The sequence below is a fragment of the Ovis canadensis genome, chromosome 15, assembly GCF_042477335.2.
Source record: "Ovis canadensis isolate MfBH-ARS-UI-01 breed Bighorn chromosome 15, ARS-UI_OviCan_v2, whole genome shotgun sequence".
NCBI classification, from domain to species: Eukaryota; Metazoa; Chordata; class Mammalia; order Artiodactyla; family Bovidae; genus Ovis; species Ovis canadensis.
Genome location: NC_091259.1, coordinates 55,187,212 through 55,259,300, shown reverse-complemented (window position 1 = coordinate 55,259,300; position 72,089 = coordinate 55,187,212). Strand labels below are relative to the sequence as shown.

At 39.6% G+C, this 72,089-nt stretch overlaps 2 protein-coding genes and 3 pseudogenes across 2 annotated transcripts; 4 read left to right on the top strand and 1 right to left on the bottom strand.

Moving 5' to 3' along the window:
* Positions 1 to 963: 963 nt before the first annotated feature.
* On the top strand, positions 964 to 1,905 carry LOC138420526 (olfactory receptor 56A4). Its single transcript, XM_069553762.1, has one exon. The coding sequence runs from the start codon at positions 964 to 966 to the stop codon at positions 1,903 to 1,905; it is 942 nt and encodes a 313-aa protein (XP_069409863.1).
* Positions 1,906 to 16,762: 14,857 nt separating this feature from the next.
* Positions 16,763 to 17,710, top strand: LOC138420521 (olfactory receptor 56A3). The gene has a single exon (XM_069553756.1). It carries the CDS (start codon positions 16,763 to 16,765, stop codon positions 17,708 to 17,710), a length of 948 nt encoding a protein of 315 aa, XP_069409857.1.
* Positions 17,711 to 25,981: 8,271 nt separating this feature from the next.
* Positions 25,982 to 28,107, bottom strand: LOC138421312 (stress-induced-phosphoprotein 1 pseudogene; annotated as a pseudogene).
* Positions 28,108 to 38,000: 9,893 nt separating this feature from the next.
* Positions 38,001 to 40,090, top strand: LOC138420150 (olfactory receptor 56A3-like; annotated as a pseudogene).
* Positions 40,091 to 61,405: 21,315 nt separating this feature from the next.
* LOC138420512 (olfactory receptor 56A3-like) lies at positions 61,406 to 62,352 on the top strand (annotated as a pseudogene).
* Positions 62,353 to 72,089: the final 9,737 nt, after the last annotated feature.

Here is a 72,089-nt window from a genome sequence, read left to right as displayed (position 1 = left end):
TAAAGGACTCAAAACTAATAAAGCACTCTTGAAATTTCACAAAGAGAAGCAATAGCAGTTAATCAGTAAAAGAATGATAAACATTACACCTTGAAGTGAAATCCTCTTTGGAGCTGGACGAAATTGTTGTCCTGGGATGGTGCAAAGGGCTGCTCCACCTCTAATCCAATATTTCCTGAATACTGAAAATAAAGAATCCTGAAGTCAGTCCCTGTCCAATTGTATGGAGCAGAGGGCTTGGCTCCTTTAGAATCAGAGGAACAGAGCTCTCTTCCTTGTAAACTCTGAGGAAAGGAAAAGCTGAGTTAAGTAATTGTGCTGAATGAGGCTAAATCTTGTACAGGGGCTGAAAGCACAGGCTCTAGAATCAGATTCCCCGGCTTTCAGTTTGGTTTTGCCACGTGTGTGTGTGTGTGTGTCTGTGTGTGTGTTAGTCACTCAGTCATGTCCGACTCTGTGACACCATGAACTGTAGCCTACAAGGCTCCTCTGTCCATGGAGTTCTCCAGGCAAGAATGCTGGAGTGGGTTGCCATTCTTTTATTCAGGGATTGACCCCAAGTCTCCTGAATTACAGGCAGATTCTTTACCATCTGAGCCACCAGGAAATGTGGCTTATGTTCTAGCTTTCCAATTTTGATCAAAGTGCTCAGCCTCCCTTTTCTTGTTCCCTTCATTATCGATGAAAATAATAATATTAGTTACTTTTTCGTGTTTTTAAAAGAGGAAGTGATATAATGCATATAAAGTATTTGGCATGATACCACATGCATGGCAAGTTTTTAGTTAAATGTCAGCAATGATTAACAATGATGATGATGACTTGAAATCATCACTGAGGCAGTTTCAGAGCTCTAGTGAAAACCCAAGTTTTACTACAATTATAACATACACTTCCCATGGTGCTACATTCTATTCTACATTTTAAGGACTCTGGATTTCCAGTGTGATCAGGATATGCTGCATGGCATCACCCAGCAACTACTCCTCTCCCCCAGTCTCCGAATTCCTCCTCATCTGCTTCCCTAACTACCAGAGCTGGCAGCACTGGCTGTCCCTGCCCCTCAGTCTCCTCTTCCTCCTGGCCATGGGGGCCAACGCCACCCTCCTGATCACCATCTGGATGGAGGCCTCTCTGCACGAGCCCATGTACTACCTGCTCAGCCTCCTCTCCCTGCTGGACGTGGTGCTCTGTCTCACCGTCATCCCCAAGGTCCTGGCCATCTTCTGGTTTGACCTCAGGTCTATTGGGTTTTTCCCCTGCTTCCTCCAGATGTTCATCATGAACAGTTTCCTGACCATGGAGTCCTGCACATTCATGGTCATGGCCTATGACCGCTATGTGGCCATCTGCCACCCTCTGCATTACCCGTCTATCATCACTAACCAATTTGTGGCCAGAGCTACCATCTTTGTAGTGGCCCGGAATGCCCTTGTGTCACTCCCAGTTCCAGTCCTTTCCGCCAGACTCAGCTACTGTGCGGAGAACACCATCAAGAACTGCATCTGCACTAACCTGTCTGTGTCCAAACTCTCCTGTGATGACATCACCTTCAATCGGCTCTACCAGTTTGTGGCAGGCTGGACCCTACTGGGCTCTGACCTCATCCTTATCATTCTCTCCTACTCTTTTATCCTGAAAGCTGTGCTAAAGATCAAAGCTGAGGGAGCTGCTGCCAAGGCCCTGAGCACCTGTGGTTCTCACTTCATCCTCATCCTCTTCTTCAGCACAGTCCTGCTGGTGCTGGTCATCACTAACCTGGCCAGGAAGAGGATTCCCCCAGATGTCCCCATCCTGCTCAACATCCTGCACCACCTCATCCCCCCAGCTCTGAACCCCATTGTTTATGGTGTGAGAACCAAGGAGATCAAGCAGGGAATCCAGAAACTGCTCAGGAGGTTATGAGGTAAAATGCGACAGGCCAAAAAATTGGGAACAGAAATTGCTAACAGGCAATAATTTCATTGGAAGGACTGATGTTGAAGCTGAAACTCCAACACTTTGGCCACATGATGCAAAGAGCTGACTCGTTTGAAAAGACCCTGATACTGGGAAAGATTGAAAGCAGGAGGAGAAAGGGATGATAGAGGATGATATGGTTGGATGACATCACTGACTCAATGGGCATGAGCTTGAGCAAGCTCCAGGAAGTGGTGACAGAAAGAGAAGCCTGGCATGCTGCAGTCCATGGGGTTGCAAAGAGTTGGATATGACTGAGTGACTGAACTGAGGTCTCGATTAAGCAGCCTTGGTTATGTTGTTAAATTTCTATCAGATCATTTTGGAATTTGAAATCTAAAAGAGTTAATCAGTTCACCAAGAAAATGAAAAAGATAAATGGAAACTTTGATGCCAGAAGACTTTTCATAAGTTATGTACTGTTTATACTAAAAAAAAAAATGCATTGAGGCAACATAAAGGGTTCTGTGCAACTTTCTAAAAGAAAATAGCTGTAAAGATAACCTCATATCCTAAGCAAGTAAAGTCTTAAATAATATTGTCTTACCTCTTGCCTCTGACTTTCCTTGAGTCCTCTCTAGTTATCTACATACCACAATAACCATAGAGGTAAATTTTGGACCCCATGAGATCCCAGTAACATCAGGTATCTCCAGCACACAAGCAGGGATCTTACATAACATAGTTTGCTTCTGGCACAGAAACTAAAATGATGGCCACCAGAATAAATCGGGATATGCCTATGATAGTGAACAGTCCCAAGCGATGATCAAAAGAACTGGAAAGATCTTGTCAAAATTCTGTCCACCACAGCCTGAAAAATGCTTCACAAGGCTTTAATCCCCCTGACACCTCACTTCAGCAGGGTCCCAACCATGAGTCTATCACACTTCCACAGCTAGAGGGCACTCCTAGGCAGAGTCCCAGGAGTTTGCAATAGAACTGCGTGGATGTTTGTTTCAGTTGGAGTGAAAATGCTTTACAATGTTGTTAGTTTCTGATGCAGAACAAACTGAATCAGCCATATGTATCCATATATTCCCTCCCTTTTAAGCCTCCATCCCAGCCCTCATCCAGCCCTTCTAGGTCATCAGAGAGCAGGGAGCTGAGCTCCCTGCACTATGCAACAGTTTCCCACAAGCTATATATCATGAGAAGAGTACCCTTGTGTGGGTGTTAAAGCGCAGGAGCAGCAGGGACAGGGCACTGAGAGCTTCCGCTACAGCCACTCCTGTACTGTCCTGTCCTGTACTGTCCTGTCCTGTACTGTCTCTGTGTTCATTCGTGCTGACCTGTCACTACTTCTTCATACAGTGGCCTCTCACAATTTTTTTAAGGATTCAAGACAGGGAGGTATATTACTGCCACTGCAGCTGGTCCCTTCATTCTTCACCTCCTCCTTTACCGTTCATTCTAGATTCTACTCACACTCAATCAGTGAGTGTGCAAAGAGCTGACTCATTTGAAAAGACCCTGATACTGGGAAAGATTGAAAACAGGAGGAGAAAGGGATGACAGAGGATGATATGGTTGGATGGCAACACTGACTTAATGGGCATGAGCTTGAGCAAGTTCCAGGAAGTGGTGACGGAAAGGGAAGCCTGGCATGCTGCAGTCCATGGGGTTGCAAAGAGTTGGATATGACTGAGTGACTGAACTGAGGTCTCGATTAAGCAGCCTTGGTTATGTTGTTAAACCTCTAGCTGCCCCATTGTTCCTCACCTCCTCTTCCCTGATACAAGCTCCTTGGTGGTCATTAATATGAACCATTAGATTTGCATGTTTTTTGCCAAATCCCATGGGAGTATTCACATGCTTCTTCCCCAAAACCTCTTTGCCTCTGATTGTCAAGTCTTGCTAATTCTCCCTGTACATCAAGTTGATGACCACATGCAAGGCTTAAAGTTCTGCCTCCATCTTTGTAGTTCACTCATGACTTAACGCTGTAATGTGACAACATTTTAGCTTGCACAACATAGTAATATTCATTACTAGGCCTGGAACCTCCTTAAGGCCATTGACGTGAAGAGAAGGAAAGACAGTCATTTAAATGAGGTAGGCAAAATAAGGTCTGGGACAACCGACTGTATAATTTATGCCCCTATGTTTGCTCTAACCAGTGGTCCCCAACTAGTTTTGTGGAAGATAATTTTTTCCACAGACTGAGGGTGAGGATGGTTTCAGGAATATTCAAGTGCATTAACTTTATTGAGCATTTTATTTCTATTATTACTACATCAACTCCACCTCATATTATCAGGTGTTAGATCCCGAAGTTCAGAGACCCCTGACCTAGGAAATTCCCAAAATACAATCCTGTTGGAATTGGCTACTGCTATGCCTACCAAGGGAACATTTCATGCAAGTTCAGTTCTGTTCAGTCACGCGGCCGTGTCCGACTCTTTGCAACCCCATGAATCGCAGCATGCCAGGCCTCCCTGTCCATCACCAACTCCCCGAGTTCACTCAGACTCACATCCATCGAGTCAGTGATGCCATCCAGCCATCTCATGCTCTGTCATCCCCTTCTCCTCCTGCCTCCAATCCACCCAGCATCAGAGTCTTTTCCAATGAGTCAACTCTTCTCATCAGGTGGCCAAAGTTTTGGAGTTTCAGCTTCAGCATCAGTCCTTCCAATGAACCCAGGACTGATCTCCTTTAGGATGGACTGGTTGGATCTCCTTGCAGTCCAAGGGACTCTCAAGAGTCTTCTCCAACACCACACTTCAAAAGCATCAATTCTTTGGCACTCAGCTTTCTTCATGGTCCAACTCTCACATCCATACATGACCACTGAAAAAACCATAGCCTTGACTAGACAGAACTTTGCTGGCAATGTAATATCTCTGCTTTTCAATATGTTATCTAGGTTGGTCTTAACTTTCCTTCCCAGGAGTAAGCATCTTTTAATTTCATAGCTGCAGTGACCATCTGCAGTGATTTTGGAGCCCAAAAAATAAAGTCTGACACTGTTTCCACTGTTTCCCCATCTACCTGCCATGAAGTGATGGGACAAGATACCATGATCTTAGTTTTCTGAATCTTGAGCTTTATGCAAAGATGGGCTCAAGAAAGGACAGAAATGATAGGGACCTAATAGAAGCAGAAACTATTAAGAAGAGGTGGCAAGAATACACAAAACTGTACAAAAAAGAGCTGAGCTTCATGACCCAGATAATCATGATGGTGTGATCACTCACCTAGAGCCAGACATCCTGGAATGTGAAGTCAGGTGGGCCTTAGGAAGTATCACTATGTATAAAGCTAGTGGAGGTGATGAAATCCCAGTTGAGCTATTTCAAATCCTAAAAGATGATGCTGTGAAAGTGCTGCACTCAATATGCCAGCAAATTTGGAAAACTCAGCAGTGGCCGCAGGACTGGAAAAGGTCAGTTTTCATTCCAATCCCAAAGAAAGGCAATGCCAAAGAATGCTCATACTACCACACAATTGCACTCATCTCACACACTGGTAAAGTAATGCTCAAAATTCTCCAAGCCAGGCTTCAGCAATAAGTGAACCGTGAACTTCCAGATGTTCAAGCTGGTTTTAGAAAAGGCAGAGGAACCAGAGATCAAATTGCCAACATCTGCTGGATCATTAAAAAAGCAATAGAGTTCCAGAAACACATCTATTTCTGCTTTACTGACTATGCCAAAGCCTTTGACTGTGTGGGTCACAATAAACTGTGGAAGATTCTGAAAGAGATGGGAATATCAGCTGGGCTGTAGGTAGCACAGGCTAGAATCAAAATTGCTGGGAGAAATATCAATAACCTCAGATATGCAGATGACACCACCCTTATGGCAGAAAGTGAAGAAGAACTAAAGAGCTTCTTGATGAAAGTGAAAGAAGAGAGTGAAAAAGTTGGCTTAAAGCTCAACATTCAGAAAACGAAGATCGTGGCATCCGGTCCAATCACTTCATGGGAAATAGAGGGGGAAACAGTGGAAACAGTGGCTGACTTTATTTTTCTGGGCTCCAAAATCACTGCAGATGGTGATCACAGCAATGAATTTAAAAGATGCTTATTCCTTGGAAGGAAAGTTATGACCAACCTAGATAACATATTGAACAGCAGAGACATTACTTTGCCAACCAAGGTCCGTCTAGTCAAGGCTATGGTTTTTCCAGTGGTCATGTATGGATGTGAGGGTTGGACTGTGAAGAAAGCTGAGCACTGAAGAATTGATGCTTTTGAACTGTGGTGTTGGAGAAGACTCTTGAGAGTCCCTTGGACTGCAAGGAGATCCAACCAGTCCATTCTAAAGGAGATCAGTTCTGGGTGTTCATTGGAAGGACTGATGCTGAAGCTGAAACTCCAATACTTTGGCCAGCTGATGCGAAGAGCTGACCCTTTTGAAAAAACCCTGATGCTGGGAAAGATTGAAAGCAGAAGTAGAAGGGGAAGACAAAGGATCAGACGTTTGGATGGCATCACCTACCTAGTGGACATGGGTTTGGGGAGACTCTGGAAGTTGGTGATGGACAGGGAGGCCTGGCGTGCTGCAATTCATGGGGTCGCAAAGAGTCAGACACAACTGAGCAAACGGAACTAGGTAAGATCCAGTTTGGATAATTCCAGGAATACAGAGTTGATTTAACATTCAAACATCAATTAAAATATTTCACTATATTAACAAACAAAAGTCCCTATAATCACCTCAGTACATACAGAAAAACATCTAACAAAATGCAACCTACCTCTTACCCCAGATCTTTAATATGCTAATGATATCAGAGAAGTTTTGAATCACAGAATACAGTATAAAACCTGTGAACATTTTGAAGTCATTTTCATCCCTAGCACTTGAAAGAGGAGAGGATCAGCCTTAGGGGAAACTAGGTGAAAGAGATAAACTTTACGGCAATCTTTACTTCGCCCATGCATTCACGTGAGATTGTGGTGCCATTTCTGAAGTTGTTGAGAGGGAAGAAAGCTGCGGAGTGTTTGTCATGGCTGTGCTATATGTAAGCACAGCAAAGGACCTCTGTAGTTTCAACTGAGGTGTGTATAGTCTTACTTAATAGTAGACCCTGAAAAGAGCAGTGCTGGGGCAGATATAATTGGTGATTAACTAAGAGGCCTGTTTGCCTCAGTTGTAGAAAACAAGAAATATTAATGCCCAGGAGGCAAGGAAGCATTTCTCTGACAATCACAAAGCTCACCTGGAGGATTCACAGCCTGGAACTTGCTCTTTTATCCCTGATTCCCTCTACCCCTAGGTGCACTTGACTAAACAAAATATTCATATCTTAAGGAAATATGAGAACAAGATTTTTAAAAATAAGAAAATAACAAGCACTATGAAATAAAGGCAATGAACTAAACAACACACATTGTAGGCATCAGAATTAATGACTAGTTAGAAAAAATAACTATTGCAGACAAGTTGGCTATATTTAGCATGAAAGTACAAAATAAGCAATTATTTGGTAAGTAAAAGCATTGATGCCCTCAGAGACTTAATGGAAGATATTGGAAATATAAATTCAGGAACAAAATAGTTGATATGAGGCAGCCAGTGGATGAGTTGAAGAGCTGAGAGCTGAATTAATGAACTGTCTGTAACCAAAAAAAAACTTCCCAGTCATAGTATATAATGGTCAGAAGATGCAGAAATAAGGAAGAGAGAATGATTAAAAGACTTTGGGCAAAGGGGCCAAAATGTAAATTTGGTCTAATAAAAAATTACATAAGGAAATACATGAATGGAAGAGAAGCACCTGAATAGAAATGAAGAATTGCTCCTATATTTTTACAATGTAAGACTGAAAGGTGTTGTAGAGAGACAAATTAGATCCTAATAAAGAAAGCTCCTACATATACTATGGTGATTGTAAGGCAAGCGTGGAGAAAAAGAGAGCAAGCCAGACATCAAGCAGAGAAAGATTTATTATAGAAAGAATGAAAGTGACTGGCTTTAGAGTAAAACTAGTGCTCTCTTTTTACAGCCAACCCTTCTTATACCTTATCAATGGGAAATTATGCCCCGGAGGGAGGGGGCCTCAGTTTATCTTTGGTCCGCAGCTGGGATCTTGTGGTCAAGTAGTTGAAGGGGTCTCATGGGTCGGGTGGTCATGTAGGCTTGAAAAACTAGCACCAGCAGGGAAAAATAGGATATCACCTTAGGGAAAAACAGGATGTGGCCACTGTGACTTCATCCCTTGTTTGTCAGGTCACCACAATAGGCCAGGTTCAACTATATGCCATGAGACCCTTGTGAACCCTAATGGTGGTATCAGAGGAAAAGAATAAACTCTTAAGGCTGCATGTGATTAGATAGATTCCTAAACAAGCTCAGGGATTCTGATATTTGTTGGCATTTGGGAGAGTTGACATTAAAGATAAAAGGACAGAGAAACATAAGTAAATCAAAGTAGCAACTTTAGTAATAAAGAAAGAAAATCACCAAGCAGAAAAATTAACATTACCTGTGAAAGTTTTATAGATGACCACAAATTGTTTTATACTTCTCCATGAAGTTGTTTACTGTCCCTCCTTGTGAATCTGGGTTGGCTTTAGTGATTCACTCATAATCAATAGAATATGGCAGAAGTGATGCTGATTAGGAAAGATGTGTAGAGAATAAAAATCTAAAAATCCCTACACCAATACTGTATACTATGCGTATATGTGAAATTTAGAAAGATGGTAACGATAACCCTGTATGCAAGACAGCAAAAGAGACACAGATGTATAGAACAGTCTTTTGGACTCTGTGGGAGAGGGAGAGGGTGGGATGATTTGGGAGAATGGCATTGAAACATGTATATTATCATATAAGAAATGAATCGCCCGTCTAGGTTCGATGCAGGATACAGGATGCTTGGGGCTGGTGCACTGGAATGACCCAGAGGGATGGTATGGGGAGGGAGGTGGGAGGGGGGTTCAGGATTGGGAACACGTGTACACCTGTGGTGGATTCATGTTGATGTATGGCAAAACCAATACAGTATTGTAAAGTAATTAGCCTCCAATTAAATAAATTTAAATTAAAAATAATAATAATAAATAAAAATCCCTAAAATTTTTTAGATAGAATTCTAATAGGAACTAATTTTGCTATATAATAGTATGACTTACAAAGCATTAGTAATAAAAATATTGTGTCACTGCTTTTAAGTAAAGTCAGGCACACCAGTGATGGAACAGAAACAGAGACCTGTATGAATTAGAACCTGGTATGTAATAAAGCTGAGGAGAAGGGGACGACAGAGGGTGAGATGGTTGGATGGCATCACAGACTCAATGGACATGGGCTGGGGTAGACTCTGGCAGTTGGTGATGGGGAGGCCTGGCATGATGCAGTTCATGGGGTGGCAGAGTCGGACACGACTGAGCAACTGAACTGAACTTAAATCAGTGGAAACAGGATCAATTGTCCCTATGTGGAGAATAATAAAGGTAGAGTCATATCTAACACTATAAACAGGAGTGGTATTCAAAAAATACTTAGTAACTAGTAAAGCACTTCCACCAACAAAACAGAAGATACTTAGGCCTTGCTCTAAAGCTAGGCACTGGTATACCCTGCTCTTCAGGCATTAACCCACTACTTGATGGATCATGGGGAGGTCTAGATACCAAAAAGGGGCCATGGTTGAGATTGGCTCACAGTAGAAAACAGTTATAAAAATAACAAACAGTATTATTTGTATTTTCACACCTCATGTGACTAGAGCAGTGCATACTAAATAATACTTCTAACTCTTGACAATATAAACCACAAGTAGATATCCATATATCAGTAAGAAACATGATACCATGTTTAAATTAAACATTAAGACAAACCAAAAAATTAAACAAAACTTTGTGATTTTGTGGAATGTTCTGGAAATACAATCCTCAAATAAAATCTATTTATAGAAAAATAGCTTGACTTGATCAAATTTAAAGATTTTCAATAAGTAATGGACAGCATGCACTAAAATTGACAGCCGTATGACAGACCAGAGAGGATATTAACAACATCTAGTCAACAGGGGCTTTAATATATAATTACACAAGAAAAAAATTTTAATATGCAAGGAAAACAGCAATTAACAGAAACAGAAGGCACAGGATGTGAATATGTAATTCATACTATAAAACTAACAAATGGATAAATATACATAAAGAAAGATCAATTATCAGAAGAAAATAAATTTAAAATAATGAGATATTTTACATCCATTGAGTTGTCCAAAAAAGTATCAAATGGTGTAAAGAATGTGAAAAATACAAAAAATGTCAGGAATTTCTTCTGGGATTTTGTAAATATTTTGGAGAGAAATTTGGTAATTCCTAATCAAATTAGCTCCTCTGTCCATGGAATTCTCCAGGCAAGAATAGTGGAGTGCATAGCCATTCCTTTCTCCAGGAGATCTTCATGACTCAGGGATCAAACCTGAGTCTCCAGCATTGCCTGAAGATTTTTTACTGTCTGACCCATCAGGAAAACCTGATATTTATATTTAAATATGTTTATATTTTTATAACTGAAAAAAATCATATATACAGTTACTGAGTCCATAAACAGAGTTGTACAATGATATTGACAGTAGAGGTAATTAATTTATGCTAACAGTTAATTATTTCTGTCCTTTATTGAGCCCATCTTTGCATGAAATGTTCGCTTGGTATCTCTAATTTTCTTGAAGAGATCTCTAGTCTTTCCCATTCTGTTCTTTTCCTCTATTTCTTTGCATTGATCACTGAAGAAGGCTTTCTTATCTCTTCTTGCTATTCTTTGGAACTCTGCATTCAGATGCTTATATCTTTCTTTTACTCCTTTGCTTTTCACTTCTCTTCTTTTCACAGCTATTTGTAAGGCCTCCCCAGACAGCCATTTTGCCTTTTTTCATTTCTTTTCCATGGGTATGGTCTTGATCCCTGTCTCCTGTACAATGTCACGAACCTCATCCATAGTTCATCAGGCATTCTATCTATCAGATCTAGTCCCTTAAATCTATTTCTCACTTCCACTGTATAATCATAAGGGATTTGATTTAGGTCATACCTGAATGGTCTAGTGCTTTTCCCTAGTTTCTTCAATTTAAGTCTGAATTTGGCAATAAGGAGTTCATAATCTGAGCCACAGTCTGCTCCCAGTCTTGCTTTTGCTGACTGCATAGAGCTTCTCCATCTTTGGCTGCAAAGAATATAATCAATCTGATTTGGGTATTTACCGTCTGGTAATGTCCATGTGTAGAGTCCTCTCTTGTGTTGTTGGAAGAGGGTGTTTGCTATGAGCAGACAGAAGCAGAAAATATTAGGAAGAGGTGGCAAGAATACACAGAGGAACTGTACAAAAAAAATCTTCACGACCAAGATAATCATGATGGTGTGATCATTCACCTAGAGCCAGACATCCTGGAATGTGAAGTCAGGTGGGCCTTCAAAAGTATCACTATGAACAAAGCTAGTGGAGGTGATGGAATTCCAGTTGAGCTATTTCAAACCCTGGAAGATGATGGCATGAAAGTGCTGCACTCAGTATGCCAGCGAATTTGGAAAACTCAGCAGTGGCCACAGGACTGGAAAAGGTCAGTTTTCATTCCAATCCCAAAGAAAGGAAATGCCAAAGAATGCTCAAACTACTGAACAATTGCACTCATCTCACACGCTAGTAAAGTAATGCTCAAAATTCTCCAAGCCAGGCTTTAGCAATATGTGAACCGTGAAATTCCAGATGTTCAAGCTGGATTTAGAAAAAGCAGAGGAACCAGAGATCAAGTTGCCAACATCTGCTGGATCATTGAAAAAGCAAGAGAGTTCCAGAAAAAAACATCTATTTCTGCTTTATTGACTATGCCAAAGCCTTTGTGTGGATCACAATAAATTGTGGAAAATTCTGAAAAAGATGGGAATACCAGACCACCTGACCTGCCTGTTGAGAAACCTGTATGCAGGTCAAGAAGAAACAGTTAGAACTGGACATGGAACAATAGACTGGTTCCAAATAGGAAAAGGAGTACGTCAAGGCTGTATGTTGTCACCCTGCTTATTTAACTTCTATGCAGAGTACATCATGAGAAATGCTGGGCTGGAAGAAGCACAAATTGGAATCAAGATTGCCGGGAGAAATATCAATAACCTCAGATATGCAGATGACACCACCCTTATGACAGAAAGTGAAGAGGAACTAAAAATCCTCTTGATGAAAGTGAAAGAGAAGAGTGAAAAAGTTGGCTTAAAGCTCAACATTCAGAAAACAAAGATCATGGCATCTGGCCCCACCATTTCATGGGAAATAGATGGGGAAACAGTGGAAACAGTGTCAGACTTTTTTATTTGGGCTCCAAAATCACTGCAGATGGTGACTGCAGCCATGAAATTAAAAGAAGCTTACTCCTTGGAGGAAAAGTTATGACCAACCTAGATAGCATATTAAAAAGCAGAGACATTACTTTGCCAACAAAGGTCCATCTAGTCAAGGCTATGGTTTTTCCTGTGGTCATGTATGGATGTGAGAGTTGGACTGTGAAGAAAGCTGAGCACCAAAGAATTGATGCTTTTGAACTGTGGTGTTGGAGAAGACTCATGAGAGTCCCTTGGACTGCAAGGAGATCCAACCAATCCATCCTAAAGGAGATCAGTCCTGGGTGTTCTTTGGAAAGAATGATGCTAAAGCTGAAACTCCAGTATTTTGGCCACCTCATGGGAAGAGTTGACTCATTGGAAAGGACTGATGCTGGGAGGGATTGGGGGCAGGAGGAGAAGGGGACGACAGAGGATGAGATGGCTGGATGGCATCACCGACTTGATGGATGTGAGTTTGAGTGAACTCCAAGAGATGGTGATGGACAGGGAGGCCTGGAGGGCTGTGATTCATGGGGTCACAAAGAGTCAGACACGACTGAGCAACTGAACTGAAATGAACTGAACTGAACAATTAATTATAGGTCACATGGGTGTTGGCCACCTATATGAAAAAGGGCAAACACACATAACAGAAACTGAACAGCGGTTTAAAATAATGAAATCACATATATGAACATATTGGAGCATGTATATATTTTTTTAATATTTAGGGTTGATGGAAAATTAAGTAGCAGCAGACTTACAACCCTATGACCTTTGTATAAATTCAACACCAAACTATCCTCCCATAAATGAGCATAGGACTAAATAAGCATACTAGTGAATAATTACAAAGACATTTCAAGTGCACTTGAGTTTTTACTTTTCCGAAAGGGAGACAACAAGGAGGAATGTTGAAGCATGCAGAAGAGAAATAAAAATAAAGCAAAGGGCCTTAGAGAAACTGAAAAAAAAACATGTCCCCATAACTTGAGATAAATGATTAATTCCTATAAAGTTATTAACAAAAATAAAAAATCAACAAATTATGTTTCCTAAAAATCAGTTGTAATCAAATCCCATTTAAGAATCTTTTAAAGCAAAAATTAATGTAGAATTTTCTTTCTGAAAAACGCATTTCATTTTCTCAATAATGTTTTGTTCAGTTTTCTGTTACACTTTTATCATTATAATGTCATGATAAATTCATGATAAGATAACATTGATCTATTCAATAGCATGATTCAGGATGTACCTATCTAACAGCAGGTGCAGATGTTCCAAGAGAACATCTGAGTGAAGTTACTGGACTTATGGAAGTACCAAGTGTGCATGTACAAATTAGTATGAACATGTAGGGATGTATGTAAGATACACAAACCCAGGAAATGAACTAATTGCCTACAGAGCACCCTGTGTATATATGACTCCATCATTAGAAGTACTTTCTTTTGAAAAGCAAAAAGATAATTTTTCTCCCATCTGCCTGGCTTTTTGCTCCAAAGGGAGCAACAATGGAGAAGTTCCCAAGGGGCAGAGTCCCTTAGGCTCCAGAGGTATAACTACCCCAGGTACTTCAGGAACTATCTAAGGCTCCAATATCCATGGAGCCAGACCCCCATCTTCAAATCTTTGGCAAGCAAGTCTGGGTGAAGGGTGCCTGAGAGGCAGCTGTACCAAGATTAACCAGAAGACAAGAAAGACCTATATCTTCATTGGTAATCTGTGTTCCTCACTATTCCTGAGTCAGTACTGCTGAAGTAGAAAACCAGGTGGTAGATGCTGCCTCCTGTCTCAGGTGAGTAAGCACAGGTGAGATCCTCTGCTCTGGGACCTCCTTCCTTCCTTTGTCCTTCTCTTCTTTGGTGGCATTTCTTGGTGGCAATAGAGATGCAGAGAAGCTGGAGTTTGCCCATAGGAGATTAATAAATAGTGGAAGAGTTGGAAAATGCATCATCTAGAGCCCGTTTGTAAAAATGGGGGTATTTACAACTATAAATATGGTCATTTAGGTGCCCTAAGGCAAACCTTCTGCCCACAAACCCTTCAGTCATGGAGCAGGAATTTAACCTAGTCTATATAACTTCACAGACTGAGGACAGAGACCACAACTAGGGGTCAGTGGGGATCTGAAAATAGTTCCTCAGTTTTCAAATCAGATTGATTTTCAGATTAAAGGGTTTCAAAAAGCTGTGGCTGCCAAAACGAGAAAATAATGCTCAAAGATCAGTGAAGTATCTGGCACTGGATACCCTCAATAATGTCTATAATTTTGGAGAGATGCCTTACAGGTCTATCTGAGTTTTGTGCAGTTTTGTTGTCCAGTCAGTAAGTCGTGTCTGACTTTTCACGACCTGATGAACTGTAGCCTGCCAGGCTCCTCTGTCCATAGGATTTCCCAGGCAAAGACACTGGAGTGGGTTGCCATTTCCTTCTCCAGGGGATTTTCTCAACCCAGGGATCCAACCCATTTCTTCTGCACTGGCAGGTGGATTCTTTACCACTGAGCCACCAGGAAAGCCCTTTATGGAGTTAGGTGATCCCTAACAACCTTTCCACTTCATGAAACAGGGCTTCCATAGTGCTATGCTGTGGCTTAACCTGCAGCTTAGGAGAAAGTTTGGGTGTCTATGTCTCCACTTTAGTCTTGAACCTTCAACTTTCCTGGCTTTTTCTTACTCCTGGCTAGAACCAGTATCCATTAGCCCCAGGTCCTCAGCCCTAGTGCTTAATTGGCAAGTTTTGAATGCAAGCAAAGATGGAAAAGGAGAGGGTGAGAAATTGATGCTTCTTTACTTCTAAGGTTGAACAGGTTTTTCAGTGCTCTTTGAATGACATGGATTGAAGAACATGTAGGAACAAACCTTCCAGAAATAAAGAGGAGAAAAGAATGGTCAATTAGTAGGAAAAGAGACAAAATAATCTTTTTGCATTGTTCTCAGAAATGTCATCTTATTACTAGAAATAATTATCCCAAAGCACTTTAGGAGATGAAAATCATGTTTCTTCCACTAGGCTTCCCCATGGATTTTCTTGTCTGAATTGCTAATTATTCCAGGACCCTCTGAAGGTCATTTCAAGATTTTCCCTGCTTCTATGCAGGGAATTATGAATTCTTTCGAGAATTACTTTAAAATCCTCAGATAAGAAAAGTATCCTGGAGATGGTGAGATTTGGGGTTATAGTTTGTAAGATGGAAAAGGGAAGCAGATTGGAGATGGAAGGACTCTAGAGGCGGACTTCAACACCCTCAAGCTATTGTAATCAGAAGAATCAGCTTTTCATCTTTAATGACAGGTATTGCTCCCGCATAGCTATGAGATTTTTCTCACTCTCCTTTTAAGGTTGTTTCTTCCAAAGATTAGGAATCCTACTAATATGAAAATCTGACAAAGAGAAAAAAAGCAATTCTTTTCAGGATCTGTACCTATCAAATTAAAATGAATTTTTAGGCAAAAAACAGATTAACTAACTTTACTTTCAGTGTATAGTTTTTAAATTACCTAATTAAAGACAAATAAGTATAAGTGAATTGTCAGCTTGGGGTAGCTGAGGAGATAGAGTCATTTTCTTTTGCCCTACTTTGTGCCAGGATCTGCTGCTTACTTGGTTGTACTGCTATCAGTTCAGTTCAGTTGCTCAGCCGTGTCCGAGTCTTTGCAACCCCATGAATCGCAGCACACCAGGCCTCCCTGTCCATCACCAACTCCCGGAGTTCACTCAGACTCATGTCCATCGAGTAGGTGATGCCATCCAGCCATCTCATCCTCGGTCGTCCCCTTCTCCTCCTGCCCCCAATCTCTCCCAGCATCAGAGTCTTTTCCACTGAGTCAACTCTTCGCATGAGGTAGCCAAAGTACTGAAGTTTCAGCTTCAGCATCATTCCTTCCAAAGAAATTCCAGGGCTGATCTCCTTCAGAATGGCCTGGTTGGATCTCCTTGCAGTCCAAGGGATTCTCAAGAGTCTTCTCCAACACCACAGTTCAAAAGCATCAATTCTTCGGTGCTCAGCCTTCTTCACAGTCCAACTCTCACATCCATACATGACCACTGGAAAATGATAGCCTTGACTAGACGAACCTTTGTTGGCAAAGTAATGTCTCTGCTATAGTTCAATCATATGAACAGTAGTCTATGTAGTCCATAAAAGCAAAAAAGAGGAAGAAACTTAGGAGTACAAATTTGGAGATTCACCTTTCACAAAGTAGTTTTCTAAGTTATTTTTCCCTTCTTTTAGTTTCTATAAAGATTTAAAAGCTCTAATAATCTTGAATAAATCCAGCATATATAGACAAATCATATCACTCCAGTTCTATTTTTTTTAACATAAAAGGAATATACCAGTAGTATGGCACAAAGGATATACAAATAAATTTCTTTGGCTCTGGAAAATCTGCTAGGATGCAACAGTTTCACTTAATTAAAGCAACTTATTCTACATTATCTTCATGCACCTTGAATCAGTAGCTAAATTTTATCCTAATTTTACAGATCACTAAAAGAAATATATGACAAAATATGAGAGCACACCAAAATGGCAGCATCTCCACTGAAATTTCAGACTTCCTCCTGAACTGTTTTGTCAGGTCCCCCAGCTGGCAGCATTGGCTGTCCCTGCCCCTCAGTCTTCTCTTCCTCCTGGCCATGGGGGCCAACGCCACCCTCCTCATCACCATCCGGCTGGAGGCCTCTCTGCACGAGCCCATGTACTACCTGCTCAGCCTCCTCTCCCTGTTGGACATGGCACTCTGCCTCACTGTCATCCCCAAGGTCCTGGCCATCTTTTGGTTTGATCTCAGATCAATCAGCTTCTTTAACTGTTTCCTTCAGATGTACATCATGAATTGCTTCCTTGCCATGGAGTCCTGCACATTCATGGTCATGGCCTATGACCGCTATGTGGCCATCTGCCAACCATTGAGGTACCCATCCATCATCACGGACCAATTTGTTGCAAAGGCAACCATCTTTATTTTAGCCAGAAATGTCCTTTTCACAGTGCCCATCCCCATCCTCTCTGTACGACTCCATTATTGTGGGAGAAATGTCATTGAGAACTGCATCTGTGCCAATATGTCTGTGTCCAGGCTCTCCTGTGATGATGTCACCATCAATAGTGTCTACCAGTTTGCTGGAGGCTGGACTCTGCTGGGATCTGACCTCATCCTCATCTTCCTCTCCTACACCCTCATACTGCGGGCTGTTCTGAGACTCAAGGCAGAAGGATCTGTGGCTAAGGCCCTAAGCACATGTGGCTCCCACTTCATCCTGATCCTCTTCTTCAGCACCATCCTCCTGGTCTTTGTCCTCACTCATGTGGCGAAGAAGAAGGTGTCCCCTGATGTGCCAGTCTTGCTCAATGTCCTCCACCATGTCATTCCTGCGGCCCTCAACCCCATTGTCTATGGGGTGCGAACCCGGGAAATCAAGCAAGGAATCCAGAGGTTACTGAAAAAAGGTTGGTAATTAAGACAACTTGGATCTCTGCATCCTAAAATAGGATGATTTTTGAATCAATAATGGATGAGTGGACTGAAGTTCACAAGTTTTACTCTCAAACTGGATGAACTGTCTATGTGTCTCCCTTTAATAATGCTGAAGTTTCATTTAGAGTTTCTCTTTCTCTCACTCCTCAATCAGGAATTTTCTTGGCCCTTTCTCCTTTTTCCCCGCACCTATTATCCTATTTTGTATAAAATACTATGCTTCCTTAGGGAAGGCTCTAAGAGATTTACTTTCCTGAATAGCCAACTGTTAATATGACATAAAATTTATAATGTGAAGTATACAACTGTGGATATTTGGTGGATTGTGTTGTATAATGTGTAATGTCTTTTTATTTCCACGGTAAGGAATATACTGGAGAATAAAAATAGGAGTTGACATTTCAGTCCTGAATGGTGGAGAATTGCTACCAGTCTTTAACTGGGTCTTTTTCTCTCATCCTTGAACCACGTGATTGTCTTTCTTTGCCAGTGATTCTGTTTCTGGTCCCTGCTCTGTTCTTGTCTGGGCCTTTATCTCTATCTTCTCTTCTAGAAAGCAAGGTGATTTCTGGCAATGTACATTCCAAAAACAAGGTGTTCTTCTTAATTGCTCATGAGTTATCAATGAGTTTTATTAGATTTAAGAGAATTCTAAATTCTCATTACCACCTGTCATTGGAATCCAGAGTGTCACCGTATCTGGTATGCAAATAGAGCTCTGCTAATGAGTTAAAGAACTGCAAGCATTATGAATATGATCTAGTAATAATTCTGAAATATAAAACAGACTAGATGGACAATGTTTTCTTTTCTTTGGACAGTTTCATTCCCAAAGTTGCTTGTATCTCTGGGAATTCTGTTAGCTATTAAAGTACAAAGATATTAAAACATTATTGCTGTTTTCAGTGGCTCAAAGTTTCGTTTGGAGGAATACAAACATTAATTCCAGGAATAACAATTCTCAAATGAAAGATCTCCCCAAAATTTCATTTTCCCAAAGATTTTAGCATAACAAAAAACTTATCTAGTCTAAAATGTGCATAACTGGATGCCAATGGGAAGGTCTTACGAATACAGATATAATATTCCTCTAAATTAAATTTAAGCCACTCTTAGAAAATATTGAAGTCTTCAAGTTTTAACAATATTACATTAATATACTAACTTAAAACTTTATGGACAGATCTGTATTAGTGTAACAGTGTTTGTATATCAAGCTCAGATCTCTCCAGTAGAAAAAACTTGAATGTAAAAAAATTTTTTCAGTGAGCTACATTGTGAGATTTAGAGCACATACTTTCCCAAGACTAAGGAAATTTTACACAACTTTGTCTCCCAAAATAGACCAGTACAAGGTTCACATTTTTAAAATATATGCCTGAAAGCTTTACATTGTTTTGTTTATATACATTTATACATTTGTGGCCCATATCAAAGCAGTATTGACAGACTTATTTAATAAACAAGGTAAACAGAGTTAGCAATGGCTTTATTTCTCTAAAATGGATGATACAAAGGAAGATGTCTTCTAGAATATTTCTCTCCATTTGAACCACATATTTAATTTGGGGGTTTTGGTAGCCAAATCAAAAATTAAAATGTTAATTATAATAGTGTATTTTATTTACTCCAATATAATCTAAACATTATCATTACAGTACATAATGAATATAAAACAATTTAATAGTGAAATGGTATACATTCTTCTTATGTGCTACGTCTTTGAAATCCGTGGTGGCTCAACAGTAAAGAATCTGCCTGCAATGCAAGAGACACAGGAAACCCAAGTTCAATCTCTGGGTCAGAAAGATCCCCTGGAGGAGGAAATGGCAACCTGCTCCAATATTCGATCACCTGCACAGAGTCTAGCCGGCTACAGTCCACAGGGTCACAAAAAAGTTGAATACAACTGAGTGACTAAGCAACAACAACAACTTGGAAACCCAGTGTGTATTTTATATTTAAAGCATTTTTCAGTTGGAACTATTTACATTTCAAGTGCTCAATAGACACATGTGATTTGTGGCTACTGTATTAATTAATGCAGCTCTAGACTCCAAATGGGGAGGAGACCAAATGAATTGGGGATAAATGAATCTTTTTTGGAAAAAAGGTGCAGCTATCTTCTTTCTTCTTTGTTGTAATTTTTCTTTTTCTTTGCTTTGCCACATGGAGAAAAGGAAGCCAGGATTTTAGACGTTAAATGATGATTTCTTGTATTAAAAGGTGCATATTAAGAATGCTAATTCCTAGGAACAAATATGTAACGAGGGCTTCCCTGGTGGCTCAGATGGTAAAGCATCTGCCCCCAATGTGGGAGACCCAGGTTCGATTCCTGGGTCAGGAAGATCCCTTGGAAAAGGAAATGGCAACCCACTCCAGTATTCTTGCTTGGAAAATTCCATAGACTGAGGAGACTGGTAGGCTACAGTCCATGGGGTCGCAAAGAGTCGAACAGGATTGAGCGATTTCTCTTTCAATATGTAAAGATTAAAATAAAAGATGGCTTATATACTAGCTTTTTACAACATATAGTCTCCAAATCTTGCAATGACAAAGTTGAAAATGAGCCCTGTATAAATCTTCAAAGTTATAGAGCCTAAGGAAAAATGTAATAAAAGTTTTACTCATCTTAAGTAGGGAATATTAGTGCTTAGTGCTAGAGTAAATAAGTGTTATTATCAAAGGTTGACCATAAGGTAGATGATAATAATCATAATTTATAATTCTTTAAGTTTCTTTTTACACTATTTACACATAAGTGTATGTATTTTAAATTAACTGAATTATTTTAATAGAATATATTTTCTATGAAACATTTAATAGTGAGATTATTAAAATTTACTACCATATGAGCAGGAAACCTGTCTCTTCAAACCTGATAGCCATTATTATTAAAATGTTAAAGCTCAGATTTTGTTGGTGAGACCTTGCAGTTTGGTCACACATTACCCATAGTTACATCCTTCCTCCTCCATCCAAAAAGAATGAGACATATTTGAGAGCAGACCCAGCAGACATAGGATATTGAGCTGGGAGAACAATGTAGAACACATTCAGGGCCAACATTTAACAACAATCATCTATCAAATATGCATTATCCTTAACGTAAACAAACCCTTGATATGGTGCTAAGGTTGCAAAAATGAGTAAATAGGCAAGGTCCATGTGTGTAGGTGAAAAGTCTCTGAACCTGGAAGAAGCAGTAGTTCAAGAAGCAGTGGGAAAAAATTTAAAAAAAAAAAAAAGAAGAAGAAGAAGCAGTGGGAAACATCAATAGATAGGAAGGATATAGCCAAGAAGAACCTAAGGTAGGGGTTCAAGGCCATGGCCACTGGCAGAAAGTCCAGACCTAAATCTAAGTTAGGATTTGAAGGTCTAAGCAGAACTTGAGTTTGGTCTAAGCTTAACTGAGTTTGAGCCAAAACAGAAACATAATCCTCTAAACTGTAAACACACAGAAGAAATTAAAACTGAAAAAGGAGGCCCATTATCAAAATCAGGCACAAACCAGAGAAAACACACCACAGTCTAGTAATCTAGCAGCGATAATAGCTCAACAGTAAAACCCCTGTTCTCCAAAACAGTAAATCAATATTTATATTTTTACTCCAACCCTTCTAGATGAAGTGCTGTGTGGGTTAAAGCTAAGAAAAGTAGCAGAAAATCCACACACCTAGCTGCTTACAGTAGAACCTAAAACAAGAGTGAGAATCTAATTCCAAGACCAGGGACACATTGTCTTTTGTCAATGAGGACTTTCTAATACTAGTGACTAATGAAATACTTCTTTATATTTTTCTTTTTGCATAATTGTAAATCTTATGTATGGTTGTATGCCCTATTTTGTGTATATGAAGATAAGATTACTTGTGATGTATTACTTTAGTGTATGTTTTTATTGTTGTCAAAGTTGTACTTACTTTTATAATAGAACTCCATAACCTAGATGTTGGTTACTGGAAATTTAAAAAACAAAACGAAACATTAATTTTTGTTTTTCTTTCCTATGTGCCAGGCCCTATACCATAATTCCAAGAAAACAGATGGATTACACACTGTCCCTGGTCAAAAAGAGCTCACAGTACAGTAAGAGAGACAGGTAAAGACAGGTAAATGTGGGTTTGAAAGCTCATGTAGTCGAAACAGGGGCTTCCCAGGTAGCTCAGTGGTAAAAAATCTGACTGCCAATGCAGGAGATATGTTCAGTTCCTGGGTTAGGAAGATCCCCTGGAGGAGGAATTGGCAACTCACTCCATTATACTTGCATGAAAAATCCCATGGACATAGGAGCCTGGCAGGCTACAGTCAATGAAATCATACAGAGTAGAACACGACTGAGTGACTAACACTGTCATAGCCAGCCAGAGTGGAGAGACTATATTCAATATCTGGTGTTCAGGAGGATCTCCAGGATAGCCATATATAATTAGTGATACTAATGTAGCCCTGGAGATAAGGTTACTCGAGACCTACCTTAAGAAACTAAAAACAAATCCTGAGAGGGACAGCCTGATCAAAACATACCTTACTGGCTTGCCAAAACAAACTCACATACTCCTTTCTTTGGTGTGAACTTCTGTGCCCTCCCTCACTGATCTGTTGAAATCCAAACCCTACTGATGATGCTATTAGGAAGTAGGACCTTTGGGAGGTGCTAAGGTCAAATGAGAGTAGAGGCCTCATGAACAGGTTTACTGTTCTTATAAAAGAGACCCCACAAGCGCCTCTCACCTTTCCATTATGTCAGGTCAGAGCTAGAAGTCACCAGTAATGAACAAGGAAGAAGGGCCACTCCAGAAAGAAACTCTGCTGGTGCCTTGATCTTGGACTTTCAGTCTCCAGAATTATGAGAAAGAAATTTCCATTGTTTATAAGATACTCAGCCTGTAATATTTTGTTTCAGCAGCCCAAATGAACTAAAACACTCTTTAAACCAAAACAACTATCAAAAGGCTGTTGCTGCTGCTGCTAAGTCGCTTCAGTCGTGTCCGACTCTCTGCGACCCCATGGACAGCAGCCCACCAGGCTCCCCCGTCCCTGGGATTCTCCAGGCAAGAACACTGGAGTGCGTTGCCATTTCCTTCTCCAACAAAAAGCTAGATTTCTAACACTGTAAGATTCTCAACATCTAACAAAAAACCAATACCCATACTAAGATGCTAGAAAATGTGACCCATAACCAGGAGAAAAGCTAGTTAGCACAAGCAGACTCAGAAATTTATGGAAATGATGCAATTATAAAGCTAAAAATATTAAAACAATATTATAAATATGTTAAAGGAGAGAGAAAAAGCAAAGAAAAGGAAAGTTAAAAAAGAAATTAATGGAATTTCTAGAGTAAAAATAAATACTATCTGAACAAAAATTAAAAGTCACTGAATGGATTTATAGCAGATTTGACATTGCAGGAAAAAAAAAACTTATGTAGATAAAGATACAGAAATGCAGCTTATTTAAATTAAAGAATGAGAGAAATAATGCAGAAGAGATATAGAGACAAAATGTACAAAGAAAAAAATATGAGACAATATTAACCAGTCTGGTATTCATGTTCTAAACTTGGTAACTGAAGGTATAGACAAAAAAATGGACAAAGGGTCCAGTGAAGAGAGGTGGATGCCCTCTGTGAGCTGTTTCTTGTCTCTCTGGACTGATTTATAAGAACCACCTGCAAGCCCTATATCTGTCTGGGTGGTGTCCTCAGAGCTCCTGCCATAAAGTGGGCTCCAGGGGCAGTTTTGTTTTTTGGGTTTTTTTTACATGAAGTAATAGAAATACAAAGTACATTTTTTTTCAAAATTTAATATTTTCCATAAAATCTGATGGCAAAACCTCTTCTCCCTCCCCATCTAATTATTTAATTTTTACCTGTTGTGGGTTTTTTGGGATTATTTCCCCTCTCATATCCAGAGGACTGAAGAAGCAGCACAGATACATTCTGATGCTGAGTAAAATAGCAAGTCACAGTAGGTGGTAGTGTCCCTTATTTTCCTCTGTTAGTGAGTTTTAAAAGAGGGCTTTCCTGCTGGCTCATTGCTAAAGAATCCACCTAACAATGCAGGAAACATGGATTTGATCTCTGGATTGGGAAGATTCCTTGGAGAAGGAAATGACAACCCACTCCAGTATTCTTGCCTGGGAAATCCATGGACAGAGGCGTCTGGTGGGCTACAGTCCATGAAGTGGCAAAAGAATCAAACATGACTGAGCAACTAAATAACAACACAGTTTTAAAGGAATGTATGAAAATAGTCACTAATGTACTAACTGTTCAACACCTGCTTCGGTCCACTTCGGCTATGTCTACATGACAACACATGGCTGACAGGGAACAAAGCTGTGTCCAGTGTCATGGATGTTATTGTGTCTCTCCCTCTTCAGTGTTGGCCCCGAAGCTTTCTTTCTTTTTATATTTAAGGGGAGGAAGCACCACATCAACAGCAATCATCAACCAACCAATGGGATCTGAAAAAAGTGAAAGTGTTGGTCATGTCCAACCCCATGGACTGGGGCCCACCAGGCTCTTCTGTCCATGGAATTCTTCAGGCAAGAATACTGAGTGGGAAGCATTCCCTTCTTCAGAAGATCTTCCCAACCCAGGGACTGGACCTGAGTTTCCTGCATTGCAGGCCGACTCTTTACCTGCTGAGCCGCCAGGGAAGCCCCACCAATGGTATCTACTTAGTGGTAAATGGACTAGCTGTTTAAATGCTGAGTCACTGTTCTGACCACACCACCACATGGCCACTCCGGTTCCTGCAGAGATGGCTTCAGTTTCCACTTTGCCCCCACATGGTTATTTCTTGCCTGATTGAAGCAGAGGACCTCAAGATCCCGAATTGGAGATCATTGAGTTCTTATTCTGCCTCATTGAGTAGATCAGCTCATTTCAGTTCAGTTCAGTTCAGTCACTCAGTCATATCTGAATCCTTGCAAACCCATGAGTCGTAGCATGCCAGGCCTTCCTGTCCATCACCAACTCCCGGAGTTTACCCAAACTCTTGTCCATTGAGTTGGTGATGCCATCCAACCATCTCATCCTCTGTTGTCCCCTTCTCCTTCTGCCCTCAATCTTTTCCAGCATCAGAATCTTTTCCAATGAGTCAGTTCTTCACATCAGGTGACCAAAGTATTGGAGCTTCAGCTTCAGCATCAGATCTTCAGATCTCCTTGCAATCCAAGGGACTCCCAAGAGTTTTCTCCAACACCACAGTTCAAAAGCATCAATTCTTTGGCACTCAGCTTTCTTTATGGTCTAACTCTCACATCCATACATGACTACTGGAAAAACCATAGTTTTGACTAGACAGACCTTTGTCAGCAGAGTAATGTCTCTGTCTTTTAATATGCTGTCTAGGTTTGTCACAGCTTTTCTTCCAAGGAGCAAACATCTTCTAATTTCATGGCTGCAGTCACCATCTGCAGTGATTTTGGAGCCCAAGAATATAAAGTCTTCAGTGTTTCCATTGTCCATTTTTTCCCATCTATTTGCCATGAAGTGATGGGACCAGTTGCTATGATCTTTGTGCTTTGAATGTTGAGTTTTAAACCAGCTTTTTCACTCTTCTCTTTCACATTCATCAAGAGGCTCTTTAGTTCCTCTTACCGTTCTGCCATAAGGGTGGTGTCATCTGCATATCTGATGTTCTTGATATTTCTCCCAGAGATCTTGATTCCAGCTTGTGCTGAGTAGATAGATGATATGAAGTAGAGGCAATTCCCTGGTGGTCCAGTGGTTAAGACTCTGTGCTTCCACTGCAGGTGCATGGGTTTGATCCTTGGTCACGGAACCAAGATCCCACATGCTGTGCACCCTCCAAAAAAAGGAGTGGTAACCGGGAAGGTGGGGAATGGAGAGGCTCTTACTGTCATTTGGAGATAATTATATGCTCTCTGGCAATTTTGTGTGAATTTTTATACAAGCACTGTTTTATGAGTTATATAAAATGGTATGAAAATAGAAAAAAAAGGAAATAGGGAAGAAAAATATAGTGACAATATACAGGGATTTATAAAATATTTTAAAATAAACTGTATGGTAAAATAGAAGAAATACATGGAGAGGTAAAATAGAAATAGATGTTTATGATTTTTTATTTTGCATGTGATGTAACGTACTATTATTTGAACATTGATCAAGGTTTTAAAGGCATGTGGTCTCTGATCCAAATACTCTTCCATGTATAATAAAAGAAACCAAGTATAGGTGTAGATAGACTGATCATATCCATAGCGTAAATGTGTGTTGTTTATTTTTTTTATTTTTTTATTTTTTGTATAACCACGCCTGACTGGCTTGTTTTATTGGAGAAGAGGACGTGGAGTTAACAATGTGAATGAAGACAGTTGGGACTTGAGGTTGGGAAGAACACCCTCCCCTCCCCATACAAGCCCACTGCCCCAAATAAAAAATAACCAACTATGGGAGAGCAGCTGAGACAGCGACTGGGGAGCAGGGGAAGGACCATGCGTGTGCTGGGAGGGCCCAGAGGCAGCAGCTGCACGAATACGCGAGTATAAGTCTCTGAATCTTCCATGTAGGTCTGTATAAATATATAGATATGCTGTTCGCTTGTCTCCCCTTCTCTTCCCTCTGCTCCATGCTGCGTGCCGCGGTCCCAGCTCCTCTTTCCACATGAGGGCGAAGGGAAGGGGATGATGGGCAAGTCATCACCGGATGGCTATCAGACCCACATCCATCAGCTTCTGGATCTTCTGTGCTATCACAGGATTCTTTAAGTGTTCGCTGAGTGCCTGCGGGTCCTTCTGCATCTGCTCCAGGATGAGCCGCATGGCCGGGTCACTCATTATTTGCTGCACCTCCGGGTCGGCCATGGCCCGCCGCTTCACATCCTCAGGGCTGTCGTGTCGGTTGTACTGGGCCATCATGCAGCGCTGGTAACCATCTGCGGCCTCCTTGCAGCTGGAGTCCAGGTCGAGCGCTTTCTGGTAGACATCCATGGCTTTTGTGTAGTCCTTCATCGCCTCCAGGGCGGCTGCCTTCCGGGTATAACCCTTGATGAAGGTCGGCTCCAGCTGGATGCACTCCTCGCAGTCCTTGAGCGCCAGCTGGAACTCCAGGAGCTTGGTGTAGCAGGCAGCTCGGTTGCTGTACAGCTTGGCATCTTTGGGGTTCCGTTTAATGGCTCTGTGTAGTGCTTCATGGCCTGGGGGTAGTCCCCTTTCTGGAAACACTCATTGCCTTTATTCTTCTCCTCCAAGGCCAGGTCAGGGTTTATGTAGGCCAGCCGCTCTTGCTCCTTCAAGATTTTCTCTGCCTGTTGGCATCTCTTGAGCACATCTGGGGTTCGGTGCTCTGCCAGAGACTTGTTGTAGAAATGGATGGCATCCTTGTACTTTTCTTCTTTGAAATAAGAGTTGCCAATTCGTGCGTAAGCTTTGGCAATCTGCCGGTAGTCTTCTCGGTTTTCTCGCCCCACTTCAATGGCCTTCTCACAGAGCTCCCGGCACTGACCGTAGTCACCCTTTTCGAAGTACACGGCTGCTTGGTTGGTTATGTACGTCATGTTGGTGGGATCCAGGTCCTTGGCTCTGTCGTAGTGCTTCAAGGCTGTGTCAAAGTCCTTCTTCTTATAGGCTTCATTCCCCAGCTCTTTTTCTTTCAGCGCCTGCTTCTTATTCTCCGGAAGATCTTCTTCCATTGGCTCTGGTTTTGTCTCCTTTTTGGGAGGAGGTGGTGGCGGAGGTGTTGCAACCTCCTCCTCTTCATCCATACTGCCCAGATCAACTCCGAGCAGGACGCTAAGAGTAGTCATGATCCGGGGATCTTGCAGTTTCGTGCCCAGGTCGGACGGCTTGTTCCACAGCTGCTCGATCAGTTCCCGGTAGGTAGGATCTGCGAGCAGAGTCTTGGTCCTGGGATCACTCTCCAACTTCTGGTACAGATTAGGCATGTTGAAAGGGTTCATGAATTTCCTTTCTGCCAACCGGGCCTCCATATTCTGGAAACCTTCTTTGAGCTGAGGATTGTTTGCTTCATGTTTTAAACCCTCCTCATAGGTTTGCTTGGCTTCTTCAAATCGGTTTAAGAATTCAAGAGCCGCTGCTTTTCGTGAATAGCCCCTGCCCCAGTCAGGCTTCAGGTCAACGGTTTTGCAGCCGTCCTCGTAAGCCTTCTGGTAGTCTCCTTTCTTGGCATAGGCCGCGGAGCGATTGCTGTAGAGCACGTGGTTCTGGGGGTCTAACTTGATGGCTTCGGAGTAGCACTGGAGCGCATCGTCAATGTTGCCAGCACTCAGGGCCTTGTTGCCCTTCTCTTTGAGCTCATTTACCTGCTCCATAGCCCGGTCCGGAACCCCGTTGAATAGACTCCGTCGGCTCCGCGTTCCCAACCGCACGCGCCGCCTTCTGGAACCTACTCATGTGTGTTGTTTAAACTCAGTATTATTGATGAAGGAAGAGATGTCCATTTTGACACCCAGAACAAATTTGACAACATTTGTTGTCCAGAAATATTTTTGTATGTTACAATTGTGGGGACCAGAAGTGAAGAAAGGAGTGGTGCTAATAAATAGCGAGAGGAGGCCAGGAATGCAGCGCACACACTGGATCCACACATACAAGAGTTGTCTGACAAAAATGCCAATGCTACTTGAGAAACTCTAGTCTAAATAATCCAAATAAAAGGCAAAAAACAGACAGATGAGATTGGAAAAGCACAAAATGAGGCTCATCTCATACACTATCTACAATAAGTTTATTTTAACTACAAAACCAGAAAGGCCTTCAGTGAACAGCACTGGAGAAGTGGGCAAGACAGCAGAGTAGGAAGACCTTGAGCTCATCTCCTCCCACAGGCACAACTAATTATAGCACATTGTAATATTTTAATGTTTAAACTTGATTAAATATAAACTGACATCCTTATTCCTCATTGGTCTTTTTGAGTTTGTATTTTTTTCTATCTTTTTTATTAAGATAGTGTTTATACATTAAAAGATGCATCTGAAATAAAGAGTTTTTATACAGTGTGCATCATTTTAACAACCACCAAAATCAAGGAAAAGACTGTTTCCAACACTGAAGAAAAGTTACCTCAGTTTACTTGCAGTTGAACTTTTCCCCTACCCCTGGCCTTAGTCAAGCAGTGGTTATTTAACGCATCTCTGCATTAGCTTTCCATATTTTGCAGTTTCATATAATAGAATCAGGCAAGATGTATTCTGTGCTTGGCTTTGTGACAGTTATCAAAGGGAGAACTCACTGAAATGGAGTCAAGATGCCAGAAGGAGGAACTCTCATACAGTACTACTGGAAATCAATTTACAGGAAGAATCTTCTATTGTAGACCCCAACAGAAGAGACATCAATAGGAAATATCCATCAACTACGGGCATTGATACGACTACTGGAAAAACATCATTCACGGATGTGAGATCCATACAATAAAAAGACTGAGTGCCAAGGAACTGATGCCTTCAAATTGTGGTACTGGAGAAGGCTCTTGAGAGTCCCTTAGACTACAAGGAGATCAAACCAGTCAATCCTAAAGGAAATCAACCTTTGAATTAACCAATGATTGATTGAAAATCAACCAATGAATATTCATTGGAAGGACTGATGCTGAATCTGAAGCTCCAACACTTTGGCCACCTGATGCAAATAGCTGACTCATTGGAAAAGACCCTGATTTGGGGAAAGATTGAAGGCAGGAGGAGAAGGGGATGACAGAATGGATGGCAACACTGACTCAGTGGACATGAGTTTGAGCAAACTCCAGGAGATGGTAAAAGACAGGGAAGCCTGGCGTGCAACAGTCCATGGGGTTGCAAAGAGCCGGACATGACTGAAGTGACTGAACAACAACGTAGGCTCAACAGTGAAAGATGTACATTGCATCTCCTACAAGAAATCCACTACCCCCAGCAACTCAACCAGTGAGAAACCGTCATTGCCCTGAACTTCCACTTTTCTCCAATTTACTTTCATTCAAAACAATCCTTCCTAATTTTCTTCTGTTTCTCCAAAATGACTTTTGTCTGTTGGTCTTGCCTGTGGTTTTTGCTATATATAGCTTGCTTGTCATGAATTGCAGTTTCTCTGCTATATCTAAATAAACCCATATTTTGCCGGTGAAGTAAACTGACTGGCCTTTATATGCATTTTCTTTGGTTTTATTGAAGTATAGTTTATATGCAGCATTATATTGGTTCAGCTATACAATAGAGCTATCTGACATTTTTATACTTTAGAAATTGATCCTCACAATAAGTCTAGAAATCATCTGTCAATATACAAAGTTATCACAATATTATTGACTCTACTCCCTATGCTGTGCATTAATTCCCACTGACATTTCTTTTATACCTAGAAGGCTATCCCCCTTAATCCTCTTCACCTCTTTCATCCAAAGCCCTAAGTCCCCTCCTCCTCAGGAACCAAAAGTTGTTCTCTGTATTTGTAAGTCTGTCTCTATTTTGTTCTGCTTATTAATTTGTTTCTGACTCTTTTATTTTTAATGTCAACAGCTTCTTTTGTTAATATAATGTTTTGGAGTTTCATCTACAGGGCTGTGTGCTTCAGTAGTTCACATTTCATGGGTAAATAGTACTCCATTGGGCTTCCCTGGTGGCCCAGTGGTAATGAATCCACCTGCCAAGCAATAGATGCGGGTTCAATCCCTGGGTTGGGAAGATCTTCTGGATAAGGAAATGGCAACCCTCTCCAGTATTCTTGCCTGGGAAATACTATGAACAGTGGAGCCTGGTGAGCTACAATCCATGGGGTTGCAAAAGATTTGGACACGACTTAGCAACTAAACAACAATGCAATAAGAGTGAAATACAAAATAGACTATTTGGACATTGCTTCCAATTGATTGGACAATTTGTAAGCACACTTGGTGTCCTGGGAATCTTCTGTTGGCTATTAAGGTACAAAAGAAACAGAACATTACTATTGCTTTTAAGAGCTTAAAGTTTGATTAGAAACAATACAAGTATTAATTCCAGGAATATATTCTTCTTAAATGAAGAGGGTTAGGGATGGAATAATGTACCTGTAAAGGGAAAGATATAAGCATCTGAATGCAGAGTTCCAAAGAATAGCAAGAAGAGAAAAGAAAGCCTTCCTCAGCGATCACTGCATAGAAATAGAGGGAAACAACAGAATGGGAAAGACTAGAGATCTCATTGGGCGCAGGAGGAGAAGGGGATGACAGAGGATGAGATGGCTGGATGGCATCACCGACTCAATGGACATAAGTTTGAGTGAACTCCGGGAGTTGGTGATGGACAGGGAGGCCTGGCGTGCTGTAATTCACGGGGTCGCAACGAGTCAGACACGACTGAGCGACTGAACTAAACTGAACTGAATGGCATTAAAGTACTTGGCAACATAAGAAAGCACTGGGTAGAGTTAGATGTTCTGAGCTGTGAGCCTTGCACAACCACCAAAAAAAAAAAAAAATTCCTGGGAACAAATGAGGTATTCTCACTGTGTTTCTTCACTCCATTACTTGAGATGAGTGAACAGTTTGTTTTAGGAGATCCTTTCTAGATGTAAGCTTGTGTGCCTCAATGACAACTTATACATGTATTATGTTGTTTTGACCATGGACAGAAAATCTTCCAAAAGTTCACCACTTCCCCCAAACTCTGGTTCTTTCAGGCTTCACTGAGAGTACCAAGGATACATCCCATAATCTACTTAAACTTTCACCCTGCAAAATTCTGTCCTTCTGTCCTGCACTTTTTCTTCTTCATCTCACAGTGAAGAACAATAAATTGACCATTGATTTCTCTGCTCCTGCATAGCACTGTGAGCTACTATATGAAAAGTAAGTATGCACTCACATAAAAACAATAAGTAAAAGCATATCAGTTCAGTTCAGTTCAGTTCAGTTCAGTCGCTCAGTTGTATCTGACTCTTTGTGACCCCATGAATCGCAGCATGCCAGGCCTCCCTGTTCATCACCATCTCCCAGAGTTCACTCAGACTCACGTCCATCGAGTCTGTGATGCCATCCAGCCATCTCATCCTCGGTCGTCCCCTTCTCCTCCTGCCCCCAATCCCTCCCAGCATCACAGCCTTTTCCAATGAGTTAACTCTTCACATGAGGTGGCCAAAGTACTGGAGTTTCAGCTTTAGCATCATTCCTTCCAAAGGAATCCCAGGGCTGATCTCCTTCAGAATGGATTGGTTGGATCTCCTTGCAGTCCAAGGGACTCTCAATATTCTAATCAAAACAATACATTTTAATAAATCTCTATTCTGATGGATGAGGATTGCAATTGAGATTTTAAATGATTTCAATTAAATAATGGAATATATCTCAGTTTTTACTGAGCTTTATTTTCCTTTCCTGGATGTCTAGAACATGACACACAGCCTCTCTATGTTGCAGCTGTCACTTTCTGAGATACTCTTTCATCCTCTTTGCTTAGCTGGTTCCTACTTCTCCTTCTTGTTCAATCTCTAGTTTTACTTAAGTTGCCTTTACCTGACCTTCAAAACTATTAGACTAACTAATAGTTGAGCCCCATTATTACTGGTTTTTATAACCCTCAAAGTCCCTTTCTTTGAGAATAACCACACCTGAATTTAGTGCCTACCATTTCCTTTACACAATAGGACTCCTTAATAATAGTGACAGATAATAGTATTTACAAAGGACCGTATGTCAGGCAATTTGTGCTTCACCGGTAACTCCACGAAGCCATGAAGAACCTGCCTGTAAGGCAGGAGATGATCAGGAGACATGGGTTTGATCCCTGAGTTGGGAAGATTCCCTGGTGAAGAAAACAGCAACCCACTCCAGTATTCTTGCCTGGGAAATCCCATGACAGAGGAACCTGACTGTCTGCAGTCCATGGGGTTGCAAGAGTCAGATACAACTTAGTGACCAAACAACAACAACAACAAAACTAATACTAAGATGATATAATGTTACTGCAGAGAGCTCTGCTCTGGAATCTCATTGATCTGCTTTCTCACCCTGTCTTTTCCAACTGTAGCTTTTTGATGTTAAAAATTCACTTAATTGCTTTGAGCATTAGTATCCAAATCTGTAAAATGGGTCATGTAATATAACCTATTTCATAGTGCTCCATGAAAATTAAAAGAAAAAAATGCAAGTCACATTAAAATTATTCAACAAATGTTGGTAGAAATAATCATTCTTTTTGCTAACTCTCTTTTACCCCTCCTTAGGAAATACTAAAACTGAGCCTCTGAATGTTTTTCTGATGTTATAAGCAAATGAGAATCTACAGTGGAAAGGGTCTAAAAGGAAGAGTTTACAGGTTATAAGAGGTATTTCCATAAGGAGAAATCCTGTGCTATCTTTCTAACTCACTGATTTGTAACAAGATTGGCTTGACATCTTGCAATTTCCAGATGCCAGGTAATGTTTTTCTCCATTTAAAAACTCTCGAAAAATACTCAATTGACCTTGCTTTAAAGTGAGTATCAATGATAAATATTTTTAAATCACATAAACTTTGCAACTGAATATGTAGAAAGAGTATTAAATGAAGAACATGCTGATTATAAAATGATTTAAGTGCAAGTAGTCACTGTTTATCTGAGTTTGGCCTTTACTGGGTGTTATTGGCCTAAAAGCACTCTATCTCATAACAACAAACATTAATCAATACAACAGGATGAAAGGAAGCCTATGTGGCTTAAATACTGTTAAATTAAGTTGTGGCTATGAACCAAATGAAAAACAGAGGATCAACCACACTTTTGACCTTCCAGGCAGTAATGCAATATATTACAAAGTAAGTAATTAGATATAAGCTGTTATCTTGAAATTTTACATCAAAAGTATCACAAGAGTAGGACTCCTTGAAAACTTCACTCAAGTAGAACTACTGGTTTTACGTGAAAAGATTAGGGAGTGGATCTGTGTGTTTTACAGTTACTATAAGCTGTCAGCATAAAAGTGAACAAGATTGGATTTATGCATAAGGCATGTTTTATCAAGAAAAATCAGAACTTGATACTCACTGGTATCAAAGCTTTTAGCCTTCAACCTTCTTGCTCTGATGCCACTGCTAAGTCACTTCAGTCATGTCTGACTCTGTGCGACCCCATAGACGACAGCCCTCCAGGGTCCCTCGTCTCTGGGATTCTCCAGGCAAGAACACTGGAGTGGGTTGCCATTTCCTTCTCCAATGCATGAAAGTGAAAAGTGAAACTGAAGCCTAGATTTAATTATGTTTTTATTTCTTAAGTATTGCATTTTCCCTGGTAGCTCAACTGGTAAAGAATCTGCCTGCAATGCAGAAGACTTGGGTTCAATCACTGGTTTGGGAAGATACCCTGAAGGAGGGGATGGCCACCTACTCCAGTATTCTGGAGAATCCCCATGGACTGAGGAGCCCAGCAGACTGCAGTCCATAGGGTCACAAAGAGTCAGACATGACTAAGCACAGTACACATTGCATTTTACCCATTTAACTGGTCCAACAATTGACTGTGAGACTCCTTTGGGGCAATATTGACTCTGCTTAGGGGAAACAGATTTTGAAGAACTGATAGGAGGTCTTTCTCCCAGTGGGATAAGAAGATATTGGGCTCTTGAGTCTCTGGTCCCTGAAGGGCCAGCAAGGCAGTCTTTCCCTGGGGAAGTAGAAACTCAAGCTTAAACTCTCTGTTCTGAAAGCCAGAGTGTAGAAGAGCCAGACAGAGGCAGAACTCTCCCTCCCTGGCAGAGATCACTGTCTCCATCAAGTATGTCTGGCTCCAGCAGAAAATGAAGAAACCGAGTCACCACTGCGATAGTGGACCCCTCACTAGAGCAGGGACTGCACTGGGAATAAAACTGCGCTTGCAGATGGAAGAGCTGCAGGGTTGAAGTTTGAGGATAGGAGTTGAAGGGATGTGAGAGCAAAAAGTGGCATAAGGCCAGATGAAGATGAGCATGCCAAAGTTGGGTCCAGATTCTGTGCGTGCTGGGGAAAGGTTTGGTCCATGCGGGAGTTCACGAATCTGCACCAGAGTATCATGTTGAAGAGATCTTGAACACCTTTCATTGAACTCTTCTGGGAACATGAGGAAAAACACAGATTTAGAAAAGAAAGAAGATTCCTTATCACACTCCCTTGGTTATCATTACTTAGAAATCTTCACTAGTTTGCCCTTTATTGCCATTCCCATTTCATAAAAATATCTGATCCACTTTCTGCTCTCTCCTTTATTTCTCTGACTCCCTTTGTCTTCTCTCTTCTCAATCCAATCTATTCTGTTGTAATTTCAGAATTCTCTTTTTGCATCTTCTCTCCATCATCTATTTTCTGGGCACATATGCTTGTGTTCTCCCCACTTCTGCTCTTTGTCTTCCATTCATTTGGCCAAAAGTCACTCCACCATGTGCAACTTCCTCCAGACCAACAGAGACCCCCAGGGAAAGCAAGCTTAGAGCACCATGTCCACTCAATGCTTTTCTCACTCCTATCATTATTACTTATCTCTCCCTATCCCCCTTTCTTGTCTCCAGATCTTGTTGAACAATATTGACAATAGACCAATACTTTTCCAAGATTAATACTTATTCCTATTCATCATTTATGTACTTTAATTTAGTAAATGATATAATATGCTTAAAATTAATTCCAAACATAGGCAAAACACTCTCAGACATAAATCACAGCAGGATCCTCTATGATCCACCTCCCAGAATTCTGGAAATAAAAGCAAAAATAAGCAAATGGGATCTAATTAAAATTAAAAGCTTCTGCACAACAAAGGAAAATATAAGCAAGGTGAAAAGACAGCCTTCTGAATGGGAGAAAATAATAGCAAATGAAGCAACTGACAAACAACTAATCTCAAAAATATACAAGCAACTTCTGCAGCTCAACTCCAGAAAAATAAACGACCCAATCAAAAAATGGGCCAAAGAACTAAATAGACATTTCTCCAAAGAAGACATACGGATGGCTAACAAACACATGAAAAGATGCTCAACATCACTCATTATTAGAGAAATGCAAATCAAAACCACAATGAGGTACCACTTCACACCAGTCAGAATGGCTGCGATCCAAAAATCTGCAAGCAATAAATGCTGGAGAGGGTGTGGAGAAAAGGGAACCCTCCTACACTGTTGGTGGGAATGCAAACTAGTACAGCCACTATGGAGAACAGTGTGGAGATTCCTTAAAAAATTGCAAATAGAACTACCTTATGACCCAGCAATCCCTCTGCTGGGCATACACACCGAGGAAACCAGAATTGAAAGAGACACATGCACCCCAATGTTCATCGCAGCACTGTTTATAATAGCCAGGACATGGAAACAACCTAGATGTCCATCAGCAGATGAATGGATAAGAAAGCTGTGGTACATATACACAATGGAGTATTACTCAGCCATTAAAAAGAATTCATTTGAATCAGTTCTGATGAGATGGATGAAACTGGAGCCGATTATAGAGAGTGAAGTAAGCCAGAAAGAAAAACACCAATACAGTATACTAACACATATATATGGAATTTAGGAAGAAGGCAATGACGACCCTGTATGCAAGACAGGGAAAGAGACACAGATGTGTATAACGGACTTTTGGACTCAGAGGGAGAGGGAGAGGGTGGGATGATTTGGGAGAATGACATTCTAACATGTATACTATCACGTGAATTGAATCGCCAGTCTATGTCTGACGCAGGATGCAGCATGCTTGGGGCTGGTGCATGGGGATGACCCAGAACGATGTTATGGGGAGGGAGGTGGGCGGGGGGGTCATGTTTGGGAATGCATGTAAGAATTAAAGATTTTAAAATTTAAAAAATAAAAAACTAAAAAAAAAAATTAATTCCAAAATTGTCTGAGTTACTACTAGTGTATTCTGTTATCAGCAAGAGAAGAAGAATTGAAAGATCATTTAATCTCATCTACATATCAAGTGGGAAGGCCACGCCTAGCAGACACTAGCTGGACAGGGCCTTTTGTCAGGGGAAGCAAAGGACCAGGAGGAGTGAAGACAGGAACCCTGAGAGAAGGTGCTCCTCCTTCCCCCTCTGAGAGCCAGCCCTGGTCACTAACAGGGACTCTCTGATGAGGAGAATCTGGGAGGAGACAGCTGAGGAGGACTGGAACTGCATTTGAAGACTAGAATTCATAGCTGGAAGCAAAACCACTATGTGAACCACTAAAACACAAAGTATGTTTCTATCTTTATGAAAATATTGTTCACAGTATGAAAATAAGGCTCACAGTTTGGTTAAATGTTCCTTTCGCTTGCCACCCTGCCCCTACTCCAAAGCTGTTTCTCCTCTATCATTTCTAGTTTCAAAACTATTAATTTTATCATGGGTGAATTTTTCAACAGTATTGATGAGGTAAATACATTATCACAGAATTATTCATTAGGACCAAAGGTAACTTAGAAATTATTAAAATCTAACACATTGGACTAGGATTAGACAGGAGTAGGATTAGCCTAATACTGTGAGAATGGTTAAGATTTTGAGAATCAGTTTCCTGTTTGTAATGTGGTGATAATAAAGTATATCTCACAGGAGGGTGAATGATTCAGTGAGATGAAACCCTAGATATTTGATCACAGTTCCCAGTAGTGGTATGAGTTCAAAAACTAAACAACATGTGATTTTATGTTAGTGAGCCTAGTGAGAAATGAAGAGGGATGTTCTTAAGTTACTGATATAAAGTTTCAAACCCACAAGATAACACTTTAACAGAGACATCTGTCTATGTTGACAGATTTAAAGGCAATGAGCTAAACTATTTCAAATGGTCGTTGAGTTGAGTCTCATAATTTTTTTAACTATTCACCTATGAGACATTTAAATTATTTCCCAATGTTTCCTGGTATAAACAATGCTTCAAGAAACATATTCATACATATTGCTTTTCTACATGCTGAACTCATTTTGGTGTTCAAAAAGCCTGGAATAAAGCAAATTAAATTTTTAAAAATTAAAAAAAATAAGTGCAATGGACTACATGATCTGAAAGAACAGACCTGTACATTTAGCCCAGCTACAGTCTTCTCTGCACTCTCAGTCACAATTCAGGAGAAGGAGAATCTTAGAATCTTTATCACTAATGTAAAAGAGGATACCAGATTACTTTTTTCATAATTTTTTTCTCCAGCCTATTTCCCGCGTATGTTAGTCAATCTTTCCCTATATAATCATAATAGTTTATGCAAGACTCTGCCATTGCTTATAGCACTTTTTCTTGCATTATCCATTGTCCTTAGAATGGCTTACGTTTTCCCTCTTTCAAACTTGAGGACATTTCTTAATTAAGTTTTGTGACACTAGTCCTTAACAGCATGATGAGGGAATGTTTAAATGACAAGAAAGCAATATCAACATTGAACAAGTGCCTAGAAGTGTATGGTGGTGGGGCGGGGAGGATGGGGACTTGTATGTGGATTACTATATTGAAGATGGAAAGAGGAAATCCAAAGGAGATGGAAGGGCTTTAAAGGTGGACGTCATCACTCTCACATTTTTGCAGTCAGAAGAATCATTTTTCATCAGCCCAGCATTGGGGCTTCCCTGGTGATTCAGCAGTAAAGAATCCACCTGCCAATAGAAGGGACTCAGGTTCAATATCTGGGTCTGGAAGATCTGGAGAAAGGAATGGCAACCCACTCCAGTATTCTTGCCCGGTAAATCCCATGGACAGAGGGTTCTTGCAAGCTACAGACATTGGGTTTGCAAAGACTTGGACATGGCTTGAAGATTAAACAACAACAGCAACAATCAGTCCAGCATAGCTTGGAGGAATTACTCAATTTCATGTTAAGGTTGTTTCTTCAGTAAGTTAGGAATTCTACTGATATAAAGGTTAAGAAATAGAAAAAAAAGCAATTTTAGGAAGAATCCATAGGAAACAAATTAAAATTATTTTTAAGGTAGAATCCAGTTAGCCAACTCTATTTTTGCAGTATAATATTTTTAAATATATAGCTCAAAATAAATGTGGCTGAAAGGTCAGATGGGGGTAGATGGAAGTTTACAGCTCTTTATGTGAGTCCTTAGTTTGTGACAGTCTCTGCTATTTCTTTTTTCTTTTTTTTTGCATGCATTGTTATAGTTAAACTGTGGATGCGACACATTCTGTATGGTCTTTTTAAAAACAGGAAGAAACTTGCAGGTACAAACTTGAAGAATAATTTGTCACAAAATTTAATAATTTTCTAAGTAATTTTCTATGTCTTTTAGCTTCTGTAAAGACTTAATTAATTAAAAAATAACCTTGAACAAATGAAACATGTATAAACAAGTCGTATAACTTCATCCCCTTACATTCTCCAAAGTAATAGGAATAGTCGAATAGAACATCAAAAAGGATAACAGATAAATTCTCCTGATTCCAAGAGAGCCTGCTAAGACCCACATATCACTAGGTAAAGCAAGTTCTATTTTCATATACCTCAAATCAATAGCTAATTTTTAATCTTAGTTTTACAGATCACTAAAAGAAAGCTATAGAAATAAATGACAAAATACGACAGCACACCAAAATGGCAATATCTCCACTGAGGCTTCATATTTCCTCCTCAGTTGTTTTGCTAGGTCCCCAAGCTGGAAACTCTGCTTGTCCCTATCCCTCAGCCTCCTCTTTTTACTAGCCATAGGGGCCTACACCACCTTCTTGAACACTATCTGGCTGGAGGCCTCACTACATGAGCCCATGTACTACCTGCTTAGCCTCCTCTCCCTGCTGGACATGGTACTCTGCCTCACTGTCATACCCAGGGTCCTGGCCATTTTCTGGCTTGACCCCAGGTCCATCAGCTTCTTTGCCTGCTTCTTTCAGATATTAAACATGAATTCCTTCCTTGCCATGGAGTCCTGCACATTCATGGTCATGACCTATGACCGCTATGTGGCCATCTGCCATCCACTGAGGTACCCACCCATCATCACTGACCAATCTGTTATCAAGGCAGCCATTTTTATTTTGGCAAGAAATTCCCTTACTATTCTGCCCATCGCTATTCTCTCAGGACGATTCCATTATTGTGGGAGAAATGTCATTGAGAACTGCATCTGTGCCAATATGTCTGTGTCCAGGCTCTCTTGTGATGATATTACCATCAATCATCTCTATCAGTTTGCATTTGGCTGGGCACTGCTGGGATCTGACCTAAGCCTCATCTTCCTCTCCTATACCCTCATACTGCGGGCTGTGCTGGGACTCAAGTCAGAAGGAGCTGTGGCCAAGGCCGTAAGCATATGTAGCTCCTACTTCATCCTTATCCTCTTCTTCAGCACCATCCTCCTGGTCTTTGTCTTCACTCATGTGGCAAAGAAGAAGGTCATTCCTGCAGCACTCAACCCCATTGTTTATGGGGTATGAACCCAGGAAATCAAGAAAGGAATCCAGAGATTACTGAAGAAAAGATGGTAATTAAGACAACCAGGTAGGATGGTTTTTAAGTCAATAATAAATGAATGGACTGAAGTTCATATCTGTAAGTTTTACTCTCAAACTGGATGAACTGACTGTGTCCCCTTTAATAAAGCTGCAGTTGCATTTAGAGTTTCTCTTTCTCTCACTCCTCATCAGAAATCTCCTTGGCCCTTCTCCTTTTGTCCCACACTTATCTTATTTTGCCCAAAATGTTGAGTTTTCTTAGGCAGGTTCTAATGAGAAATTTATGTTCATAAATATATAACTGTTAACTTGACATAAATTTTATATTCTTGAGAATAAAACTGTGGATGCTTTGTGAGCTGTGACATATAATGTGTACTGCCTTCTTATTCTTATATCCACAGAAGTGAGCATATTGGAGACAAAGACATGAATTTCAGGCCTTAATGTTAGAAGGTTATTGCTAGTCTGTAATTGGGTATTTTCTCTGAATCTTCAACCTCATTACTGGCTTTTCTGTAACTGAGTGTTCTCTCTCAACCTGCAAGCCCACTGCTGACTTCCTTTGTCATTCTGTCTCTTCTCTTCTAGCAGACAAGGTTTTCTTTGCAATGTGTCTTGCAGAAAGGACTTCCATGCAGCTCAAATGATAAAGAATCTGCCTGCAATGCAGGAGACCAGGGTTCGTTCCCTGAGTCAGGAAGATTCTCTGGAGAAGGGAATGGCAATCTACTCTGGTATTCTTGCCTGGAGAATCCCATGGACAGAGACACCTGGCAGACCACAGTCCATGGGATTGCAAAGAGACTAAACCAAACCACATTACGAAAGGACAAGATTTATGCCTCTATTGTTCATGTTTGTAACAATGATCAGAGTTTTCTTATACTTCTTTTAGGACTTCCCTGTAGTTCAAATGGTAAAGAATCTGCCTGCAATGCAGGAGACCAGGGTTCATTCCCTGAGTCAGTAAGATCCTCTGGAGAAGGGAACGTCAATACACCCCAGTATTCTTGCCTGGAGAATCCCATGGACAGAGGAGCCTGGCAGACTACAGTCCATGGTATCGCAAAGAGTCAGACACAACTGAGTGGCTAAACCACTTTCTTATATTAAGAGATGCCTAATTTTTATCCCTGTGAATCTACACTTGACCACTTATCTTTGTGATTCAGAGTGTTACAGTGTAAGGTATGCAAATATACCTTTGCTAATAAGTTAAAGATTTGTAAGCATTATAATGTATGATTCAGTAATAATACTGAAATATAAAACATATTACATGATTATTGTTTCCTATGATTTGGATATCTTCTGAGCACACATCTCCTGTGTCTGGGAATTCTGTTAACTATTAAGCCACAAAAGTAAATGGGATTTTATTATTGCTTTCAGGAGCTTAAAGTTTGATTTGGAGGAATATAAATATTAATTCCAGGAATATATTCTTCTCAAATGAAGAGGCTGAGAAATGAAATAATGTGCCTCTATGGGTATTAAGATGCTGGGCAACCAAGGAAAGCACTGATGGTGTTAGAAGGTCTGAGTTGTAAGCCTTGCACAACCACACAAAAGAGTAGTTTCAGGGGAACAAATGAGGATGTCACTGTGCTTAACAGTATTTTATTATCTGATAACAGTGAACAGTTTTTAAGACCCTTTCTAGATATAAACTTGTGTGCTCAATGACAACTTCAACATGTATTGTTCTGACCATGAACAGAAAATCTCCCCAAAGAGTTCAAAACTATCCCCAAAGTCTAGTTCTTTCAGTCTTCACTGAAAGCACCAGGAATACATCCCTTGACCTATTTAAGCACGCTTTCTGCAAAGCTATATTCATTTCCTTTTCTTCTTCGCCACACAGTGAAAAACAATAAATTGGTATTTGCATTCTTAATTCCTTCTATGAATGACTACTTGAAAAGTAAGCATGTACTCACATAAAAAGCAATAAGTAAAAGCAAAAAGCATGTTCAATATTTTAATCAAGAATAATACATTTCTCAAAAGTAAAATCAATTTTAAGATTCAAATATGTTCACATCATAGCTAATCTTTTTCTTTATTACTTAAAGAATATCTTCCAAAAAAACTCATTGACTCAAAGATTTCAATCTAAGAATAATGTCTTACTTAAAATGTGCATGCATAGATACCAGTTTCTACAGTTCCCATGTATCATTAAACTCATCGCATCAATTTGGAGCTGTACCTCTGTTTCTTGATCCAAGAAATTGATTCACCACCAATTTGCATTTATTCCTTTATCACCAATACTCAGCACTTTGCCTAATACATATATTATATTCAAATAGTTTTAATTAAATAATGAATGTATAACCAAAACTAATAAAATATAGTCAAGTTAATTGTTTGAAAATCAGAACATACATTAAAACTCTTTGGTGTGCCACACAGCAGAAGGCTTAGCTAGTGTAATTTGTGCCCTCCATATACCTCAAGGGGGCTTCCTTGGTGGCTCAAATGGTAAAGAACCTGCCTGCAGTGCAGGAGATCCAGGTTTGATTCCTGGGTTGGGAAGATCCCTTGAGAAGGGAATGGCAACCCACTCCAGCATTCTTGCCTGGGAAATCCCATGGACAGAGGAGCCTGGCGGGCTGCAGTCCATGGGGTCACAAAGAGTCAGACACGACTGAAAGACTAACACACATATGACTTGTATTATTTGGGCTTCCCTGATAGCTCAGTTGGTAAAGAATTCACCTACCGTGCAGAAGACCCTGGTTTGATTCCTGGGTCTGGAAGATCCCCTGGAGAAGAGATAGGCTACTCACTCCAGTCTTCTTGGGCTTCCCTTGTGGCTCAGCTGGTAAAGAATCCACCTGCAATGTGGGAGACCTGGGTTCGATCCCTGGGTTGGGAAGATCCCCTAGAGAAGAGAAAGACTACCTACTCCAGTATTCTGGCCTGGCAAATTCCATGGACTATATAGTCCATGGGGTCACAAAGAGTCAGACACGACTGCGTGACTTTCACATATACCTCAAGGAAGGCTAAATCTTGGCTGCACGCTCAATCATGTCTGACTCTTTGTGATTCCATGAACAGTAGCCCACCAGGCTTCTCTGTCCATGGGATTTTTCAGGCAAGAATACTGGAGTGGGTTGCCATTTCCTCCTCCAGAGTATTTTCCCAACTCAGGGATGGAACCCACATCTCCTGGGTCTCCCCACTGAACCACCTGGGAAGCCCACCTAAATTTTACTGTTATTAAATTCTGTTATTTGAGTCTTAGGTGAGTGACTCTCAAATTGTACCAGCTCTATAACTCTAATATTATGTGTTTAGTTTTATAACAATTATCTCCTAAATGTTTAAGGGGATGTACACATGTATATGGCTTCCCAGGTGGCACTAGTAGTAAAGAATCCACCTGCCAAAGCAGAAGACATAAGAGAAAGAGGTTTGATCCCTGGGTCAGGAAGATCCTCTGGAGAAGGGCATGGCAACCCACTCCAGTATTCTTGCCTGGAGAATCCCATGAACCTGGTGGGCTACGGTCAGTAGGGTCACAAAAAGTTGGACAGTGCTGAAGCAACTTAGCACGCAAGTGTGCATACAAATGTGTATACATTTTTAAATAAAATATATTCAAAAACCACTACTATTTATCCTGAGTGATTTATGTATAAGTTCCTACAGATAATGGAGCTCTGCCTTTTCTTGGATTTTTTTCCATGATGACTTGCTTCTGGTTTGGAATCTAATCTGGAGAGAGCGCTGGTCTGAATTCATTGATCTGCTTTCTAACCTTGTCTTTTCCAGCTATAGTTTTTCAATGTTGAGCAATTTACTTAGCCCCTTTGACTATTAGTATTTAATGGGTCAGGTCATATAACCTATTTCATAGTGTTCTTATGAAGATAAAAAAGAGAAAAAAAAATGCTAGTTAAGTTTAAAAAGTGTTCAAGTAATGTCGGTAGCAAACTCCAGGAGACAGTGAAGGACAGAGAAGCCTGGTCTGCTGCAGTTCATGCTGTCCCACAGTTGGACACGACTTAGCAACTGAACAACGATGATGGTAGAAGGAGCCATTATTTATGCCACCTCTTCTTTGCCCCTTCTTAACAAATAATAAAACTGAGCCTCTTAGTGTCTTTCTGATGTTATATAGCAAGTAAGAATCTCCAGTGGAAAGGGTCTAAAAAGGAACAGCTTGCCAATTATGCAAGGCATTTCTTTAAAGGGAAATCCCTCTGTTAGCTTTTTAACTCACTGGTCCTTAGCAAGATTGGTTTGACATCTTGCAATTTCCAGATGTCAAGAAATGATATCCAAAAACTCTCAAAAAATACTAAATTAACCTTACTTTTATGAGTGCCAATAATAAATGTTTTAAAATCACATAAACTGCAATTTATGTAAGAAAGAATCTTAAGTGAAGGACATGATGATTACAAAATAGTTTTGGAAATGCAAGTGGTCATTTGTTTTCCTGGAACTGACTTTGATAGAGAGTTATTGGCATGAAAAGTGCTCTCACTCCTAACAATCTAACAGGATAAGAAGGAGCCGTATGTCACTTAAATATTATTAAATTAAGTATATCTTGGTTATCAATCAAATGAAAAGATGTGAACAGATTTGGGAATGTCCAACTTTAAAAGCTACCTATATAACTTGTAAAAATTGACTGGAAGAGGTGGTGCATGAGAAGGTAAGCTCCAAGAGATAGGTGGTAATTCAGAAGTGATGACCCTGCCTTACAGTCAGAAGCACATGTAACTTCTGGTGATACCACTGTTTATTAAGATGCTATGAGCAAATAAAACTACAAAAAAGAAAATAAGCACAAAGCAACAAGTGTAAGTAAAAGTGCTCCAAATGGTAGGCACAAATCTAAGATCAAACTGATTCTGATATAGACAATTCTGTGGAAGAGGCTCCAAGGTAAGAAGCAGTGGTTATTTCAAGTTTTATGTTGACTAATGGCTTTCCAATAGGAAAGATACTAGGGAGCCAAATGTTATAGTAGTAGTAATAACAATGACAGTGTAATAACAGTCAAGTGCTCCTAACATGCTCACATTTATTCCTCACAACAAGTATGCAAATTAGGAATATGAGACAGATAATTTAAGGAACTTGTCACATGAAAGAGCTGGAAAATGAATTTTCTTCTATCTAAACTTCAGCCCAGAACACTTGGTCACAGGAACAGGAGCCAGTTAGAAAAATTCAGTAACAGAAGATGAACCATCCTTTTGAACAGCCACACACTAATTGCAGTATATTGCTAAGTAAAAAATCAGATAAAGAAATTATCTTTTTTACTTTAAAAGTGTCGCAAGCATAGGGCTTCTTGAAAACTTCACTCAAGTAGAACTATTGGTCACACACATGAAAAGATTAGGGAGTGGATCTGAGTGTTTTACAGTCACTAGAAACTGTCAACATAGAAACGCACAGGATTACATTTAAGCACGAGGCATATTTTTATCGAAATTCAGTTCAGTTGCTAAGTTGTGTCTGACTCTTTTCGACCCCATGGACGGCAGCATTCAAGGCTTTGCTGTCCTTCACCAACTCCTGGAACTTGCTCAAACTCATGTCCATAGAGTCGGTGATGCCATCCAACCATCTCATCCTCTGTCATCCCCTTCTCCTCTTGCCTTCAATCTTGCCTAGCATCAGGGTCTTTTCAAATGAGTCAGTTCTTCACATCAGGTGGCTGAAGTATTGGAGTGTCAGCTTCAGCATCAGTCCTTCCAACGAATATTCAGGACTGATTTCCTTTAGGATTGACTGGTTGGATCTTCTTGCAGTCCAAGGGACTCTCAAGAGTCTTCTCCAACACCATAGTTCAAAAGCATCAATTCTTCGGTGCTCAGCTTTCTTTATAGTCCAACTCTCACATCCATACATGACTACTGGAAAAATCATAGCTTTGACTAGATGGACCTTTGTCAGCAAAGTAATGTCTCTTCTTTTTAATATGCTATCTAGGTTGGTCATAGTTTTTCTTCCAAGAAGCAAGCATCTTTTAATTTCATGGCTGCAATCACCATCTGCAGTGATTTTGGAGCCCCCCAAAATAAAATCGGCCACTGTTTCCCCATCTATTTGCCATTAAGTGATGGGGCCAGATGCCATGATCTTAGTTTTCTGAATGTTGAGCTTTAAGCCAACTTCTCACTCTCCTCTTTCATTTTCATTAAGAGGCTCTTTAGTTCTTCCTCGCTTTCGGCCATAAGGGTAGTGTCATCTACATATATGAGGTTATTGATATTTCTCTTGGCAATCTTGATTCCAACTTGTGCTTCATCCAGCCTGGCATTTCACATGATGTATTCTGCATGTAAGTTAAATAAGCAGAATGACAATATACAGCCTTGACATACTCCTTTCCCAGTTCGGAACCAGTTCATTTTTCATTTTTTGGTTCTAACTGTTGCTTCCTCACCTGCATACAGATTTCCCAGGAGGTAAGTAAGGTGGTCTGGAATTCTCATCTCTCTGAGAATTTTCCACAATTTGTTGTGATCCACACAGTCAAAGGCTTTGGCATAGTCAATAAAGCAGAAGTACATGTTTTTCTGGAATTCTCTTGCATTTTTGATGATCCAACAAATGTTGGCAACTTGATCTCTGGTTCCTCTGTTTTTTCTAAAGCCAACTTAAACATCTGGAAGTTATAATTCACTTACTGTTGAAGCCTGGCTTGGAGAATTGAGACATTACTTTGCTAGCATGTGAGATGAGTACAATTGTGTGGTAGTATGAACATTCTTTGGAATTGCCCTTCTTTGGGATTGGAATGAAAACTGACCTTTTCCAGTCCTGTGGCCACTGCTGAGTTTTCCACATTTGCTGGCATATTGAGTGCAGCACTTTCACAGCATCATCTTTTAGGATTTGAAATACAGAAATTGGAATTCTATCTCCTCCACTAGCTTTGTTTGTAGTGATGCTTCCTAAGGCCCACTTGACTTCACATTCCAGGATGTCTGGCCCTAGGTGAGTGATCACACCATCATGGTTATCTGTGTCGTGAAGATCTTTTTTGTATAGTTTTTCCGTGTATTCTTGCCACCTCTTCTTGATATCTTCTGCTTCTGTTAGGTCCATACAATTTCTGTCCTTAATTGTGCCCATCTTGCATGGAATGTTCTCTTGGTATCTCTAACTTTCTTGAAGAGATCTCTAGTCTTTCCCATTCTATCGTTATTTGAAAGAACATGACCTACTGAGAAAGACAAAAATATGTAAAATTAATTGTACTGCAATGTCACAAGAGTTTTATTGAAACACATGAATAAGGCACTTTGGTAGCCCAGAAGAGAAAGACATTTATTTCTCTAGGTGGAATTCATTTACCTCCGTGATGTCCTCTTTTAATCCACACCATCTAAATTGCCTCCCAGGCACTTTCTCAAAAACATAAACTACATCCTGCCTTTGGGACTTCTTACATTTTGTTGCTCTGTCCACATAGGTCTTTCCCTCAGGTCCATTCAGTTTCCTTGACCACAATATTTAAAATAGTATCCACTAAGAAAAAAAACAAATTGTACCAAGTCTGGTGTTATCTAACCCTTAATGTTTGTTCTTGATTCACCTTAAGTCACTCTGCTCTGGCAGCAGTGGCTATTGTATTTTTTTTTTTTTTTACTTTACAATATTGTATTGCTTTTGCCATACATCAACATGAATCCGCCACAAGTATACACGTGTTCCCCATCCTGAACCCCCCTCCCACCTCCCTCCCCATACCATCCCTCTGGGTCATCTCTGTGCACTAGCCCCAAGCATCCTGTATCATGCATCGAACCTGGACTAGCGATTCATTTCATATATGATATTATACATGTTTCAATGCCATTCTCCCAAATCATCCCACCCTCTCCCTCTCCCACAGAGTCCAAAAGACTGTTTTATACATCTGTGTCTCTTTTGCTGTCTCACATACAGGGTTATCGTTACCATCATCCTAAATTCCATATATATGTGTTAGTATACCATATTGGTGTTTTTCTTTCTGACTTACTTCACTCTGTATAATTGGCTCCAGTTTCATCCACCTCATTAGAACTGATTCAAATATATTCTTTTTAATGGCTGAGTAATACTCCATTGTGTATATGTACCACAGCTTTCTTATCCATTCATCTGCTGATGGACATCTAGGTTGCTTCCATGTCCTGGCTATTATAAACAGTGCTGCGATGAACATTTGGGGTACACGTGTCTCTTTAAGTTCTGGTTTCCTTGGTGTGTATGCCCACCAGTGGGATTGCTGGGTCATAAGGCAGTTCTGTTAACAGTTTTTTAAGGAATCTCCACACTGTTCTCCATAGTGGCTGTACTAGTTTGCATTCCCACCAACAGTGTAAGAGGGTTCCCTTTTCTCCACACCCTCTCCTGCATTTATTGCTTGTAGACTTTTGGATCACAGCCATTCTGCCTGGCATGAAATGGTACCTCATTGTGGTTTTGATTTGCATTTCTCTGATAATGAGTGATGTTGAGCATCTTTTCATGTGTTTGTCAGCCATCTGTATGTCTTCTTTGCAGGAATGCCTGTTTAGTTCTTTGGCCCATTTTTTTATTGGGTCATTTGTTTTTCTGGAATTGAGATGCAGGAGTTGCTTGTATATTTTTGAGATTAGTCCTTTGTCAATTGCTTCATTTCCTATTATTTTCTCTGATTCTGAAGGCTGTCTTTTCACCTTGTTTACAGTTTCCTTTGTTGTGCAGGAGCTTTTAAGTTTAATTAGGTCCCATTTGTTTATTTTTGCTTTTATTTCCAATATTCTGGGAGGTGGGTCATAGAGGATCCTGCTGTGATTTATGTTGGAGAGCATTTTGCCTATGTTCGCCTCTAGGAGTTTTATAGTTTCTGGTCTTACATTTAGATCTTTAATCCATTTTGAGTTTACTTTTGTGTATGGTGTTAAAAAGTGTTCTAGTTTCATTCTTTTACAAGTGGTTGACCAGTTTTCCCAGCACTACTTTTTAAAGAGATTGTCTTTAATCCATTGTATATTCTTGCCTCCTTTGCCAAAGATAAGGTGTCCACAGGTGCGTGGATTTATCCGTGGGCTTTCTATTTTGTTCTATTAAGCTATATTTCTGTCTTTGGGCCAGTACCATACTGTCTTGATGACTGTGGCTTTGTAGTAGAGCCTGAAGTCAAGCAGGTTGATTCCTCCAGTTCCATTCTTCTTTCTCAAGATTGCTTTGGCTATTTGAGGTATTTTTGTATTTCCATACAAATTATGAAATTAGCCTCCAATTAAAATAAATAATTTTTTAAAAGTTTCTTTAGTCAGAAGAAAATTATGTCAAATGTAAACATGAGTCTACACAAATGAACAAAGAGCATCAAAATTTGTTACTACATGTGTAAATAGATTAGATTTTTTATTATATAAATGTATTTTTAAATAATTGTGATTTTAAATAAAAACAATAACAATGGAGTTTTGTAAAATATATACAAGTAATAGTGCAAATTAGAAAGGGAGAAATGAAAGTATATTATTGTAAGGGTCTTCTGTTATATTCAAAATGATATACTATCACCTGAAGGCGTACTGCCATTAGTTAGAAATGGGTAGGATAATCGCTAAACTAACCTCCAAAATGAAATTGCTTTAACTCACTTGGACACAAAAAAAGATAGAATAAACATTCTTTGAATATTCAATCAGGAAGAAGGAGCAGAGAACAAATTCAAAATGATAGATTTAAGCCCAACCAAACAAAAAAGCCCAACCATAGCCATAGTCACATTAATTATAAATAAGTAGACCAAACACCCAATTAAAATTCAGAGTTTATCAGATTGGATTACAAAAAGGAACACCCAATTAAATGCTGCTTACATGAAATGCACTTCAAATGTAAACAAAAATTGGCTAAAAGTAAAGAAATGGAAATATATTCTATATCAACCCTAATCAAAAGAAAAATTGAATGGTTATATTAATACCCAGAAAATATAGTATCAAAGCCAAAAACAGCAATAGAATACACATCATTTCAAGTGTACACTGAACATTTATGACAGTTACCTTATTCTAGGCCATAAAATGAGTCCGATACAATTAAAAGAATTCAGGCTGTACAATGTGTGTTCTCTGATCACAATGAAACTAAATTAATACCAATAACAAAACAATATCTGAAAAAAAAACAAAATATATGAAAACTAAACAATACACTCTTAATTCATGAGAAGCAGAAATCAAAGTGGAAAAAAGAGATGATTTTTAACCAAAAAAAATAAAATACAACATATCAAAATCTTTGAAATGCTATTAAAGTCGTACTTGGAGAGATATACATCACACTATACACAGCACTAAATGTGTACCTTAGAAATACAAAGTTTCTAAATGTAAGACTGGGTACTATAGAACTCCCAGGGGAAAACATAGTCAGAACACCCTCACATAAATCACAACAATAGTTTTTCAGATTTGTCTCCTAAAGTAAAAGAAGTAAAAGCAAAGATAAACAAATATGCTTTTGCACAGCAAAAGAGATCATCAATGAAATTAAAAGACAACTCCCTGAATGGGAGAAAATATTTGAAATGATATGATAAAAAAGTAATTAATATCTAATATATATAAACAACTCATACAATTCAACATCAAAAAAAAACTTAATTTTAATATACACAATGGAGTATTACTCAGCCATTAAAAAGAATATATTTGAATCAGTTCTAATGAGGTGGATAAAACTGAAGCCGTTTATATAGAGTGAAGTAAGCCAGAAAGAAAAACACCAATGCAGTATACTAACGCATATATATGGAATTTAGAAAGATGGTAACGATAACCCTGTATGTGAGACAGCAAAAGAGACACAGATGCATAGAACAGTCTTTTGGACTCTGGGAGAGGGAGAGGGTGGGATGATTTGGGAGAATGGCATTGAAACATGTATAATATCATATATGAAACGAATTGCCAGTCCAGGTTCAATGCATGATACAGGATGCCTGAGGCTGGTGCACAGAGATGACCCAACGGGATGGTACAGGGAGGGAGGTGGGAGGCGGGTTCAGGACGGGGAACACGTGTATACCTGTGGCAGATTAATGTTGATGTATGGCAAAACCAATACAATATTGTAAAGTAATTAACCTCCAATTAAAATAGATAAATTTATATTAAAAAATAAAAATGGACAGAAGAACTGAGTAGACGATTTTCCAAAGAGGAAATGCAAATGGTCAATGCAAATAGTCAACAAGAACGTGAAAAGATGCTTCATACGGCCATCACAGGGGAAATGCAAATCATAAACCGCAGTGATGAAATATCACTTTACACCTCCGAAAATGACTATCACCAAAAAGAACACAAATTACAATTGTTGGCAAAGATGTGGAGAAAAGGAATCCATGTACCCTGTTGGAGGGAATGCGAATGTGTGAGGTCACAGTGGGAAACAGTATGGAGGTGTCTGAAACACTAAAAAAACAGAACTACTATATGATCCAGCAATTCCACCCCCAGGTGTATGTCTGGGGTAAAAAAAAAAAGGATAATTCAAGAAGGTACATGCACCCCAACACTTACAGCAGCATTATGCACAATAGATAAGATATGGAAGCAATCCAAGGATCTATCAACAGAAAATGAATAAAGAAGATGATGGACACTCAAGTGTCCTTCAGCAGATAAATGCTTAAAGAAAATGTGGGTGTGTTTGTGTGAGCTGTGCTGTGCTAAGTCACTTTAGTCATGTCCAACTTTTTGCAACCACATGGACAGTAGCCCACCTTTGTCAATGGGATTCTCCAGAATACTGGAGTACACTACCATGTCCTCCTCCAGGGGATCTTCCTGACCCAGGGATCAAGCCAAGGTCTTTTGCAGCTCCTGCATTGCAGGCAGAATCTTTACTGCTAGAGCGACCTAGAAAGATATACACGTGTGTATGTGTGTGAGATATATATATATATATATATATATATATATATATATGTATATAGCTGTTGCCCAAGAACACTGGAGTGTCGAGTGGGTAGCCTATGCCTTCTCTGGGGGACCTTCCCAACCTAGGAATCAAACAGTGGTCTCCTGCATTGCAGATACTTTACCAGCTGAGCTACCAAGGAAGCCCTATATCTTTATATCTACAAACACACACACACACACACACACACACACATATATATATATATAGTTGTTGTTCACTCACTGTCATGTCTGACTCTTTGTAACCCCATGGACTGCAGCACACCAGGCCTCCCTGCCCTTCACTATATCACTATCTATATCTATATGTACCTTGGCATACTACTCAGCTATAAAAAAGAATGAAAATGTCTAATCTGAAGCAACATGAGTGCATTTGGAGGATATTATGTTTAGTGAGAAAAGTCAGAGAAAGAAAAATGGTGTATGATATCACTTCTATATGGAATGTAAAAAGTACAGCAAACTATTGACTACCACAAAGAAACAGACTCGCTGATATAGAGAACTAACTACTGGTTGCCAGTGGGGAGGAGCAAGATAGGAGTAGGGGATTAAAAGGTACAATCTACTGTACAGAAAACAAATAAGCTACAAGGATGTACTGTACAACACATAAAATATAGTCATTATTTTATAATAACTATAAAGTATAAAAATTAAAAATTCAGAGTCACTATATTGTACACCTATGGGAAATGCACTGTACATCATTGATACCTTAATTAAATAAAGATGTATACACAAATGTAATATTCAGTTCAGTTCAGTCGCTCAGTCATGTCCGACTCTTTGTGACCCTACAGACTGCAGCACGCCAGGCCTCCCTGTCCATCACCAACTCCTAGAGTTCACTCAGGCTCACGTCCATTGAGTCCGTGATGCCATCCAGCCATCTCATCCTCGGTCGTCCCCTTTTCCTCCTGCCCCCAATCCCTCCCAGCATCAGAGTCTTTTCCAATGAGTCAACTCTTCGCAAAAGGTGGCCAAAGTACTGGAGTTTCAGCTTTAGCATCAGTCCTTCCAATGAACACCCAGGACTGATCTCTTTCAGAATGAACTGGTTGGATCTCCTTGCAGTCCAAGGGACTCTCAAGAGTCTTCTCCAACACCACAATTCAAAACCATCAATTCTTTGGCACTCAGCTTTCTTCACAGTCCAACTCTCACATCCATACGTGACCGCTGGAAAAGCCATAGTCTTGACTAGATGGACCTTAGTCGGCAAAGTAATGTCTCTGCTTTTAAATATGCTATCTAGGTTGGTCATAACTTTTCTTCCAAGGAGTAAGCATCTTTTAATTTCATGGCTGCAGTCTCCATCTGCAGTGATTTTGGAGCCCCCAAAAATAAAGTCTGACACTGTTTCCACTGTTTCCCCATCTATTTCCCATGAAGTGATGGGACCAGGTGCCATCTGGTTTTCTGAATGTTGAGCTTTAAGCCAACTTTTTCACTCTCCTCTTTCACTTTCATCTAGAGGGTTTTTAGTTCCTCTTCACTTTCTGCCATAAGGGTGGTGTCATCTGCATATCTGAGGTTATTGATATTTCTCCTGGCAATCTTGACTCCAGCTTATGCTTCTTCCAGCCCAGCATTTCTCATGATGTAATGTACTATTTCTCATGTGCTATTGCCTGGAAAATCTCATGGACAGAGGAGCCTGGTAGGCTACAGTCCATGGGGTCGCAAAGAGTCGGACACGACTGAGCAACTTTCACTTTCAATGTATATTACTCACTATTAAAAAAGAATGAAAGTTTATCATTTGCAACAACATACATGGACTTAGAGGGTATTATGCTTGGTGAAATAAGTCAGAGAAAGAAGAAAAACACTGTATAATATCATTTATATATGAAAACTAAGAAATAAAAGGAACTGCTGACTATAACAAAAAGGAAACAGACCAACCAACATAGAGAACAAACTAGTGGTTACCAGTGAGGAGAGGGAAAGGAGGAGGAGGGGAAATATGGAAGCAAATTAAGAGATACAAACTTCTATGTACTAAATAAATAAGCTATAAGGACATATGTTATAGCACAGGTAATATAGCCAATATTTTATTATAAGTGGACTATAACTTCTAAGATTTGTGAATCATTAATTGTATAACTGAAACTTTCATAGAATTATAAATCAACTATACTTGGAAAGAAGAAAAATTTAAAAATAAATATGTCTATACGTCATAAGTGAAAAACATTCCTACCTGTACATTCTTTCTAGGTCCATAAAGAGAGGTATACAGGATGTTGACGGTAGCAGGATATTTGGTAAATTAATTGCATGTCATGTGAGTGTTGTTTATTTACATCAAAAAGGATAATGAGTACAATGGAAATTGAACCACAGTGAAAAATAATGAAGTCAATTCACACAGAGCAGCAGCTTTTTTAAATTTTATATTGGAGCATAGTTGATTGGCAATGTTCTGTTAGTTTCATGTGTACAGCAAAGTGATTCAGTTATACATATACATGAATCTATTCTTTTTCAAATTCCTTCTTATTTAGATTATTACAGAACTGAGAAGGAAATGTTACTGTCATATTAACCCTCTGAAAAACACACGGTATTTTCTCAGTAATATGTTCTTCAAATTTGTCTCGCAATTTTATAAATAAGATGATAAACATCACCATAAGGTAACATCTATCCATTTAGAAGCATAATTTTGGATGTCCCTATCTATTAAGCATGTGTAGGATTCCCAGGAGAAGTTCTGAGTGAGTTTATAGGATCAAATGGAATATGTCAAATGTGAATATGCAAATACATATAAACAGGTAAGGATGTACGTAAGACCCATATGCAGGAGACAGACTAACTGCCAACAGAGCACATGCCAATGTGGGGCTAGATTCCCAGAGGTCTTTTCTTCAACAGAGAAAGCAAATAATTTCTTCTACCGTCTCCCGACTTTCCTGTCTCAAAATGACCTCAACACCCAAAGAGAGCAGCTATGGAGGAGTTCCCAGAGGGCAGAATCTCTGAGGGCCCAAGAGGTATACCTACCCCAGGTATTTGGGAAATATACAAGGCTCCAATATCAATGGAGTCAAACCCCATGCTTACATCTTCAGTGAGTCTGCGTGAAGAAAGATATACCAGCATTAACCAGAAGATAGTAAAGACCTATCTCTTCATTGGAGGTCTGTGCTCCTTTCCATTCCTGGGGTGGTACTGCTGAAGTAACCTGAAAACAGGTAGTAGACACTGCTTCCTGTGTCAAGAGAGTAGATGCAGGTGAAAGTTCTGCTCTGGGACCTTGTTCTCTCTTTCGCCCTTCTCTTCTATGATTTTTTTTTCCCTTGGTGATGATAGAGATGCAGAGGAGGTAAAGTTTGTCCATGGGACATTTACAGCTGGTGGGGAGGTTGTGTACATCATCTGGACCCCACTTGTGAAAATTGGGAGTATGGACACTGGGCACAAAGTATTCATGCAAAAGTACTGGAATCATGGGGTAGGAGTTAAATTTATTCTATATAACTTCAGAAGGTGAGAACAGAGATCACAATTGGGAGTTGGGGGGGGTATCAGAAAGTAGCCCTTCAGATGTCAGTTCAATCTATATAATATCTAACATGTATACTATCATGTGAATTGAATCGCCAGTCTGTGTCTGACGCGGGATGCAGCATGCTTGGGGCTGGTGCATGGGGATGACCCAGAAAGATGTTATGGGGAGGGAGGTGGGAGGGGGGTTCATGTTTGGGAATGCATGTAAGAATTAAAGATTTTAAAATTTAAAAAATAAAAAACTAAAATTAAAAAATAAATAAATAAAAATAAATAAATAAATAAAACTACAGCTGCCAAAACAAGAAAATGATGTCCAAAGATCAAAGAGGTATCTGCCACTGGATATTGTTGATAATGTCTGTAACTACATTTCAGAGACATATCTTACAGGTTTGTCTGAGTCCTGTGGAGTTACATGAATGCTAACAACCTTAACACTTCATGAAACTGGGCTCCCATAGTGTTATCTGTGGCCTCTCCTGTTGCTTGGGAAAAAGTTTGGGTGGCTTCATATCCACTTTAGACTTGGACATTCTACTTTCCCTGCTTCTTCCTACCCCTGGCTGGGACCAGTAACCATTAGCTCCAGGTTCTCAGCCCTAGTGCTCTTACTGGCAATTTCTAACGGCAAAGTCTGAAAGAGAACAAGAGTAGAAATTAATGCTTCTTTATATTTAAGGCTTAGTGGGTTTTTCAATGTTTCTTGAATGACATATGCATTGAAGAATGCATAGGAACAAATATTCCAGAGAAAATAAAGGTCAGAGAGTGGGAAAAAGAGACAAATTAATCTTGCTTCTTTCTTAGAAATTTCATCCTACTTCTAGAAATAATCATTCCAAATCTCTTGAGGAAAAAAAATAAACCATGCATCTTTCCTCAGGTTCCCCATGGACACTCATGTCTGAATCACCAGTTGTTCCAGTTAGCTGTACCCCCTTAAGGCTATTTCAACAATTTTTCTGTTTCCATGCATGGATTTCTTAATTCTTTAAGGGAGCACTTTGAAATCTCTACCTAAAAAATACTTCCTGAAGATAGTGAGATTTGGGGCTGTGACTTGTAAAACTTAAATATAAAACTGTTTCAGAGGAAGAAAGGAGAAAGGATCAGATGAAAAAATCTGAAGAATGGAGATGGTATTTAGAGGGGACATTTGGAACTGAACAGCCTGGAGTTCTATATTGTGTGGTACAAGCAGAGTTAACAGGAGCGCAGTCATTGTGACAATCATATGCTTGTTAGATTTTTCTTTTTGCCTCAAACTTATAAGTGAATGAGTGTATTCTAAGAGAAAGAGGCAGAGAGAGGCAGAGTTGATTGAATGTAGTGCCCAGAACATGTAGAAGGTCCTTACAACTCAACATGTACAGATATGAGAGTTGGACCATAAAGAAGGCTAAGTGCCAAAGAATTGATGCTTTTGAACTGTGTTGCTAGAGAAGACTCTTGAGAGTCCCTTAAACAATAAGGTGATCAAAACAGTCAATACTAAAGGAAATCAACCCTGAATATTCATTGAGAGAACTGATGCTGAAATTGAAGCTCCAATACTCTGCCACCTGATGCAAAGAGCCAATTCATTGGAAAAGACTCTGATCCTGGGAAGGATTGAGGGCAGGAGGAGGAGGGGGCAACAAAGGATGACATGGTTTGATGGCATGATTGACTCAATGAACATGAGTTTGAGCAAACTCTGAGAGATAGTGAAGGACACAGAAGCCTAGCATGTTACAGTCCATGGTGTCACAAAGAGTCGGACACGACTGAGCTATTAAACAACAACACTGGAAGTTATATTTATAAGGACGTTCCTCTTAAGGACATCCTATACTTCCAGTATCTCTCTGATCCTGTGAGCAACTCCATCAGGCAAAGCCTTGAAGTACCAGACAAGATGAACTGAGTAGAAGTGAAGAGTGTGTGGTTATGACATTTTTTTTTTCAAAAAAGAGAATATGGCTATAGAAATTGTTTTAGAATCTTTATTAAATCCTTAGGCATTTGCCACTTAGAGGGCAAACTCAGGAAACCAATAACAAGAGTCACAGTATGATACTAATTAAGAACGAAATGGGAGTCCATGAGCAGTAGGAAGCAGGAGTCAGAGTTGCAACGGAAAGGAAAAAGAAGATGCCAGACAGCTGCGAAAGTGCCCTTACGATTAGGGAGAGAGACTGAAAATATGAAAATAATATAGCCAATAAGATACGCATTTCTACCTCACTGTAGTGACACAGGACCCAGCTGTGCATATATTCGACAGCTTTGGATCTGACTTGTTTCATCTATATCTAAACCCTAGCAATTAGGCTGCAGAAAAGACACATAATACTGCTGAAACCTTTGTCCATTTGAAAAGATAAATTACTAAGATAGTCAACTTGACCCACTTTCTTCAGAGTATGGTTACTATTATATGACATGATATGTATACACTTCATCCCCAAATTGTTAGTGTCACTCCTAATGTATTCTGTTAATAGCGAGAGAAAACTAATTGGAAGATCTTTTAATTTTTTCTATGTATCTGGTGGGAAGGTCATGCCTGGCAAACTCCAACTGGACAGGACCATTTTTAAGGGGAAGCAGAGAACCAGGAAGAGCGAAGAGAGGAGTCCTGGGAAGGGACACCCCTCCGCCCTCCTCTGGAAACCAGCCCTGCTCACTAACAGGGACTCTGGGAAGAGCCAGCTGAGGAGGATTGGAACTGCATTTGGAGACTAGAATTCATAACTGGAAACAAAAACACTATTTGAACCACTACAGAAACAAAGGTAGGTTTCTAATAGTATGAAAACACTTTTCACTTCTAGCTTCACAGTTTGATTAAAGCACCCTTTCCCTTGCCACCCTGCCCCCACTCCAAATGTCCTTCCCCTGTATCAGTTCTGTTTTCAGAATTATTAATTGTATCATGAGTGAAATTTGCTTATATTTCCAAAATGTTGATGAGGTCTGTACATTATCATAGAATTCCTTATTAAGGCCAGACGGAATCTAGAAAGTATTTGAATCTAAAGCATTAGATTAGGATTAGACAGGAATAGGACTAGCCTAATACTGTGAAGATGGTTATGATTTTGAAAATCAGTCCCCTCCTTTGTAATGTGATGATAATAAAACATATCTCACAGGAGGGTGAAAAATTAAATGAGATGAATCCCTAAATATTTGAGCACATTTCCCAAAAAGTGGTAAGAGCTAAACAACATGTAATGTTATATTATGTTAGTGAGCCTAGTGAGAAAAAAGAGGGAATTTCATAAACTCCTGATAAAAACTTTCTAAACCCACATGATAACACTCTATATGAGACTGTGTAGACAGATTTAAATGCAATGCTCTGAAGGTCTCCAGAAAATCCTGACTCGTACACATTGTTCCAAGTTACAGACTTCTTTTGACTCTCTGGTCCAATTCCTGGGTTAGGAAAATCTGCTGGAGAAGGGATAGGCTATCCATTCCAGTATTCTTGGGCTTCCCTTGTGGCTCAGCTGGTAAAGAATCCACCTGCAATGTGGAAGACCTGGGTTCAATCCCTGGGCTGGAAAGATACCTTGAAGAACGAAAAGGCCACCCACTCCAGTATTCTGGCCTGGAGAATTCCGTGGACTATACATACATTCCATGGGTTCGCAAAGAGTTGGACGTGACAGAGCGACTTTCACTTTCACAATTCAAGGAGAGGAGAATCTTAAAATCATTTATCTATAATGTAAATGAGGGTACATCACTTTATTCACAATTCTCTTTCCCCAACCTAGTTCCCATGCCCATTAGTCAGCCCTTTCCTACTCTCTCCTGATAGTTTGCATAAGACCCTGTCATTACTTATAGCACTTATTTTCTGTTGTCCCCAGAATGGCTTTAGTTTTCCCTACTTCAGTTTTCCCTGCTTAGGGATGGTTTCTAATTCAATTCTGTGACCTTAGTATCACACTAGTTACCCTAGTATTTCCATGCCAAAGAGAAACTTTAAATGATGAGACAACAATGGCAACTTTGAACTAGCCTGGAGGAAAGAGGGAATGTATATCTGGATTATTGTATCAAAAAGGGGAAATCAGAGATGGAAAGAATCTAAAGGTGAATCTCACCACCTTCACACTAATGCAATCAGAAGAATCAAGTTTCATCCTTTTTACTATTAAGTATCAGTCTAGCAGAACTGGGTGGAATTGCTCATTCTCCTTTTAAAGCTGTTTCTTCCAGGAATTAGGAATCCAACTAATATGAAGACCTAAGAAATAGAATGAACAAAAGGCAATTTTTAGGAACAATCTGTAGGTACCAAATTAAAATACTTTTTAGAAAAATGTAAATTCACTAATATTTTCAGTGTATAATTTTTTTAAATAAATACATCAGATTATGGTGGTTGAAGGTCTACAATCATTTATCTGAGTCCCTAGTTTGTACTCTGCTACTTATTTCCATGTGTTGTTCCAGCTAAATTGTAGATATCACAGTCTATATGAAAAGTGAAAAAGTGAATGTTAGTTGCTAGGTTGTGTCTGATTCTTGGAGATCCCTGGACTGTAGCCCACAAGGCTCCTTGTCCATGGAATTCTCCAAGCAAGAATCCTGGAGTGGGTAGACATTCCCTTCACCAGGGGATCTTCCAGACCAAGGGATCAAACCTGGGTCTCCCTCATTGCAGCAGATTCTTTACTGTGTGAGCTACTAGGGAAATCCATAGTATATGTAATCATTTTGAAATAATGAAGAAATATGAATACGAATTTAGATACTTGTTATTAAGTAGTTTTCTAGGTAATTTCCCCCTTCTCTATAGTTTCTGTAAAAATTTAGCAATTCCATTAAAAATAGCAAAAGGGTTTCCCTGGTGGCTTATGGTAAAGAGCCTACCTGCCAATGCAGGAGACAAGGGCTTGATCCTTGATTCAGGAAGATCCTACATACCATGGAACAACTGAGCCTGTGTGCCACAACTACTCCACTTGTGCTCTAGAGCCCGGGGACCACAGCTACTGAGACCACATGCCACGACTACCAAAGCTGACCCTAGAGCCTGTGCTGCATGATAAGAGAAGCCACCACAATGAGAAACCTATGCCCCGCAAGTAGAGTAGTCCCTGCTTGCTGCAACCAGAGAAAAGCTCATGCAGCAACAAGAACCAGCACAGCCAAAAATAATTTAAAAATATAAAGAAAATGGTTTTAAAAAGAGTGAAGTAAGTCAGAAAGTGAAAAACAAATATCATATATTAATTCTTACACACACGTGAAATATGGGGAAACGGTACAGATTAACCATTTCCAGTACAGGAATAGAGATAAGATGTAGAGAACAGACTTTGAAATAAGAGCGGTGTGGGGGAGAGGAATTGGTAGTTTGGGACTGACATAGATACACTAACATGTGTGAAATAGATAGCTAGTGGGAACCTGCAGTATCACACAGGGAGCTCAGCACAGTGCTCTGTAATGATTTGGAAGAGTGGTATGGAGGGGTAGAGTCGAAGGAAGGCTCAAAAGGGAGGGCATATACGTTTACATAGGGATGATTAATTCTGTTGTACAGTAGAAACTTACACAACATTGTGAAACAACTATACCCCAATAAAAATTTAAAAATAAGCTTTGAACAAATCAAACATTTACAAAGAAATCATATCATATCATCTGTATTGTTTGAAGTAATGTGACTACTCCCGGGAGGGCACAAAAGATGCACACGTAAATTCACTAGGCTTGGATAAATTGCCAGGATCCACAAGTCCCTTAAGTAAAGCAATTTCTTCTGTCACAATATATCTTGAATGAGCAACTAATTTTATCCTAAAATTATAGCTCAACTAAAGGAAGCTGCAGAACTATATGACAAAATATGACAACACACCAAAATGGCAGCATCTCCACTGAGTTTTCAGACTTCCTTCTGAACTGTTTTGTCAGGTCCCCCAGCTGGCAGCTCTGGCTATCCCTACCTCTTAGCTTCCTCTTGCTCCTGGCCCTGGGTGCCAACATCACCCTCCTGATCCCTATCTGGCTGGAGGCCTCTCTGCATGAGCCCATGTACTACCTGCTCAGCCTGCTCTCTTCGCTGGACACAGTGGTCTGTCTCACTGTCATCCCCAAGGTCCTGGCCATCTTTTGGTTTGACCTCAGGCCCATCAGCTTCTTTGCCTGCTTCTTTCAGATGTTCATCATGAATAGTTTCTTTGCCATGGAGTCCTGCACGTTCATGGTCATGGCCTATGACCGCTATGTGGCCATCTGCCATCCATTGAGGTACCCATCCATCATCACTGACCAATTTATAGCCAAGGCAGCCATTTTCATTTTGGCCAGAAGTGTCTTTTTGACACTGCCCATCCCCATTGTCTCAGGACGTCTGCATTATTGTGGGAGAAACATCATTGAGAACTGCATCTGTGCCAATATGTCTGTCTCCAGGCTCTCCTGTGGTGATATTACCATCAATCGTCTCTACCAGTTTGCTTGTGGATGGACTCTGCTAGGGTCTGACCTCCTCCTCATCTTCCTCTCCTACCCCTTCATACTGAGGGCTGTGCTGAGACTCAAGGCACAGGGAGCTGTGGCGAAGGCCCTAAGCACATGTGGCTCCCACTTCATCCTGATCCTCTTCTTCAGCACCATCCTCCTGGTTTTTGTCTTCACGCTGTGGTAGAAAAGAAAATGTCCTCTGACGTGCCCATCTTGCTCAATGTCCTCCACCATGTCATCCCTCCAGCCCTCAACCCTATTGTCTATGGAGTGAGAACCCAGGAGATCAAGCAAGGAACCCAGAGGTTACTGAAGAAAGGATGGTAACTAGGACAACTGGATCTCTTCTTTCCTAAAATTGGATGGTATTTGCATGGATTATTCAATCAATTATTGAATCAATGAGTGGACTGACATTCATATCGATGAATTTTAATCTCAAACTGTGTAAACTGTTTTTGTGTTCCCTTTAATAAAGCTTCAATCTCATTTAGAATTCCTCTTTCTCTCACACTTCAATAGGAATCTCCTTTAAAAAATTAAAAATAAAAAAAGGAATCTCCTTGACCCACTTGTCTCCTTTTCCCACACTTCTTATCCTATTTTGTCCAAAATACTAAGATTCCTTAAGCAAGTTTTAAAGTGAGAGATTTATGTTCCTGAACAGACAACTGTTAATATATCATATATTTCTTATCTTGGGGATACAACTGCATCTATTTGGTGGGCTGAGTTGTGTAATTTGTAATGTGTTCTTATTCTTATTTCCACGGAAGGGAGTATATTGGAAACTAAGATAGTAGTAGTCATTTCAGTCGCACAGTCGTGTCTGACTCTTTGTGACCCTATGGCCTGTAGCCCACCAGGCTCCTCTGTCCATGGGATTCACCAGGCAAGAATCTCTTGGAGTAGGCTGCCATTACCTTCTTTAGGGGAATCTTCCCACCCACAGATTGAAACTGCTTCTCCTGCGTTGCAGGCAGATACTTTACTAGCTGAGCCACCAGGGAAGCCCAAAGATAATAGGAGTTGAAACTTCAACTCTGAATGCTGGGAAGTTACTAATATTCTGTAATTGTCTTTTTCTCTCAACTTTCAATGATAGTACAGGCATTATTCAACTCACTGTCTCTCTGTCTCTCTTTTCTTCTCTTCACTTCTTTTCTCTATCAATGTGCATTAGAAAAGGGCAGGCTTTTTTCCCTGAATGCTCATGTGTGTAACAATTATCATAAAGTTTTAGTAGATTTAAGGGACTATCGAATGTATGACCCAAAGTGTCTGTGCATTGGACACATATCTTTTGGATCCAGGGTTCCATGGTGAATGATATGCAAACACATGGTATGCTAATGACTTAAAGAATTTAAGCAATGAAATATACGATTCAGTAATAATCCTCAAATATACAATAGACTATATGAACATTATTTCTTGTTAATTTTAGTTTCTAAGTACACTCGGGTTCTGCAGATTCCATTAGCTATTAAAGTACAAAAATAAATAGAACATTAGAATTGCTTTCAGCCTTCCCTGGTGGCTCAGTCGGTAAAGAAACTGCCTGCAAAGCAGGAGATGTAGGTTCAGTCCCTGGGTCAGGAAGATTGCCTGGAGAAGGAAATGGCAACCCACCCCAGTATTCTTGCCTGGGAAATCCCATGGACAGAGGAGCCTGGCAGGCTGCAGTCCTTGGGGTTGCAAGAGTTGGACACAACTGAGCCGCTAAACCACTGCCACCCCTGTTTTCAGGAGCTCAAAGTTGGTTCAGAAAGTGTGTGTGTTAGTTATTCAGTCATGTCCAACTCTTTGCAACCCCGTAGACTGAAGGCGACCAGGCTCCTCTGCCCATGGGATTCTCCAGGCAAGAATACTGGAGTGGGTTGCTATTCTCTTTTCCAAAATTTGGATTAGGAAGAATATAAATAATGAGCGGTAACAGGCAGGAAGACTGGGGTCCCCAAGTGGAGGAAATAGACTGCAAATGTCAGACTTTTTTTCCTCTCTCTTAAGAGGCAGGAGGAAATAATCTACCAAAGTCACGTGTTTTTTTTTCTTCTCTATACAAAATTAAAAGGAGGTTTCTTTTAAAACTCTGTGTTACCATGAGAACATCTGGTTCTGCCTGAACTGAACTTTTCTCAAACCTTGAGTTAACCAATGTGTCTTTCTTATGGAAATGTTTTTCTTAAACTATTTTAATGAACTGTGTATTTACTTTAGAATCTGCCTTTTTTCTAGTCGGTTCCACCTAAGACTGAGGACTGATAATGGCTCAACAAACCAGTATGTTTTACTCATGGAAATGTTCTCTTAAGCTGTTTTAAAGAAACTATGTATTTGCTTGGAAACCTGCCTTTCTTCAAGATTCATGTCAATTGTTTTATGGCCTGGGATGACTCACCTTGTGCCAATGCTTTCTTAAAATGCATGTTGTGGGTGAGGGGCCTAGGGCAACACTCCCATTTTGAGACATTCCCTTTCTCTAATTAGCAGCTTTCTAATAGGTGTATAACTTCTTGCTATAAACTAATAAAGGGGCACTCTTTCTTCCCCCTTCTGATGTCTATGTCAGAAGCTTTCTCTATCTCTTTTATACTTTAATAAAATTTTACTACACAAAAGCTCTAAACAATCTAGCCTCATCATGGCCCCGGATTGAATTTCTCTCCTCCAGAGGCCAAGAATCCTGGTTCTTGTTCATAGCTCATAAGAACAACCTTTCAATGATAATTTCAAAAATATATTATTCTCATATGAAGAAGTTGAGGAATAAACAATGTGTCTCTACGGGAACTAAGATGCTGAGAAACATAGGAAAGCACCAGATGGAGTTAGAAGGTATGAGTTGTAAGCCTTGCACAACCACACACACATACAAATTAGTTTCCTGGAAACAAGTGAGTTGGTATTATTGTGTTTCATGTTACTCTGTTATCTGAAAATAGTGAACAATTTGTTTAGAAGATCCCTTCTGCACATAAGACCTGTGCCTCAGTGACAACATATAACTGTGTTATCTTCACCGTGAAAGGAAAAATCTACCAAAAGTTCAGTACTATTCTCAACATCTGGTTCTTTCAGTCTTTACTGAAAGCATCAGGAACACATCTCTTGCCTTACATAAGCTTTCATCCTGCAAAGATCTATCCATTTCTTTTTCTTCTTCCACTCACGGTGAAAAAGAATAAATATATTACTATTTGATTTCTCTATTCCTGTATAGCACTATGAACTACTATTTGAAAAATAAGCATGTACTCACATAAAAAGAAATAAGTAAAAGTGTATATTAATATAGGACTTTCCTGATGGCTCAGAGGGTAAAGGGTCTGCCTGCAGTGCAGGGACCCAGGTTCGATCCCTGGGTCAGGAAGATCCCCTGGAGAAGGAAATGGCAACCCACTCCAGTACTATTGCCTGTAAAATCCCATGGATGGAGGAGCCTGGTAGTCTACAGTCCATGGGGTCACAAAGAGTCGGACACATATTTTATTGAGAAAAAGCACTTCTCAAAAGTAAAAAGTAATCTGTTCAGATTGCTTGGTTCACACCATAAATAACAGTTTTATTTATTACTTGAAGAAGTCTCCCAAAAAGCTTATTCATTTAAAGATTTCAATGTAAAAAAATTGTCTTGGCTCAAAACTGCATAAAATTGTATAACTGGATACAAATGTAAAGGTCTTAAAAATACAGATATAATAGCCATCTAATATAAATATAATATAAGTTTTTATCTGTTATGAATGAAACTGTTATGAACAAGCAGGTCAAGAATTTGTGTGAATATATGTTGTAAATTTTCCTTGGTAAATGTTGGAAGTAGATTGCAAGATTGTAGAGTATGGGTATGCTTAAATTTCTAGCAGAATATCACAGTTTCAACAGTGCTTACCCTATTTTACTTTCCTTCCAGGAATAAGAATTCCAGTTCTTTTTCCTCCACATCCATGCCACCACTTGGTGTCATCATTTTAAATGTCAGCCATTCTCATAGCTGTGCAGTGGTATCTCATTATAATTTTAATTTGCATTGCTTCAGTTGGCCACTTAAGTGGCTCTTTCTGAAAAAAAATTTCATTCTTTTATTTTTGTAACTGAGTTACTTATTTTATAGTTAAGTGATAACATTATATATTCTAGAAAACAGTACTTTGCAGAAATATGCATCATGAAAATTTCTCACCATCTGTGTCTTGCGTGCATTCTCATTTTTCCATTTTTATTTTTTAAAGAGAAGTTATTTTAAATTTTGATGAACTCTAACATCATTATTAAGTCCTTTAAGGCATACTTGTTTTGTTCTAATTAAGAAATACTGACCTGTCTTAAGCTTATAAATATTTTTTCCAACAACTTCTAATAATTTTTAATTTTTTATTTTAGGTATAAGTCTATAACCTAAGGTTTGTTTGTGGTGTTGGATAATTACTAGAGGTTGTTGTTATTGTTGTTTTCCAAGTAGGAATACAGTTGGAAGTTTCCAGCAGCATTTGCTGAAAAGACTATCATTTCTCCTGTTGAATTACTTTGGGTCCTTAGTCAACATGCAATATTTGTTCATGCATAGGTCTATTTCTGGACCCTCTATTCTTTTCCATTATACCAGTCTATGTATACTTACTTATACAGAAAACATGATGTCTTGATTACTTTATCACATTTTATGTAATGAAATGAGATAATGTGAGTGCTCTAAAGTTGTTTCTTCTTAAAATTGCCTTTACATCCCTTTCATTTTCATATAAATTTTAGAAGCAGTTTGTCAATTTCTCCAGAAAAGACTGCTGGGATTTTAATTAGGATGACATTGAATCTACAGATCAATTCAATGAGAATTAATGTTCTGAAAGGCTCCCTGTGGATCTGCCTGCTAATGCAAGAAACATGGGTTCTATCTCTGGATTGGGGAAATCCCCTGGAGAAGGAAATGGCAACCCACTCTAGTATTCTTGCCTGGAGAATCCCAGGACACAGGAACCTGGAAAGCTACAGTCCATGGGATTACAAGTGTCAGACATGACTTAGCGGCTAAACTACCACCAACAACGTCCCGATATTATCCCTTCAAACATGTGCAAATAACACTTATTTACATTTTTTACGTTTTCTTAATTTATCTCAGCAATACTTCTCATTCCCATGTATAGATCTTTCACATATTTTTAAAAGTATTTCTACTTATTTAATACTATTTTCAACATTTTTCCAGTTCATTTTCCAATGGCTTATTTCTAATATATGAAAATATTGATTTTTATCTGTTGATCTTATATTCTGAGATATTGACAAATTAGCTTGTGCAGTTTTAAAAATTGAATTTGTAAGACTTTCCACATACTTGATTTTCTTTAAATAAAGACAATTTTGCTCCTTCATTCTTCCCAAACTATGTTTTTTTATTCCTTTAATTTATTGCACTGCACTCCAGTGCAATGTTAACTGAAAATGCTGAGAGTGGATATCCTTATCTTTTCTCTTACACTGAGAAAAGCATCATTAAGTACTACCTCAGCTCTTCAGCATCAATTTGAAAAAGTTTCCTTCTTTCCTTTTTTCTTTAGTATTATTATTAATGATATTGAATTTTGTTAAATATTTTTCCAATTTGATTGAGATAGCTATATAATTTTCACTCTATATTGTTGATATAAATAACAAGGTCAATTTATATTTTATTATGAAGTCAAACTACAACAGATGAATGGATAAAGAACATCTGGTATATATATATATATATCTGTGTGAGTGTGTGCGTATGTGTGTATATGTGTGTGTGTGTGTGTGTGTGTATTTATATATGGCAACAACATTGGATGGACTTGTAGGGCATTATGCTTGGAGAAATAAGTCAGACTTAACAAGATAAATATTGTGGCTATCAAGTCTATGTGAAATCTCAAAAATAAAACAAGCTAGTAAATATAACAAACTCATATTTATAAGTAACAAACTATAAATAGAGTAAAACTTTTATTTTAAAATTGAGAATTTCTATGTGAATCACCTAAAACCTACAACAACCATGAAAAATTTTTAAATAAGTTTTTAAGCCATAACTAAAAAAAAACAAAAAACAACAAAAAAAAACTTGCTCTATTTTTTCTAGATCCTCAAAGAAATGTGTGAAAGTGCAAGTCACTCAGTCCTGTCCAACTCTTTGCAACCCTCTGGACTATACAGTCCATGGAATTCACTACGCCAAAATTCTAGAATGGGTAGACTTTCCCTTCTCCAGGGGACTTTCCCAACCCAGGGATCAAACCCAGGTCTCCTGCATTGCAGGCAGATTCTTTACCAGCTGAGCCACAAAGGAAGCCTTGAAGAAAAGAAATGTGTACAAGGATATAAACAGTAGTAGTATTTGTGTGTGTGTGTTCAGGCACTATTTTGTGTCAAATCTTTGGAACCCCATGGACCCACCAGGCTCCTCTATTCATGGTGTTTTCCAGGCAAGAATATTGGAGCTGTTTTCCATATCCTCCTCCTGGGGATCTCCTGAACAAGGGATTGAACCCATATCCCCTATCTGAGCCTCTCACATTGGCAGGCAGATTCTTTTACTACTTGGTAACAATTATTGCCAAAGAAGCTGAAGTTGAACCATTTTATGAAGACCTACAACACCTTCTAGAACTAACACCAAAAAAAATATGTTCTTTTCATTATAGGGGACTAGAATTCAAAAATAGGAAGTCAAGAGATGCCTGGAAAAACAGGCAAGTTTGGCCTCCGAGTACAAAATGAAGCAAAGGCTAACAGAGTTTTGCCAAGAGAATGCACCAGTCATAGCAAACACACTCTTCCAACAACACACGAGAAGACTCTATACATAGACATCACCAGACAGTCAATATTGATATCAGATTGTTTATATTCTTTGCAACTGAAGATGGAGAAGTTCTATATAGGCAGCAAAAGCAAAACCAGGAGCTGACTGTGGCACAGATCATGTACTTCTTATTGAAAAATTCAGACTTAAATTGAAGAAAGTAGGAAAAACCATTAGACCATTCAGGTACGATCTGAATCATATACCTTATGATTATACAGTGGAAGTGAGAAATAGATTCAAGGGATTAGATCTGATAGACAGAGTGCCTGAAGAACTATGGATGGAGGTTCATGACATTGTATAGGAGGCAGTAATCGAGACCATCCCCAAGAAAAAGAAATGCAAAAGGACAAAATGATTGCCTGAGGATACCTTACAAATAACCGAGAAAAGGAGAGAAGCTAAAGGCAAAGGAGGAAAGGAAAGATATACCCATCTGAATACAGAGTTCCAAAGAAAGCAAGGAGAGATAAGAAAGCCTTCGACAGTGATCAATGCAAAGAAATAGAGGAAAACAATAGAATGGGAAAGACTAGAGATCTCTTCAAGAAAATCAGAGATACCAAGAGAATATTTCATGCAAATATGGGCCCAATAAAGGACAGAAATGGTGTGGACCAACAGAAGCAGAAGATATTAGGAAGAGGTGGCAAAAATACACAGAAGAACTATACAAAAAAGATCTTCATGACCCAGATAACCACGATGGTGTGATCGTTCACCTAGAGCCAGACATCTGGAGTACAAAGTTTTGTGGGCCTTAGGAAGCATTACTATGAACAAAGCTAGTGGAGATGATGGAATTCCAGCTGACATATTTCATATCCTAAAAGATGTTGCTGCTAAAGTGGTGCACTCAATATGCCAGCAAATTTGGAAAACCTAGCAGTGGCCATCAGACTGGAAAAGGTCAGTTTTCATTCCAATCCCAAAGAAAGGCAATGCCAAAGAATGCTCAAACTACCACATAATTGCACCCACTTCACAAGCTAAAAAGTAATGCTTGAAATGCTCCAAGCTAGGCTTCAACAGTACATGAACCAAGAACTTCCAGATGTTCAAACTGAGTTTAGAGAAAACAGAAAACCAGGTATTAAATTGCCAACATCCATTGGTTCATAGAAAAGCCTAGGGAATTCCAGAAAAACATCTACTTCTGCTTCATTGACTACATTAAATCCTTTGACTGTGTGGATATCAACAAACTGGAAAATTCTTTAAGAAGTGGGATTACCAGACCACCTTACCTACCTCCTGAGAAATCTGCAAGCAGGTCAAGAAGCAACAGTTAGAACCAAACATGGAACAATGGACAGGTTCCAAATTGGGAAAGGAGTACATCAAGGCTGTATATTGTCACCCTGCTTGTTTAACTTACGTGCAGAGTACATCATGTGAAATGCCAGGCTGGATGAAGCACAAGCTGAAATCAAGATTGCTAGGAGAAATATCAATAACCTCAGATACGCAGATGACACCATCAGTACAGCAGAAAGTGAAGAGGAACTAAAGAGCCTCTTGATGAAAATGAAAGAGGAGAGTGAAAAAGCTGACCTAAAACTCAATATTCACAAAACTAAGATCATGGCATCTGGTCCCATCACTTCATGGCAAATAGATGGGGAAGCAATGGAAACCATGAGAGACTTTATTTTGGGGGACTCCAAAATCACTGCAGATGGTGATTGCAGCCATGAAATTAAAAGACGCTTGCTCCTTGAAAGAAAAGCTATGACCAACCTAGACAGCATATTAAAAAGCAGAGACATTACTTTGCTGACAACGGTCCATCTAGTCAAAGCTATGATTTTTCCAGTAGTCATGTATGGATGTGAGAGTTGGACTATAATGAAAGCTGGGTGCTGAACAATTGATGATTTTGAACTGTGGTGTTGGAGAAGACTCTTGAGAGTCACTTGGACTGCAAGGAAATAAAACTAGTCCAACATAAAGGAAACCATTCCTGAATATTCATTGGAAGGACTGATGCCGAAACTGAATCTCCAATACTTTGGCCACCTATGGTGAAGAACTGACTCATTGGAAAAGACCTTGATGCTGGGAAAGATTGAAGGCAGGAGGAGAAGGGGACAACAGTGGATGAGATGGTTGGATGGCATCACCAACTCAATGGCCATACGTTTGAGCAAGCTCCAGGAGTTGGTGATGGACAGGGAAGCCTGGCATGTTGCAGTCAAAGGGGTCACAAAACATCAGACATGATGAAGCAACTGATTTGAATAATTATTACAGATCACATGGGTGTAAGCCAAAGGGGATAATGGGCACAATGGAAACTGAGCCCCATTCAAAAATAATGAAGTCAACTCACCCAAAGCAACATATGACATATTTTTAAGATTTAGTGTGAGGAAAATTAAAACTAACATCATATTTTTAACACAATGAATTTTATGAAAATTCAATATCCAACTGTCTTCCTTACACAAATATATAGCTAAATAAGCATACTGGAAATTAATTAGTAGCACATATTTTAAATACACTAGAGATTTCACATTTTGGAAGGCAGGAGAACTAGGAAGAATGTTGAGATATGAAAAAAAGTGAAATAAAAATGAAACAAAAGAAGGACCTGAAGAAAATGGATGATGCTTGTATAACTTGAAAAGTATGAATAATTCATATGAGGTTAAAAATGAATAAAAAATAAAGGAGCAAATCATTTTCCCAGCATATAAATCCCATTTTAAAAAATTTGAAGCAGCAAAAATTACTGTTGCTTTTCTCTCTGAAAAATACATTGTGTTTTCTCAATAATATTTTCTTCACTTCCTCTTGCACTTTTATCATTATTATGCTGTGATAAAAGTGATGATATATTAACATCAATTCATTCAATAACACAATTTTGGATGTCACTATCTATTAAGCATGTTCAGGAATTCCATGAGAGTTTCTGAGTGAGTTTACAGGATTGATAGAAGACATCCAAAGTGTATATACAAACACAAATGGACATGTAAGGATGTATGTAAGACACTCACATTTAGGGGACTGACTAACTGCCAATAGACACATGGCAGTGTAGGACTGGATTCCCAGAGGTCCTTCCTTTTACAGAGAAAGAAAATAATTTCTTCTCTCATCTGCCTGCCTTCCTTTCCCAGAATGGCCTTAAGTGCCAAAGGGAGCAGGGATGGAGGAGTTCCCAGAGGGCAGAGTCCCTAAAGCTCCAGAGGTATACTTACCCCAGGTACTTGGAAAC

Bases quoted from the DNA above. Each gene is read 5' to 3' on its own strand.
- LOC138420521 (XM_069553756.1), top strand. From the start codon at position 16,763: ATGAGAGCACACCAAAATGGCAGCATCTCCACTGAAATTTCAGACTTC.
- LOC138420526 (XM_069553762.1), top strand. From the start codon at position 964: ATGGCATCACCCAGCAACTACTCCTCTCCCCCAGTCTCCGAATTCCTC.